Source organism: Citrus sinensis, chromosome 5 (assembly GCF_022201045.2).
Source record: "Citrus sinensis cultivar Valencia sweet orange chromosome 5, DVS_A1.0, whole genome shotgun sequence".
NCBI lineage: Eukaryota > Viridiplantae > Streptophyta > Magnoliopsida > Sapindales > Rutaceae > Citrus > Citrus sinensis.
Genome location: NC_068560.1, coordinates 28,065,727 through 28,137,815, shown reverse-complemented (window position 1 = coordinate 28,137,815; position 72,089 = coordinate 28,065,727). Strand labels below are relative to the sequence as shown.

Below are 72,089 nucleotides of genomic sequence, written 5' to 3'. Positions count from 1 at the left end.
GTCTCAGAAGCAGCTTTTATCAGAGGAAGTCAAGTGTTAGGCATCATCCTAAGAGTCCTAAAACCATTGGGCAGTTCGTCTGACTCATCAACTGGAGAAGAGTTAGTCGTCTCAGGTATGCAAGAAAGAATCACTGAAATGCTTAATCATGCTGATGCTTTTATTTTCCTTCCAGGAGATCTTGCAACACTAGAGGCACTTATCACACTAGCATCTTGGGCCCATCTGCACATCCTCATGAGAAATCACCCCCCAACCAGCTTATTGCTAGTCCCTAGTGTTGGGGGGTGATTTCTCATGAGGATGTGCAGATTGGCCCAAGATGCTAGTGTGATAAGTGCCTCTAGTGTTGCAAGATCTCCTGGAAGGAAAATAAAAGCATCAGCATGATTAAGCATTTCAGTGATTCTTTCTTGCATACCTGAGACGACTAACTCTTCTTCAGTTGATGAGTCAGACGAACTGCCCAATGGTTTTAGGACTCTTGGGATGATGCCTAACACTTGACTTCCTCTGATAAAAGCTGCTTCTGAGACCATTTTTGATAACCCTCGGTTACCTCCTCCATACACCAAATGTAATTTTCTCGCTGCTATGCTTCGACCAAGATCTATGGCTGCCTCAACGAACTCTTTATGTTTGCCATAGGTAAATCCGGAAAGCACACAAATGTTCTTGAATTGTCTATTGGGAGTAGCTGCCATTGCGATACTTCTTGAAAAACAATTTGTGAGTGCTTGACAAAAAAAAATCACATTTAAGAGTCTTGGTGACAGTGGGTCACAGTTGTGTATGAGGTAACATGTCAGTGTCAAATAACGCGTAAAGCACGTGGCTCGCGAGTCAAAAAGGAAACAGTAAAAAGGAAAAAGCAAACAGTAATAAAATGATTAAAGACAATAATGCAAACAATAAGACAATAGTGAAATAAAATAACAATAAAGTAAAAGGATATTTACAGGTAGTTGCGACTGTGGCTCACATCTTCCTCTGGTTTTACGTCCAGAAACGGCTTGAACGCCCTCTATGGGTCGAGGATAGGCTTCCTATCCAGTTTTCTTATAAACTGGCAAACAGGGTCGTTTATAATCAGATTCCCGAGACTATATCGTGCATGCTCTTTCTGGAATAATGGCCATAACTGGAGAATCGCTCCTTGCACATATCCACTGGGATGCGTTTCAAGAGACAAAAGGATATCATCCAATGACTCCTTATTCAAGCCATCCCTAATGAATTGAATCTTATCTTCCCTGTTATCAGACACCATTCCTAAAGAACATGGGTTTTTATTGCAACTCATTCTGGCACACTTATGACAAGCAACAGAAATTCTTCGAGCTCGTCGTTTTCTTGCATAATTTCCTTTACCACAACCAGGCATGAATGCAATAAATTTTGGAGGTAACTCACCTGCCGATCGTACTTTAGCCTCGATTAACCAACGGATGTCAGCAGGTATGTTATTCCTCATGAGTAATCGCATGCGTTCGGACCGAGCTTTATAGATCGTAAGGAGGGCATTCTGAGGAAGTGAAGGGAATCGCTTGTGAAGCTTCGCTAGAATCTCGTTTCTGTCCATACCTTCGCCTCAGAATATCAGTTATTATGGGAAACTGAAGTAACCGACTTGATTATCACGGAGTACCGTTATCCGCCACTTCACCGAGGTAACAAACTAAAGCACTCAAACAGAAAAAATAAATTAAAACACACAAAGAAAATTAAAATCGTCCTCTTATTGAATTTACCTCAAGCTCCAACTGGATGTCGTAAACACTTCTCTCAATGTCTCTGAGTTGGCGTTCTAAACCCTCAACATAGGCTACTAACTCTGGTGGTTGTAGAGCCCAAATGCGTTGTGTTTTACAAAATTGAATCTGCCTTTTGAGATGAGTTTTGACACGTTGAAGTGGTTTAAGAATGTTCAGGAGGAACGGTCTAAGTATGAGACTCATGATTAAAAATGATAAGAGAAAACTTAATGGTAAAATAAACACACTTATGCAAAAACAATTTCAATTAGCAAAAGAATAATAATAAAAAGAAAGAAAGAAAAATCAAATCAACGAAAAGAAAAAAAAATCAATTCAAATTTGGTGGGTCACTCAAATTTATCTCGATGTCTTCTCCATGTGGTTGGTATTCTAGATATGGCTTTAATCTTTGACCATTAACTTTAAATGTGACACCGTTCTTTGGGTCCTTAATTTTAATTGCCCCATGTGGAAAAACAGTATGAACAATAAATGGGCCAGACCAACGAGAGCGTAACTTACCTGGGAATAGGTGCAAGCGAGAATTGAATAAAAGTACTTTCTGACCTGGAGTGAACGATTTTCTCATAATTTGCTTATCATGGAAGACTTTCATTCGTTGCTTGTAAATCTTGGCATTTTCGTACGCGTCATTGCAAATTTCTTCAAGTTCTGCCAGCTGTAATCTTCTTTCTGAGCTGGCTTGCTGCATGTCAAAATTGAATTTCTTGATGGCCCAATACGCACGATGCTCGAGTTCCACAGGTAGGTGGCAAGCTTTTCCATACACTAGCCTGTAGGGTGACATCCCAATCGGGGTCTTGAAAGCCGTTCTATATGCCCATAAGGCATCATCAAGTCTTAATAACTAATCTTTTCTGTCCGGCCTCACCGTCTTTTCTAATATGTGCTTTATTTCTCGATTGGATATCTCAACTTGGCCACTGGTTTGCGAATGATACGGGGTCGCCACTTTGTGTGTGATTGAATACTTTGTCAAAAGTGCTTTGAATGCTTTGTTACAAAAGTGGGCACCACCATCACTGATTATTGCTCGAGGGAATCCAAAGCGTGAAACAATGTTGCTTTTCAAAAATGCTATCACCACCTTGTGATCATTGGTCCTACATGGAATTGCTTCTACCCATTTCGATACATAGTCAACAGCAACCAATATGTATTGATGGCCAAAAGACGGGGGAAAGGGTCCCATGAAGTCGATACCCCATACGTCAAAAATCTCAACCACTAAAATTGGATTTAGTGGCATCATGTTCCTCCGTGTAATGCTCCCCATTCGTTGACACCTATCACATGAAGAGCAGAAAGTGTAAGCGTCTCGAAATATAGATGGCCAATAGAAACCACATTGTAAAACTTTAGTCGCTGTTTTCTTAGCACTGAAATGGCCTCCACAAGCTTGTTCATGGCAGAATGAAAGGATATTTTGAATTTCACTTTCTGGGACACATCGTCTAACAATTTGATCCGCACAATACTTGAACAAATACGGGTCATCCCAAAAGAAATTCTTTATCTCCGCAAAGAATTTAGCCTTATCTTGCTTGGTCCAATGCTCTGGAAGTTGACCTGTAACAAAATAATTCACGATGTCAGCATACCACGGTAATACTTCCACATTCATCAATTGTTCATCAGGGAATGACTCATTTAATGGTAATGGCTCTGTAGTTGTGTCAAAATGGAGACGAGAGAGGTGGTCTGCCACAACATTTTCTGTCCCTTTCTTATCTTTGAATTCCAAGTCAAATTCCTGCAAAAGTAACACCCAACGAATTAGTCTAGCTTTTGCATCTTTCTTTGTGAGAAGATATTTAAGAGCAGCATGATCCGTGAACACGATTATTTTACAACCAATGAGATAAGATCGAAATTTCTCTAATGCAAACACTACTGCTAGCATTTCTTTTTCAGTAGTTGAATAGTTCAACTGTGCATCATTCAATGTCATACTAGCATAGTAAATAACGTGGGAAATTCGATCAACTCTTTGTCCTAATACTGCTCCTACTGCATAATCAGATGCATCACACATGAGTTCAAATGGTAAGCTCCAGTTCGGGGGCTGAATGATGGGTGATGATGTCAACAAATGCTTTAATTTTTCAAACGCAACAAGACATGAATCATCAAAGACAAAAGGTACATCTTTAGCAAGTAAATTGCATAAGGGTCTAGAAACTTTGCTAAAATCTTTAATGAAACGTCTATAGAACCCAGCATGTCCAAGGAAAGATCTTACTTCTCTGACTGTTTTGGGTGAAGGAAGATTAGAAATGAGATCCACCTTGGCTTTGTCAACCTCAATACCTTTGCTCGAAATGATGTGACCAAGAACAATACCTTGTTTTACCATAAAATGGCATTTCTCCCAATTTAAGACCAAATTCTTCTCGATACATCTCTGCAGAACTAGTGTTAGATGATGTAAACATTGATCAAATGAGTCACCAAAGACAGAAAAATCATCCATAAAGACTTCAAGGAATCGTTCAACCATATCAGAAAAAATGCTCAACATGCATCGTTGAAATGTAGCAGGTGCATTACATAATCCAAATGGCATTCTCCTATATGCAAATGTGCCAAAAGGGCAAGTGAAAGTAGTTTTCTCTTGATCTTTTGGTGCTATGGGAATCTGATTATATCCTGAGTAGCCATCTAGAAAGCAATAAAATTCATGTCCTGCTAATCTATCAAGCATTTGATCAATAAATGGTAAAGGAAAATGGTCTTTACGTGTGACAGAATTCAACTTTCTATAATCAATGCATACACGCCATCCTGTAGTCACTCTAGTGGGTATCAATTCATTATCAGCATTCGTAACTACTGTGACTCCTGACTTTTTGGGGACAACTTGTACAGGACTGACCCATGAACTATCAGAAATTGGGTAAATGATACCTGCGTCTAATAGCTTAAGGACTTCTGTTCTAACAACTTCTTTCATATTAGGATTTAACCGACGTTGCATTTCCCTAGTAGATTTAGCATTTTCATCAAGGTGAATGTAATGCATGCAGTCTACTGGGTTTATACCTTTTATGTCCGCTATGGTCCATCCTAATGCCCCTTTGTGCTCTTTCAAAACATCTAACAACTTACCTTTTTGTTCGTCATTGAGGGATGATGAGATGATTACCGGCAGAGTGCTTTCTTCTCCCAAAAACGCATATTCCAAAGTGTTGGGCAATGGTTTGAGCTCGAGTTTCGATGGTGATTCTGATGATGGAATGAGTTGCTTCTCTGATGGTGCTAGTTGCTCAACTCTTGACTTCCATTTATTAGTGTCCATAGATGGTGCTGAGTCAAGCAGGGCATTGACCTCATCGACTGATCTGTCAATATCAAAATCCAAACCAAAGTGAGTTAAACATGTTTGTAAAGGATCATCACTAAGGTTTGAAACAAAAGTATTATCAACTAATGCTTCTATTAAATCCACATCAACAATTCCATCATCTGCATTGTGAGGTTGTTTGGCAATGTTGAAGATATTCAGCTCCATAGTCATGTTGCCGAAGGACAACTGCATATTTCCGGTCCTACATTGAATATGAGCATCCGCAGTTGCCAAGAATGGTCGGCCTAAAATAATGGGGATGTGCTTCCTTGAATCCTGTATAGGTTGAGTGTCAATTACAATGAAATCAACAGGAAAATAAAACTTGTCTACCTGGATAAGCACGTCCTCCACAATACCACGAGGTATTTTCGTAGACCGATCTGCAAGCTGTAACACCACTGGAGTTGGGTGTAATTCTCCAAGTCCAAGTTTCACGAAAACAGAGTAAGGCAACAAATTTACACTAGCTCCTAAATCCAACAAAGCATTCTCAATTGTGTGGTTCCCTATACTACATGAGATAGTGGGGGAGCCTGGGTCTTTGCATTTTAAAGGAATTTTATGTTGGAGTATAGAACTAACGTTTTCTGTTAAAAATGCCTTCTTTTGAACATGCATATTTCTCTTTTTAGTACAAAGGTCTTTAAGAAACTTGGCATAAGATGGAACTTCTTTAATAGCATCAAGCAAAGGGATGTTAACACTTACCTGTTTGAAGATTTCAAGAATCTCACCTGTGGATTTTCCCTTTTTTCCTTTAGCTAATCTCTGAGGAAATGGAGCTTTGGGAACATAGTCTCGTGGGTTGGTTTCTTCTCTCTCTTTCGGTGATGAGTCTTCAACATTCACAGGTACAATTTGATTTTCTTTTATCACCGGCATCTCCACTTTGTTGTCGACTTCTTTTCCTTTTCGCAAGGTCATGATTGCTTTGACCTCTCCATGTTGCTGTGGTGAACTGGTACTTGCTTCATGCACTCCTTTAGGGTTAGGCACTGGTTGACTTGGAAATTTGCCTTTCTCAACAGTCATTGCCAAGGTCTGAACTGAAGAAGCAAGTTGTCCCACCATCTTCTCGAGGCTTGAAACTGATTGAGCTTGTGAGTTGAAGCCTGCTCTCAACTCATTTCGTAGTCCATCAATGGTGCGGTTCTGTTGCTCAATCGTGGAGTGAGTAACATTCTTGAAATTCTGGAATGCATCCTCCCATGGTCTGGGTTGAGAGTAGTTCTGGTTCTGATTGTATGGTCTAAATGGGGGCTGAGAGGCTTGAGGATTTTGTGGAATTGGTTGCATTGGTGGAGCTGGAGCTGCTGGTCCATTCTGTTGGAATCCTTGAGACCATGAAAAATTGGGGTGGTCTCTCCATCCAGGGTTATATGTGTTGGAGTATGGGTTGTAATTTGATGGCTTTCTCATTACACCTATGGCATTGGCTTGATCTGAGTATGAGTCATGGTCATGTGGTTCTGTTGATTTCGCAGTTGATAACGATGCTATTTGTCGAGCAAGACCTTCAACCATCTCCTTGACTTCTTTGATTCCCGAAGTTGATTCGCCAATTTGAACCTCATTCACTCCTTTAATTCTTCTAGTATTCCTGAGTGATCGACTCCGTTGTTGGGAATTATCTGCTTGTCGCTGGAAGAATTCCCAAATCTCTGATGCACTTTTTGACATTAGCTCTCCTCCACTTGTTGCCATTAGTCATTCTTGCACATTTGGTAGTAATCCCTCCAAAAAGTATTGGCATTGGTGCCATTTCTCGTACCGATGATGTGGACACTTCAAGAGTAGCCCATTAAATCGCTCCCATGTTTCGAAAAATTGCTCGTCCTCTCTCTGGGTAAACTCCGAGATTTCCCTGCGAATAGCATTGGTTTTATGCACTGGGAAATATTTATTCAAAAATTTAGTTACCATTTGTTCCCATGATGAAATGCTATTGGCAGGCAATGTATTAAGCCATGAACGAGCTCTATCCTTTAAAGAAAATGGGAATAATCTGAGTTTAACATCATCATCTGAAAAATTTTCATATTTAAAAGTTTGACAAATGGCATGAAAATCATTCAGATGATTATATGGGTCCTCATTTTCTAGGCCATAAAATGTGGGGAGACAATTTAGCACACTAGGTTTTAATTCAAAGCTCCTAGCAGCTACATTTGGGTATCTTATACATGATGTGCTCAAATTTGCTAAATGACTGAAATAATCCTTAAATGGCCTCTCCTGTGGTGCTTGTAAATCCATTTCAAATTTATTTTTAATGTGCTTTTGTGTGCGAAGTGTTTTTTCTAATTCAAGGTCTATAGGTTCAAGATTAGGTAATAATGACCTACGACCATGCATGCAAAACAAATAAAATAAAAATAAAGATGGGAACAAAACAAATAAAAATAAAGAAGAGGGAGAAATTACGATACTAACCTGATTGCGCTATTACAACCTTTCTATAAAAATACACAAAAACAAATACGTGAAATAAATCAACTAAAAATAAATTAATAAGATAAACAAACAAAAAAAATTACAAAGAAAAATAAATTGAAAATGAAATTACATAATTTTAAAGAAGAGAAAAAGAAAAAAAAAATACTAACCTTTAAATGTAGATTCACTTTTTTTTTTATTTTTTTTAATAAAAATAAAAAAATACAAGAAAACAAATAAAAGAAATTATTCACAAAAATTAATTCTATGAATTAAAATTACTTACCTCCCGGCAACGGCGCCAAAAATTTGTTGTGCAAATTTTAATGTACTCGCAAGCGCACGAATCTATTGTAGTATAGACTAATGGTGACGAGTGTCGATCCCACGAGGAGGTGGATTTTAATTGTGTATAGAATTAATTTTGTAAATGGTTGATTGGATCTGTGGTGGAAATGATTTGGAATATACTAAACTTAAATTAAAATGGCGAGAATAAATTCTAAAATTGGTATTGAAATGGCGAGAATAGATTAAAGAGAATTCTATTGAAATGACGTACTTGGGTATCTGGATCCGTATCAACATGCATCATGGGCTAAATATTCCTTATTAATGCCAATTAAATCATGAGGGGGGAATCCACACCTCATGAACCACGCTCTAATCAATATGGTGCTAAGGGCTTATCGTGCCAAATAATAATAACCTTATACTAGAGAGCCGGTGTAACCAAGGCGGTATCTAGACAAGATTATTATTATTTGTCGACGAGAAGTCAAAACATCCACAAAAACTAGAGGGGAAGTGAAAATAAATTTACCAAATTAAGTCCATGACACATGTTGAGACTTCACCTTCAACCCAAGCTTGAAAGAAAATTAACCACTCATAATTGAACTAGGGGCAAAATGGGAATTTATTAAAATACGTAGAAACTACAAGATGGAGAAGGAATTACAGAGAATGGATCTCAAAAATGGATTCAGAGATATCAAATTAGGGGGGAGAGGCCCCCTTTTTATAGATACATGGAGTAAATCATGGCCATCGGATTAAAAACAGTTTGGACGCTCAGGATTGCGCCACGTCATCAGTCAACAGTCCACGGTTTGACCACGCGGATGAACAGTAACACGGTTTGACCCGACTTTGAACAGTAACGCGGTTTGACCCGAATGAACAGTAACGCGGTTTGGTTGAAAATAATCCTGTGTGATGCATGCACCGTACGCGAGATTTTTCGTCCACTGATATGCTGCCACGTCACCATCAACAGTACATAAGAATTTTAGTCCAACAGAATCGTGACACCTCATCAGTCAATGCCACATCATCGGTCAATGCCACGTCATCATCCGTCTATGTGAACAGTGTCGTGAACAGTAACGTATACAGTACCGTACACGTGAATAGTACCGTACATGTGAATAGTGCCATTTTTCCTTTTATGCTCCTCCTAAGGTTTTTGACCGTCCTGAGTTCAAAAGTGATGTCCGTTTTGCCGTCTGATCTCTCCTTTATTGTGAAATGACTATAATGCCCCTAAAATACATAAATTACTTAATTAAAATAAAACAAACGTAATTAAATCACAAGAATGTTAAAAACATAAAAGTAAGGGTTGTTAGTAAGACTTAAAATGTAAAATGATGGTTTTCTCCTTTATAAATATGCATTTTCTAACACTCAACAACCAGCAAATCAGTTAGACATATAAAATTATCAACCACACAGGAAATCAGCAAATCAGTGGTTTCATGAATTTGTAATATTTGAACATCAGAATATGAAGAGTACAGGGCAATGGGAAAAAGTAATTAACCAACCAAATAACTTTAAATCCAAATAAGATAAGTAACGTATGAAAGGAGGGTTGAAGCCCACCTTAGAAGCTCCTGTCTATGAAGGCCAATAAATCTCCTGCTATCTGTTTACTTAGATCTTTATGTATTTCTATACACTTTTTACTCTACTCTGTTGTTCAACCTTCTTTGGTTTTATGTATCTATTTTATGTGTATTGAGAAGGCTAGTTACTAGGTGTCAACTCTTCTCTTTACTAGAGTCGCTTCACGATGGCCAACGGCATACTGTGATGATTGAAATGATTTTTGGCCCAATCCAGACTCCAGACACCATCAAACCAAACTGGAATTTTATAGGTGCCCCATCTCCCTGAGGATTTCAAGTAATTTGTGGCTAGTTCCATGACAGGGGAGAGGAAAATTGTATGACAATAATTTGTCACTGCACGTTATGGTAAAATGCATTTTGTTTTATCATGATATCATCTAACATTTTGGGATAACCACGACACAGAAAAAGAAGTTTAAAAAATTAGAAAATGAGCTCTTTTAGCAAAATTAGATTGCTTAAAGAGAAGAAAAGAGTATAACAAAGGGCATCGATTTGAAAAAATTGAAAAAAACTAAAGTAAAATTTTTTATTGGACAATTCCTGCACAATAACGTGTTCCATTGTACATGTAATTTATGTTATGGTAAAATGCATTTTTTTTTTATCATGATATCATCTAACATTTTGGGATAACCACGACACAGAAAAAGAAGTTTAAAAATTAGAAAATGAGCTCTTTTAGCAAAATTAGATTGCTTAAAGAGAAGAAAAGAGTATAACAAAGGGCATCGATTTGAAAAAATTGAAAAAAACTAGAGTAAAATTTTTTATTGGACAATTCCTGCACAATAACGTGTTCGATTGTACATGTAATTTATGTTCCACTACTGGAACAGTTTCCCAAACTAACTAACTTGATAAAATATACAAAAAGAGTTGAAGAGTTAGGCTAGTGACATGACATTTGAAATAAAATTTTATCAAATGCTCTACAAATGAGACATCTGAGGAAACCCAATGAATTGGCGCAATCAGCTTGTCTGAGAATGTGGCTGGTTGAGAGATAAATGTTCAGCCTCTATGATGAGGAAGAATTCTTCCTTGCCAAGTAGACACGGTAAGCTGCCAGCCCGACAATGGTAACGGCTGCTCCGACTACAATGGTGAAACACAAACCATTACATGGTATAATAGGTAGAGCTCAGTACCATGCCTAACAAACCAGTTTGAAATAATAATAAATGATCAATCACATAATGATTTTATGGTATTAATTGAACATCAGAAAATGAGGAGTAGAGAGCAGTAATAGAGCATAGTGAATCCAGTCCTCTGATGATCAGTTTATAGGACTGTCTGTCTTCCCATCTCCGATACAGCAAGAGACTTCACCGAGCTGAAAACATTTTGACCTTGGCTTGAATTTATTATTTTGCTGAAAATGGAAAGTCTCTTTCAGTGCAGAACTCAGAGGAGTTGACACACATATGATATGATCATCCACCTGATGACGCCATAGATGCTTATTTTGTAACAAAATTAACATATTTCGAAGTAATTAACTAGTTATCTTGTCTGTAAATTCGAGATATTAAAAAAATACTGCATATTCCTGACATGCACATAATATAAAATCTGCTCAATAAACCCCTAGAATACAAGCGCAAATAAAAATGAGGCAATTCCTGCTCTGCTCTGTTCTGCCCTCCTGTACGTAATTCCTCTGCTAAGAAATATTGCCTTAAAATCTTGGTAGCATATGCATGCATGCCCAGCAAATTAGTTAGACATATAAAATGATCAACCACACAGGAAATCACCAAATCATTGGTTTCAGGAATTTGTAATTGAACATCAGAATATGAAGGGTACAGAGAGTTAAAATTTGCTAGAAATTGCTTATGGATGACAAGCAAGCATGAATCACAAACGTTTCATTAAAGATGACAACTTGAATAAATAAAATACAAGCTCGAGTTCATTTATATACAGAGAAGAAAGAGAAAACAGCTAGCTTAAGGGGTAGTAGAGTAAATGAGCAAATAACCAATTCATGAATTCAGCCAATCATTTTAAACTTCTAGAAACGTAATTTCTGCATGCATATGTACTGAGATTCTTCAGCATATCCGTTTTGCCAGCTTAGCAAATCCATCTCATCTTTAACATTTTCAAATTGTAATTGACTGCAGCTGAGGTGGCATGCCAGCTTATCATTGGAGTCAGCTGTTGGCTTTTCACAGTCACTAATTTCAACACAGAGCAATGGGAAAAAGTAATTAACTAACCAAAGAATTTAAAATCCAAATAAGATAATTAACGTATGAAAGCTGGGTTGAAGCCCACTTTAGAAGCTCCTGTCTATGAAGGCCAATAAATCTCCAGTTATCTGTTTGCTTAGATCTTTATGTATTCCTATACACTTTTTACTCTACTCTGTTGTTCAACCTTCCTTGGCTTTACGCATCCATTTTATGTGTATTGAGAAGGCTAGTTACTAGGTGTCAACTCTTCTCTTTAAAAGATAAAGTTTTGAGAAAAGGAAAGAAAGACACCCACTGCCAGCAACCTTGTCATATGTTGCATACCAAAATTGGATATTAATTATGGTCACTGTATTCAACCTGCTAACCAAATTCAAAAAAATTGGTCTTCCCGATTGAGTAAGTGAGCCCTGAAAAGACATTACCCAGTTTAAAAGCCAAATGAATGTAGACTTGTGATTGGTGTAATTGGTTTTAAAGAAATTAGTATGCATCCCCACTGAAAGCCAGTAAATAGAGTTGAAGAAGATGCTAATGTGCCACAGCTAACATAAGCATAATTTGATCAGCCGAATGACTACCAAATGAAAAAGCAACATAAACTTAACAGAACTGTTAGGATTAATCGAAGACACATATATTTGTGCCAATTTTCACACCTTTAGCATTCAAACCTTGCTCTAGAACAACTGCTGTGGTCCGATGCTGCAGGCAAAAAATTTGACCTACTCACTCACCAACCTAGCCCCAAATAAAATTTTTGAAATTCCTTGAAAACCTTAACATTATATCCAAATAAAATAAACATAACTTGTGTTTGTGACGTAATGAGATTGCAGTGCATTTGTAGAGTGTACACTTATCTGCCATTTCGTCGGAACAAATTTTTTTACTTCTCTTAAAATTTGCATAATAAATAGCAATATGGACAAGTACCTACTTATGAAAGTGTTAAGATATTTTTACATTTCTTTTTTTTTTTTAAGGAGTAAAAGTGATTATTCATTTTGTTGATACCCATTTACTCTATAAATGCCACCATGATCACTGAGATATGTTCATGAATAAGCATCTACCATCAGATCGATTCGAAAACGGAAAGGAATAGAGAAATAAAAGGTGAAACAAATGAAATAATTAAGGAGAGGAACGAGATTCTATTGTCTGGTTATAACTGGAAATCAAGCATGAAAAAGGAATTGATTTTTTTGTTTTTTTGGTTGACAGAATACACTTTCAACTAGAAAAAAAAATTTGAATTTGATATTTAACAGAAAATTCAAATAAAATCAAATTCATTTGTAATTTAAGTTCATTTCATTCTTAAAATTTGACATATAGAATAAAATTTATAAATGTTTCAAATACAAAAACATATTACTATTCAAAATAATAAAAATTTTCATGCAAAAAGTTAAAAAATAAAATAAAACTGTTTGATGGAGAATGAAATTGAGCAGGGAAAGTTTGATGGAAGATGCACACATATATTTTTGAGTTTTTTTAGTTCATCTATTAATCCCCAGAAACCAGTTGCAGAACTAGTGGGAAATCATATATTTTTTAATGGAAACAAATACGAAATTGGTCCTCAAATTATTGTGTAATGCATTTTGCAAGAAATTTGATAGCCTGATTATGTTATCCACGTCTTGAACTTTTCAAGTTATGACGTACCTTTATGTAAAGATCAAATGTTTCAAGATCCAAGATTTAAGGTGGCCCAATGCTTCAATATTGTTAGTGTTGCGGTCTCAAGTTTTATAATCTTCTCCTAAGATTTCTTCTTTTTCCTCGCTTCAACCATGTGTGAACAGTTAGGGTTTACTATTTTGAGGCTGTATAAATAATGGGTGAAATTCGGGGTTTGTAACTTGGAAGCGAAAGACAAGAAGATGGATCCCAAAAATGGATTCAGAGATAATATAGTGGTGAGTATATTATACACGATCTCTAGATTTCTTTTGATAATTTTATATGTCTAACTGATTTGCTGGTCATGCATGCATATGCTACCGATATTTTAAGGCAATATTTCTTAGCAGAGGAGTTGCGTACATGAGGGCAGAGCAGAGCAGGAATTGGCTCATTTTTATTTGCGCTTGTATTCTAGGGGGTTATTGTGAGAGACAGGTGGTGTTCTTTATATATATACACTTGTTTTCATCACACGTATAGTGGATACCAGCATCACCACCTGTGGATATATCATGTAAATCTTTGTGCCTTGCTTGTGCTTTTTGTGTTGTTGATCCTTTCCTTATTGTTTGATTGATTGTATCAGCGGCTTAATTGGACATTGTTGCTTCTAGCTAGGAGTTATTGGGTTCACTTCAGTGCACCAAATTTTTTATAAAACAATTAGCAGTGGATAAATAGATAGAAGGAATAATATATCAAAGCTTGCATGAAGTGAGGTACTGAGTTATATTGTTCATTGATAGTATCTGAGTTAAATTTTGTGTTCTTTATTTTTCTGTGATTATTTGGTGCGCTTGATTCTACATTCCGCGCACAACAAACAACACTACAAGATTCGGATATTAGTTCATGTTCTGTTTTAGAAAAACATCACAGAAAGGAAACAGGAGAGGACTGCCCCAAGATATGCCACATTCCCAACATCCTAATCAATCACCAATATGTCAAATTCGAACCTTGAGGATTTTTAAAACGAGTGCCGCAAGTACCATCGCCATTGTTAACTCCATTATTTATAGTGTTGGTATTTTATGGCAAGTCTAGTTAAATTGGAAGTTTATTTATTGCATATATTGTAATAGGGATTAATTTATTAATTCCCTAATTTAGTGAGATTCTAATTTATTAGGAATATTTGTTTCCTAATTTAATTAAATGTCTATTTTAGCAAGTCAATTAATGGTGGGATTCTATTATTGGTGCATGAGATCTATTTAGAGCAAGAAGTTTATTCAAACAAGAAGTCATTAAATACTCTAGATATTTCTTAGGAGACAAGTAATGCAAGAAGATCAAATTTATTCCTATTCAGATTCATAGGAATTATAAGAGGAAAGAAACTCGTATTTGGAAAGTAGTCTTTTCAAACTTGCTATTTTGGTGAAACCCTAGTGCCTATATAAAGAGACGTATTTCACAATTGAAGACAGGCACAACGTAGAGCATAAAGCAGAGAAGCAAAATTCGGCCTCCTCCCCAGAGAATCTGAATTTGGCTTATCATGTTGTGTTAATTTGTTTTATTATCTTCTTTTCATCTCTGTTGAGACTCTATGTGGATCTTGGATCACTAGACGTTGAAGAATTGAAGAATTGCTATTGATCACTTTGTGAAGTGCCTTGAGGATCTTGGATCAAGAGGGGTAGCAATTATTTAAGAGAAGCAAATTCAGTCTAAGGTTGAGTAAACTGTATGGTGATAAACTGTAAGTGAGAGTCTTAAGTTTGGTAAATCCATAGGTTGTAACATCTCAACTTAGTGAATTGCTTTACATCTTGGCGTGGCCTCGTGGATGTAGGATTGATTAATCCGAACCACGTAAAAATCTATGTGTCATTTATTTTCTGCATTTTATTGTGTTTTTGGAAAATTAATATTTTTTATGCGGATGAACAGTAACTGTAAACAGTTGTGGTGAACAGAACCGTAAATAGTAACAGTGAACAGTACTTCTGAAAAAATTAATTAAGTAATTAGTTTTTAGTTTTTAATTGCTTACATCTATTTTTTATAGATCTAAATTCCTTTCAGCCATCACCTATGGTATTTTCTTTCTCAATTACTAACCAAATAAAATTCCTACGGGTAATTTTATTTTTGGCAGTAATTTCTCAATCACTATAGGTAATTTCTTTCTCCTCCTCCATTTTACTTTCCTATTATATATTTGTAATCCAATCTTCAAGTCGAAAATATAATATTTGTTTAACCATTTATGCGGACTACAAGCACAGGTTTATGGGTTGAATTAAATGTCGGACTTGACTCTTGAGGAGTTTATGTCTCATGTGATGCAAAAAATATGAACAAGGTGTATGTTTGTACATTATAGTGTTTTTTTATCCGCATCTTTGAATTATTGCTGATTATTAGGACATAATTTATGTAACAGATTTTCAGGGCGCATGTGTAAAATTTTTTTCTCTAGCAGATCCAGAGTGGTGCCAGGCCTGCTACTTGCGCTACCGTACGAGTACTTAATCGTGATGAGGCCTAAGCATTGTAGGAGCCCGAGCTTTCTTGTTATATGCTGAAGCTGTTGAATGAAAAAGGAAAAAATAAAATAAAAGGATTAGATAGCTAGTCTGATATATCTAGGTGATGACGGAGACAGATATTGGTGAGCTTTACTGAGAATTCTATTTAATTCTCTATTTCCTAGTAATGGAAATAAAAATTAATCTTAATGTTGGTTATTCTTTTCGATCAATCTCATCAGTTAGAGCTAGAATTGCAAAAGAAAGAGACTTCAACATTTTGGTTAATGTTTGTTTGACCATTTCGGATAACAGAGGATCAAGCTTTTACTTTAATTGACGCGCAGGGGCTCCATATAAGGACCTGGGTTGATTTGGTTATTTCTGCTACAATACTTTTGGTAAGCTAACTCAGAAATTGAGTAAATTGTGGATCAAATTTTTATGTAATGTTAATGTCCAGAGTATGCAACATTTTAATTTGTAATATCTTAAACACTCATTAGATATCTAATTACTTCAGCTTTATATATAAGTGTATGTTAACTAATTTTGTGACAAAATAAGTATCGATGACATCGTCTACTATATACACACACGATGGTCATAAGTGGGTTAATTCCTCTGATTTCTGCACTGCACGAGACTTTCCATTTTCAAGCCAAGAACGGTATGTTTTGGGCTAGGTGAAGTGTCTTGCGATATGGAAGACGGGAAGAGGCCTACAGTACTGAGATGAAACCGATCAGAGGACAGGATTCAGGAATGGTGCAATAAGGAATCGAATTGGTTAGTTATGCTTTTGTAGTTGCCCTCTCCTCTTCATTTGCTAATTTTCAATTGTAGATAATCATCAGCCCATTGTGTGGTTGATTATTTTTGTAATGCATCAAACTGAGAATGATTTATTGAGCATGTTCAATTACTAAGATTGTCAAAGCAAGATTTTTTAACAGAGGAATTACGTTACGGTATAAGGGCATGGCAGAGCAGTATTTCGATTGAAATTGAGGGGTGACTCATAACTTCGGCAGGGGCAAGGTGGGAGATGTTCTATTTCAGAAGAGCGTTGGAAGAAGGATACAGGGCCTAAGATATCCCACGTTTCCAACATCGAGACCAATGGGAAGTTGATCAAAGGAAGCCCTTGAGGAATTCTCCTAACGCCTGCAACAACCATCAGCCAATGGCAATTTCTTCTGCTGCTCCATTTTACTCGTTTGTTATTTGTAATCCAATTAAAGAGTATTCAGCCATTTTGTAGGCATAAGCACAACTTTATGTGATTACGTCATCGAATGTCGGTCTTGATAACTCTATAGATTAATGTCGGAGCTAGGTTGGTGAGAAAGGCTGCTTCAATGATTGTTAAAGAAGCTCATTGTACAGAAAGGAAGAAGACGCTCAAGCTGAGGAAAACCAGCAAGTTGGCGACGTCAGATGATTAAGCAGAATAACAGCTCAGTTGCCACCTCAGCATAAGTAGTTAAAAGTTTGTTAGGACTTACTCTGTATACATTGAGCTGTAGTTAAGCATGTGTAGTATGTTCTGAGTTAGTTATAGTAATGCTAAAGCATCGAATATAAATTGAATGTAATTGTAGCATTTTTCATTAAGTGAAATAAAGGCAAGAATTCTGGAAAGTTCTCTGAAAATTTTGTTGAGATATTTTCTCAGTAACCAAACAACATTTTTCTTAAATTCTTTCAATGATCAAGTCGAATACTAAAGGTGCGAATATTGGTAGCATCATGCTACTAATTAACATGTATATGAATATATAATTGTCCAAGAGTTATTATATCTTGAATTTACGGATTAGATATCCAATTGCTCTACTTTTTAAAGTAGGAATTATTAATTACTTGATAGGTATGTTAAGTCTGCGACAGAATACTTCTATATGACACCATCTTCTGTGGTGGAAAAAGGTGTGTCAATTTCTCTTATTTCTGCACTGGAAGCAACTTTTTATTTTGGGCATACTGATATTTTCTTCTGATGTATAAATTCAATCCAAGATTGTCCTGTGGAATCGAAGACGCACGGGAAGACAAAGAGTCCTGAGATGAAAGCGATCAGAGGAATCAAATTGGTTAGTTAATTACGTTTTCCCATTGCTTTCAACTCTTCATTTTTTGACAAATTTCAAAATGTGCAGGCATTTTTGGTAATTTCCATATTTTAAAACAAAATCTTTTATGATGGGCTGTTAGAGATTCAGCTTTCATGGAGGTTCCAAGATGTAAGGTCCTATGATGACGCAGGGCAAGGGAAGCTGACGTGAAAGGGTATCATAAGTGGCATCATAAATTGGCCGGGTACGGCAGCAGATTTAGTTATGCCAGATGTCACGTGGAGCATGTGATTCCAATCAGGCGCTTTCTTGAACAGCAAGAAAGCAGAGTTCTTGAGGGAGCTCGAGAGGCTTGTGCGACTTGAGCTAGGCCTCGAGAGGAACAGTGTCAGGGCTCCGTAACTTCTAGAAACTGAACCATGTAAAATAATGGTGTTAATTATTCCTCCTCTTATGTGTGTTCTTGACGCGTTTGCTCCGTATGTTCTTAGTGTTTCTTTGTTTGTTCCGCACTTGAGTTGAGTTAGAATACTGTCCTCGAAACAGTTTTTTTGGTCAAAGCGGAAGGGATCCTCCCACAACCAATTGAGTCGTTACTTACTAAGACTAGACAATACAGCGTAAGTTTATAATAGTAAAATTGAGAACGTGTTATATACGTTTTAGATAAATTATAAAATAAACTTTAGAATAAATTATACAACAAATCAGAACAATTAGAAAAGCGGGTGATTCAAGTTTAACTCTCTCTTTTACTGGCGTCTACTTTTCGAATTTGAAAAATCATAATTCTAAACGAAAATGATTGATGATGTTTACTTACTTAAATATAGATAGAAATGGGAATGAAACATATAGGGCTCGTGTTTTTGGGAATTAAAGAACATAAACTTGATTTCTATGAGGGGATAGGAAATTAAGTTTCTATTCCTTGAACTCTCTATTTTACCACCTTATAAATTTCATAATTTTACTTTTGTCCTCAAATAAATTATTATTATTATTTATTTGTTGTGGTTAATAATACAATAATAAATCAGAGGTAATAGTTAATGATAATAACTTAACAAAAAATAATAATAATATAAATTAATTAATAGTAATAGTAATAATAATTAAAACATAACTTTATCTACAATAGTTAAACTCAAACTTTTAATTTCTATAGTATGAATATATACACACACGAGTTGAAGTGACATTTATTAATGAAGAATAAAATGAAAAGAATTAATTAAAGAAATTCAAAAAGATGATTCGAAGATGATATGTTAGAGTTTGTTCGACATTATTTTTCTATCCTATATTATGTACACACACGAGTTGAAGTGACATTTATTATTGAAGAGTAAAATGAAAAGAATTAATTAAAGAAATTCAAAATGATGCTGTGAAGATGATAAATTAGAGTCTGTTCGATATTATTTCTCTAGACTATATTTTCATTTTTTGTTTTTAGAATCTAGCTGTAGTACACGGCCAGTGAACCCGAATAAAAAAATTATAAAGTAAATAAAATAGATTCAACTTTATAGTAATAAAATTGAGAACGTATTATATACGTTATAAATAAATTATAAAATAAACTTTAAAACAAATTATAAAATAAATTTCTAAGCATTTCTCAAAACTTTAACATCTCCCTAAGCCAACTAAAGGCTACAGCTCCCAAACTCCTTTACATCCCATAACCTGTAATTATAAAATAAAACTTAATAATATAATGAATATAAATTTTAAATAATAATTTTAATAAAATTATTAAAAATATAATAAATTTTTTATTATACAACTAAAAAATTATATGAATATATCTTTTAAATTACAACAATTAATATTAACAAAACATTTTAATATTATAATTTTTAAATTACAACTATCTAATCTCAATACTTTTAGCACATAATTCACGTTTAACTTTTAGTTTTACTTTCATCCCTAGGCCCCACCATTGTCTCCCACTATGAATAATGAAAGAAAAAAAGAAAAAAAGAGACGGTCTCTTTTTATCCCTAAAAAAAAAGTTGGCTAATTTAGAAAAAGCACGTCTCAAGATTTACTTGGTGGAGTAGTAGTGTTTATCCCTTAATTAGCCACCGATGCGACGTCTGCCACTGCCTATGAATAGTGAAAAGACATGGGCAATGATAAACCTTTAACTTGGATAAGGCCACGGGTTGGCATGTGCTGTCTCGCACAATAATTTTAAAATATATTTCTTCAATTTATTATTTATGTTAGAATTCTGAAAAGTAATAAAAAAAATCAAATTTATCTTTAATAAATAAATAGCACATAATATTATAATTTAAATTCAAATTCAAATATTATAAAATTCTAAATATTATTACATAATAAAACCAATGTGTTCCTTTTTCTTTTCATTTCTCATCAAACCTGTTGATGCGAGATTCCGGTTCTCCTCGTTCTACGATCAGGATCTCTGCTCGATCAACTTCGTCACGACCAGGAGGTCTCCTCGCCAGGCTTCTTCTCCAGAGGTCCCTGCGTACACAGATAAGTCAGAGTACGCCGGTTGTTTTCCCGGCGCAAACCCTCCGACGCTCAAGTCAGATATGAAGGTTCGGGAAAAGCTTGCCACAGGTCTTATGGCGTTTCTTGTGGTTTTCTCCCCTTTTCTCAAGAATGCCAACCCTTTTACCTTCGTTGGCTACCTTTTTATAGGCTTCCTCTGAATCTCAGTCTTCCGCTCTTTTCGAGACGGTATGGGACTCCAACTGCTGCGTTATGGGCAAAACATGGGATCTAGCGTGTTACGCCACGGTTCAGGGGAAAGCGTGGCTGCCATGGCTCTGTGAGACCTTGCGTGTTACGCCACGGTTCTGGGGAAAGTGTGGCTGTCATGGCTCTGTGAGATCTTGCGTGTTACGTCGCGGTTCTGGGGAAAGCGTGGCTGTTGTGCCTAGATTCTCGTGCTGGAGAGCACGTCTTGCCAACTGCCGTCGACCGGGTCTCCTCGCCTCTCGATCTCTAGCCGGAATGGCCTTATGCCTCTTATAGGAATTGGCCTCGCGGACGACAACATCGTGGACGAGCAGGATGTTTCTGCTCCTGTTCTTCCACGCGCCAGGCTTTAACGGAACACACCGGTTCGCAGAACTCCGCCATCAGATATCTGCTCGTCATTCCTGGTCCCTTCGACGCATTTGTCCCAAACAGTATCCCTCCCAAACACCGGTCCCCCAGTTTCTGGTGTTGGGTAATGTAGTGGACCAGCAGTAGAAACTCGATAGTACTCGCTCGCGTGGGTTTGGAAAAGGCTGCCAGGAGTCATGTCGCATTTAATTGCGGACGAGGTGACGTGGCAGAAATCCCCCCCTCCATTTGAATTTCAAACCGACGGTTACGAGATCCTCGGGATTCGGCGCAGTTATATGCTGGCAACCCAAGAGTCCGTCCTCATTTGGAAAGCCAAATCCTCTCGAACGGCATATTCACCATTCACTCTGTCTCCGTCTACGTCTCTGTTTCTCCGGCAAAGAAGTTCCGGCGCGAAGCCCCCATCCTTGTCTTTCTCCGATTGGAGCAGTACTTCAGGCATTACTTCTCTCTCCTCGGTCTCGGATAGTTTATAGATAACTTCTTTTTTCTTTCGTTTGGGTAGTAGTTGGTGGCGTTGTGGTAGAGTTTAGGGAATGTCGAAGGGCAAAGAGAAGGTCATTGAGGTTGACGACGACGAGTTGGACTTCCCACCTAGTCTGCTCGCTGATCCCGCTTTTGATCCCGGGATCCCCTTAGAGCCCATTAGGTCTAGTGTTGGTACTAGCGCTAGGAGGATGTCTCCCCAAACAACCTCCTCGAGCGACAGTAGCGATGAAGAAGGATCTTCTGGATCGGAGAACACCTTGAGTGAGGGTCAAGGGGATGATTCTGGTGAGGCGTCCCCATCAGGAGCGCCGCGACCAGAAGGGAGGAGTAGAATAGGAGGTAGAGCCCTATCGCGGGACTACGCTATTGATTACATGACGTGCACGACCACGTTTGATGAGCTCGAGGACCTCCGGCTGAGGTATAGCATTCCTGGTGAAATACTTCTCAAGGTCCCAGGAAAGAAGGATGCTCCTAGCCGGCCTCCTAGGGGATATGTTACCCTGTACCTGGATAGCTTTAAGTACGGGCTGAGATGTCCCTTGCAACCTTACTTTGCCCGGGTACTTAGCGGGCTAAATCTATCTCCTGGTCAGCTGAACCCAAATGGTTGGAGAGTGCTCTCTGGTCTGTTCATATTGTGGGACAGATGTTGTCAAAGCGAGCCCACAATTGATGAGGTGAAGCACCTATACCAGCTAAAGAGCAGCCCCAAAGATGCCGGTTGGTACTACTTCCAATCTAGCACCAAGACCAGGAAACCCATAACCGACCTCCCTACTGGTGGTGGTGGGAATTGGAAGAGAAAGTTCTTTTTTGCTGGGGGTCCTTGGGGTCAGGTCGCACAAATGGACGGGAAGGATTACCGGGTCCCGCCCCGTTTCACGGTCCCAGGTTGCCTGCTCGCTTCAGATGTCTTGTATCCATAATTGTCCTTGTTTTATTGGCTTGTCTCTAACCAAGTGTCTGTTTGTGTTGTAGTTTCTTGGGGTGTCCACTTCCCGCTCAAACCTGACCAGCTCAAACGGGTCGAGGCGGTACTGGCCAATTCTTGCTCGAGCCGAGAACTGTTAAGCACATACAACTTGCTCGAGTCTCGCTTGATACTTCCTGGCCATAGGATGGAGGACGCTGTGATTGGGGCCCTGACCCGAAAACGTTCTCGACCTCCAACCACGAAGGGGGACCAGAGTAAGGATGCCCCTACTGCAAAGCGGGCCAACGTCGTGCAGCAGGCCCCACCCTTGAAGATTTTACCTCCAGCCCCTGAAAAAGTTAGGGAAGCCAGTGGAGCAGCCACAGGTCCTGCTACCTCTTCTCTTCCTGTCGGGCCTCGATCTCGCATACCCGACAGCCGAGCAGAACATCTGGTCCCTTACCTCAATGAGTTAACCAAACTCGTGAGCAAGAAGGAGCTGGAGGATTTTGACGGCCGCACCTTGGGTGAGCTGGTGGGGGCCATGCAGCATAGCGCCTTCCACCTCAGCTGCATGACCACCTATTACAAGGCTAAGGTGGGCCGCTACGACCGGAAGATGAAGGAAGATATTCAATCGGCGACGACCAGAGCTGACGTTGCCGAGAAGAAAGCAGGGGAGCTGAACCTCGAGAACCTGAAGCTGATAGAGCAAGAATCACTTGCTCAAGCAAAAGCCATTACCCTCGAGGAGGAGCTTACCAAGGTCAAGGAGGATCTGCAAAGGCAGATGGCTATGTACGCGGCTCAGCTCGAATCTCTCCGCGACTCCCACCGAGCCCAGGTCGAGAACTTGGAGAGGGAAGTCGAGAACTTAGAGAGAGAAGTCGACAACCAGTACGACCAGGGACTTCGGCATTCCTACCGTTGCATCATGGCTGTCCTCGGGAAGCGACACCCTGATCTGAAGATGGATGACCTTGCAGCTGGTGTTGCTCAGCATATGGACGAGGAGGCGGCCAAGGAAGATGCCGAGGGGTTAGAGCCGATCGTGATTGAGGAGGGTAACTCTCCTCCTCGTGCAGTCCCTGCTGATGTTGGCGAGGCGAGCACCCCCCCGGACGCAACTGGTGATACCCCCCCTGCACCCGAGGAGGTCCAGCCAACCGATGCTGCTCGGCTCACTGATCCACCATCTTTTTGATATATTTCTTCTTGTATTGTAATGAACAACGTTTATGAAATTTATCCCCTCTGTTAGCCATTAATAAAAATGTTGTTGATTACTATCTCGTGTCGTACTTATGAATTAATTTTCGTCTGAAACGCTGATCGCTTCTGTCTCGCCGTAAGACAGGCTTTGAGACTTGGTGAGGCCTTTGCGTGCCGTAGAAAACTTTCCGAATGCCTTGGAGTCTGCTCGCCTTCTCGCGAACGAGCAGATCCTGGCATGCTGGGCTTTTGTCTGGCCCTAAGACAGGCTTTGAGACTTTGTCGAGCCTTTGCATGCCTTGGGAATCTTTTTCAAACGATTTGGATTCTGCTGCCTTCTCGTGGCCGAGCAGATCCTGGCATGCTTGGCTTCTGTCTCGCCATAAGACAGGCTCTGAGACTTGACGAGCCTTTGCATGCCTTAGTATTTTTTTTCAAACGATTTGGATTCTGCTGCCTCCTCGTGGCCGAGCAGATCCTGGCATGCTTGGCTTCTGTCTCGCCATAAGACAGGCTCTGAGACTTGGCGAGCCTTTGCATGCCTTAGGATTTTCTTCAAACGATTCGGATTCTGCTGCCTTCTCGTGGCCGAGCAGATCCTGGCATGCTTGGCTTCTGTCTCGCCATAAGACAGGCTCTGAGACTTGGCGAGCCTTTGCATGCCTTAGGATTTTCTTCAAACGATTTGGATTCTGCTGCCTTCTCGTGGCCGAGCAGATCCTGGCATGCTTGGCTTCTGTCTCGCCATAAGACAGGCTCTGAGACTTGACGAGCCTTTGCATGCCTTAGGATTTTTTTCGGTTTCAAGCGAATGAAATTCGTCGACGTTACATTAATGGCAGGATTTGACTTACATGAAATTGTTCGGACATAAAACATAAAAATAAAAGATAAACAGCATGAGCAGAAATTGCTTTAAAATGTGAGCAAGTCTTACTGGAAGTATTTTCGGAGGTGTGCTGCGTTCCATGGGCGTTTCACTTCGTGGCCGTCCGCGCGAACCAGCTTGTAAGCTCCGGGCCCCGCTATCTGCTTGACTCTATACGGCCCTTCCCAATTCGGTCCCAGCACTCCTTGAGTCGAATCTTTGGTGCTCTGATTCACTCTTCTCAGTACCCAGTCTCCGACCCTGAATTGCCGTATGTTCACCTTCTGGTTATAATACCGAGCAACCCTCTGTTGGTAAGTGACTGATCGCTCGGCTGCTTGTTCCCTCCTCTCCATTAGCAGATCAAGATTCAAACATATCTGCTCGTCGTTCTCCTGTTCATTGAAATGATCTGTCCGGTGTGTGGTCGTTCCTACCTCAGCCGGCACGACCGCTTCATGTCCGAAAGCCAAAGCGAACGGTGTCTCCCCCGTTGCGGTTTTGTGGGTTGTTCTGTATGCCCATAGCACACCTGACAGCTCGTCAACCCACGCACCCTTTTTTGCTCCGAGCCTGGTTTTCAGAAGCCTCTTGACTGTCTTGTTGGCTGCTTCTACTTGTCCATTCGATTGAGGGTGAGCAGGCGAGCAATACTTCAGCTCTATCCCGAGGTTCTGGCAGAAATCCCTGAAGCTGTGATTATCGAACTGCCTGCCATTATCCGTTACCAAGGCATATGGGATCCCGTATCGACAGACCAGGTTTCTCCACACGAAGTCTGTTGTTTTCTTCTCTGTGATCCTGCTAAGGGCTTCTACCTCTATCCACTTCGTGAAGTAATCTATAGCGACTATTGCATGTGTTGCTGCTCCTCGTCCCTTTGGCAATGGGCCGATCAGATCAATTCCCCATTGAGCGAATGGCCAAGGGGAGGCCATGGAGGTGAGCTTCTCTGGTGGTTGGTTAGAGAAATTTGCAAAACTCTGGCAGCTTGCACAGCTCCTGGTCTTCCTTTGCGCATCCTGGTGCATCGTCGGCCAGAAATATCCCTGCCTTAGAACCTTGTGGGCCAGGGACCTCCCGCCAGAATGATTTCCGCAAATTCCTTCATGTACTTCCCTCAGCACGTAATCCGCGTCGTCATCGTCCAAACACCGAAGGAACGGTAATGTATATCCTCGCCGATACAGTACCCCATCGATCATCGTGTATCTCGAGGCCTGAGCTCTAATCTTCCGAGCCCGTAGCTTATCTGGTGGTAAGACCCCGTCTCTAAGGTATGACACTATCGGGTCCCTCCACGAGCTTTTTTGTTCTATCCGCAACACCCCCAAATTTTGCTCGATACTCGGGCGAGACTTCACTTCTAGGGGGACCGACTTTGGCATTTTTGGGTCGGCTACGGCTGCCATCCTAGCCAAAATGTCTGCTCGACTATTCTGCTCCCTGGGGATTTGTATCACCTCCACTGCTTCGAACTTCCCCATCATCTGCCTGACTATCCTTAGGTACTGTTCCATCTTCTCCTCTCTTGGTTGGAATCTTTCACTGACATGATTCGCAACCAGCTGGGAATCGGTTCTGATCTTGACTCTGTCCGCTTTCACGGCCCTAGCCAATTCCAGCCCTGCTATCAAGGCTTCATATTCTGCCTGGTTATTTGTGGCTGCAAATTCCAACTTTACAGCATAAGAGATCTCCTCCCCCTCTGGGCCTTCCAGGACAATCCCTGCTCCTGAACCCCGCTCTCCTGATGACCCATCCACAGATATCTGCCATACTTGAGTTTCGTCGTTGCCTATATCTGCATCTTGCTGATCCAAGCATACTTCGGGCTCCGCGAACTCAGCTACGAAATCGGCCATTGCCTGGGCCTTTATCGCCGCGCGGGGTTTATAGTCTATGTCGAATTCGCTCAGCTCTACAGTCCATTTGACGAGCCAACCAGAGGCATCTGGCTTGTGCAGAATTTGACGCAATGGCTGGTTGGTTATTACCGAGACCGGGAATGCTTGAAAGTACGGCCTCAACTTCCGAGCAGCAACCACAAGGGCCAGTGCCCATTTCTCCATCGTTGGGTATTTGGTCTCAGCGTCGAGCAGGGCCTTGCTGGTGTAGTATATCGGATACTGAATTCCTTCTTCCTCTCTCACTAGAACGGAACTGGCGGCCCGATCAGATACCGCCAAATACAGATTCAACTTGTCCCCATCCCTCGGTGTGGACAGTAGCGGAGCTTGCTGCAAGTAATGCTTCAAGTTCCGGAAGGCTTCCTCGCATTCTGGGGTCCATTCCGTTTTCTTTCCCCTCCTTATCACTTGAAAGAATGGCTGACACTTATCTGTAGCCTTGGATATGAATCTGCTCAACGCCGCCAACCTCCCCGTGAGGCTCTGCATCTCCTTCAGGTTTCGAGGAGACGTCATTTGCACAATCGCCTGGATCTTCTCGGGATTTGCTTCAATCCCCCTATGGCTCACCATGAATCCCAGGAATTTCCCTGACTCGACCCCAAAAGCACACTTCTCCGGGTTGAGCTTCATCTTATACTTCCTCAAAAGCTCGAACGTCTCCTCGAGATGTCTGACATGTTCCTTCGGGATTTTGGACTTGGTGATCATGTCGTCCACGTACACCTCCATGGTTTTCCCGATCAAGGGCTTAAAGACTTTATTCACCAGCCTTTGATAGGTGGCCCCAGCATTCTTGAGACCGAATGGCATCACCCTGTAACAGAACAGACCTTGGTTAGTGATGAAAGCCGTGCTCTCCTCATCCGGCTCGTACATGGGGATCTGGTTGTATCCCGAGAATGCGTCCATGAAGCTAAGCAGACCATGTCCAGCCGTTGAATCTACTAGCTGATCGATCTTTGGTAAAGGGAAGCTGTCTTTTGGGCACGCCTTATTGAGGTCTGTGAAATCCACACACATCCTCCACTTGCCGTTTGCCTTCTTTACCAACACCACATTTGATATCCACTCTGGGTAATTGACTTCCCGAATGAACCCTGCTCTCAGAAGCTTCTCCACCTCATCATTTACAGCCTCATACCTCTCCTGGTTGAAGCACCTCCTCTTCTGCCTTACTGCCCGAGCACCTTTCTTTATTGCCAGCCTATGACATGCTACCTCTGGGTCAATCCCTGGCATGTCCTCATGTGTCCAGGCAAACACGTCGGCATGAGCCTGTAAGCATTTCACCAACTCCTGCTTTTGCTCTCCCTCAAGTCTCGACCCGATTCTGATCGTCTTTCCCGGGTTCTCTGGTCCCATGCTTACTGTTTCCAGATCCTCTACGGGTTCTTGTCTGCCAGTCTTGTTTTCCACTCGGGTATCGAGGGATGTTATCTGCATCGCCTCCCTTGCTGCCGAGGAGTAGCAGCTTCTTGCGATCCTCTGGTCTCCTCGTACCACTCCGACTACCCCATTCACCTGGTACTTCAGAGCCAGATAATGGTTGGACAACACCGCTTTGCTCATCCTTAAAAATGGCCGACCTAGGATCATCTGGTAAGGACCTTCCTCGTCCACTACGACGAAATCCAGTATCATTGTTCTTTCTGTCGGGGGGCTCCCGATTGTGATAGGCAGTTCGACCACGCCCAGAGGGACCAGCTTCCCTCCTCCGAACCCCTTCAAGGAGGTGTTGGTGTATTCCAACTTCCGGTCGGCTATTCCCATCTCTTCCAAAGTTGACTTAAATAGCACATCAACTGAGCTCCCCGTATCAACCAGTATCCGGTCAAACTTCTTGCTAGCAACCGTAGCCTTGATGACTAAAGCGTCCTCGTGGGGGTATAGAATCCCTTCCTCATCCTCATCCGTCCACATGATTGGCACTTGCCTGACCCTTGCTCGTTTGGCTGCTGGGGTGTTGAAGAGTATCTCTTTACTGGTCATGGCGTATCTGGCATAATTTTTTCTCGATCTGTTCGAATCTCCGGCCAACGTTGGGCCCCCGGCTATCACCCTTGCTGCGGGCGGCTCGCGTCTCAAGATTCCATCACTCTGCTCCCCTTCATCTGTTGTGGCCACCATTGGGAAAGTCTCATCCATAAACTCGTCCAGGTACCGATTTCTCACCAAATCTTCGACCTGGGTCTTGAGATCTCTACACTCTGCTGTGGTATGGCCATGGGTGCCATGGAACTTACAATAACGTCCTCTATCCCTCCTGTTGGGTAGCTTTGTTATTGGTGTAGGGAGGTGCAGCAGCCCTCGACCCTTTATGGCCTCGTACACCTCATCCAGGGGCATCTTCAAGGGAGTGTACCGCCCATAGTCCTGGTTCTGGTCGACCAGATGCACTGCTCTTTCTCTGTTTGCCCCACTGTGAGTTGGGGGCGGTGGGAGTGCTTCTGGTCTGCTCGTCCTGCTACCGTGGGAATGTTGATGAAGATCGCCGGATGCCGAATCATGTCTTCTCCAAGGCTCCCTAGCTGGGGAACGAGGAGGTGGCGCCCTGCTGCGCTGATACTGTGGCGGCCTCTGATGAGGCTGGTAAGCAATTACCCTACCTCCTGCTCCACTACCGGAGATCTGGTGGTCCCTCCTCCTGATCGGCCCATTGGTTGGTAATGCTTTCTTCTCTTTCCTCCCTAACCCTTCCAACTGGTCTGTCTTGATCCGTGCAGCCTTCTCCTCCTCAATCTCGATGTCTCTTTTAGCCTGTTCGTATGCGGCTGCATACGTTTGAATAGCTGGGCTTCTCAAATTGTACCACAGCCTTCCTATCTTCACCCCTTCTTTCAGTCCCCTTAACGCCTGAGGGTGGTTGAAGGCTCCCAAGTCGAGGACAGCCCGATGAAACCTCTTGATGAATTCCCGAAGGGTTTCTTGCTCCCCCTGTTTCATGCTCTTCAGCTCCATCATGTCATCTTCCGGTGACATTGCCCCACTAAACTGCTCTGCGAATTCCTGGCACATCTGCTCGAAGGTTTTTATGCTGCCCCGAGGAAGTTTCCTGTACCATTCTCGTGCACGTCCCTCAAGGGATAGTGGGAACACCCTGCACCTTTGGGATGGAGATAATCCCTGTACCCCCGTTATGTCGTTGAAGCGCTCTATGTGCATCAGCGGGTCAGTTCTTCCCGAGTATCTGAGGTCGGGGAGGCGGAAATCTCTCGGAATAACTGCCCTCGTGATCTCTGCTGCGAGCGGTGATTCCCCGTCCAGCATTATCCTCCAACCAGGGGCTCTGTTCCTCCCTTGCATGTCGTCAATTATTTGCGCTAGCCTTCGCACTTCCTCCTCCAGCTGTCCTGCGCGACCAGGGTCGCGCGCTGCAGCTTGATCCCGCTCTCGCTCTACATCATGTAAGTGTTGCCTCAGTTCTGTTTCCTCTGCATTCACCACCCCGTCGCCCCCGTCACAAGTCTGTCTTACCGGGGACTGCTCTCTTTCTCTATGAAATTCTCCCCGCAGAGGTACGTTACCTCTCTCACCACCAAATCTCCCAGCGGTTTGACTTCTCTCCGCACTATCGGTACCTGGTGCCGCTCCACCGCCTCTCACCCTTCCCTCTTGGGTTACCCTTCGCTCGTTCCGCAGCTCATGCAGGATGGTTGTCAAGGTTTCCATCTGCTTTTCCATTCGCTCCATCCGGTCGAACATGACTTTTTCCCGTGCTTCGCTGATTACCTCCCTCAGCGTCACGGAATCGTTAAGCCTTATGTCACCCCCTTGTGCGCTACTTCCTCCTATCTCCATTGCCTATCGCTTACTCCACCCCTCTTCTTGCTATCGACAGAAGCTTTTTGCTCTGGATCCCCACAGACGGCGCCAAAATGTTGATGCGAGATTCCGGTTCTCCTCGTTCTACGATCAGGATCTCTGCTCGATCAACTTCGTCACGACCAAGAGGTCTCCTCGCCAGGCTTCTTCTCCAGAGGTCCCTGCGTACACAGATAAGTCAGAGTACGCCGGTTGTTTTCCCGGCGCAAACCCTCCGACGCTCAAGTCAGATATGAAGGTTCGGGAAAAGCTTGCCACAGGTCTTATGGCGTTTCTTGTGGTTTTCTCCCCTTTTCTCAAGAATGCCAACCCTTTTACCTTCGTTGGCTACCTTTTTATAGGCTTCCTCTGAATCTCAGTCTTCCGCTCTTTTCGAGACGGTATGGGACTCCAACTGCTGCGTTATGGGCAAAACATGGGATCTAGCGTGTTACGCCACGGTTCAGGGGAAAGCGTGGCTGCCATGGCTCTGTGAGACCTTGCGTGTTACGCCACGGTTCTGGGGAAAGTGTGGCTGTCATGGCTCTGTGAGATCTTGCGTGTTACGTCGCGGTTCTGGGGAAAGCGTGGTTGTTGTGCCTAGATTCTCGTGCTGGAGAGCACGTCTTGCCAACTGCCGTCGACCGGGTCTCCTCGCTTCTCGATCTCTAGCCGGAATGGCCTTATGCCTCTTATAGGAATTGGCCTCGCGGACGACAACATCGTGGACGAGCAGGATGTTTCTGCTCCTGTTCTTCCACGCGCCAGGCTTTAACGGAACACACCGGTTCGCAGAACTCCGCCATCAGATATCTGCTCGTCATTCCTGGTCCCTTCGACGCATTTGTCCCAAACAGTATCCCTCCCAAACAAAACCAATGTGTGATTTTTTTTTTTGTTTTAAATATGTCGAACAAAGACTACTGATTAGTTAATTGGGCATGCAACTGAGATTTTTAAAACAATAATTGGAAGATATCGGCAGTTCTAAGTATCTTCTAACAAAACTACAAAGTTACACTAAATGAATAAAGTTTTTAGTGGGTGGGTTGTGGGGAGGAAAAAAAAATGATGAAGATCCATCTTTTAATGAGTATCTTCCAGGTTTGAAAATTATTGTTGGTTTTGTCCAAAAGAAAATTATTAATTTGAGCTGCAGGCTACTTCCAGGAATCTTCATGCAATATTGCAGTACCTGTAAGTTATCATTGTGCTTTGTCAAAAAGAAATTGAAGTGTTCACATGCTGCAATCGTACGGCAGTTTCCCATTCACATGTTTCACCCGACATTCTCATATCATTTGTGGAAGAAAATTCCCTTTGTGAGGGTATAAATTCCAGGGTAAGCTTATGTTACATTTGGTGTAAGTAACATAAGTGAGGTGACCAATTGACTCACATAAGAGAAGCACGTGTCAGTAAGGGGCAGTATGAAAAACATGTTGAAACTAGTCGCAAAATGTGTCAACGGTAGAGTTAATCCTATCCATTCCTGATAATAGCCGGTTGAAGATTAGATAAGCATATCACTGAAAATTTCGAAAAGAAAAAGAAAATTTGAAATTAAAAAAAAATTATATGGCTTTCAACACTTTAGAATCCATAGTCTCATTATCCGTTTATTGAAGGAAGCAATAGCTCCCCTCTGAAACTTAATCTGTCAAATATTCAAACAATTTTATAATGGAAATTATTGAATAAAAGCTGAAAAAATGGGGGAAAAAACAAATTATTTCAGAGTTCTGCCTATTATTACTACATAGAGAAATGACGGGGAGCTGCGGTTTCAGATGTGAGGGAGTGTTTCAAAAATTTTATAATTTGTTTCGTTATTCGATTTTATTATTATTATTATTATTAGAGTAAAGAAATGTAATTTATGTGAGGGTAGTGTATATATGTGATATAAAACTTGATTACCCATGTTTGATTTCTTGACTGTACCGGATACCTCAAGTTGCAGTTAAATCGCCTTCCATATGTATGATGAAATGCCTCTTAGACATAGCAGCTGCCCCTGTTTCTCTACTTTTTATCATATGCTTATCATGCATGGTTTGGTTTTTGTTACCGAAATATGATCGCAATTGCAATTGCGCTTCCTTAAGAGAGAAATGGTATCGTGCTTTCCCTAAGAGAGAAATGGTGTATTAATTATGAAATACATGTTCTTGTTTCAGTAACCAATTACTGTTGCTTGTTATTTCAATAAGCTGCAACGGCTTGCTTTTCGTTCATCCCCATGAGCTTCCTCAATACATACTTTTTTTTTGTCTTAACCACGAGGTATTCTGGGGAGGGCCCCAACTGTGGAAGGCACCTTTAAGTCCGTACCACAGCTCAAATTAAAAGTCTCCGCTCGAACCGGGAGGCACAGGTTCTCCTAACAAAGGCGATTTTCTTGCGACTCAAACTGAGGAGCAAACTCAGTCAAGTCACTTAAGGAGGACTCCATTGCCAGTGGAGCCAACACTTTGTTGGTTCCTCGATACATACTTTGATTGTTCTTGTGATAGCAAATTCACGGATCGTGATTTTTGCTCGTCTATTACCACAACATATGGTGCACAAATGGGAAAAGGTCGAGAAACTAGATTCCATGTAGAGAGAATCCTCTCACACAAACTTCAGGCCAACAAAAATAATGTTATAGAAAAGATGTTAGAAAATAATTTTTACATGAAACTAATTCCAAACAAAATACATTAACCCAGTTATTTGTATATTTAGGGATGGCCTTGCCCATAACTAGTGCCTAAAATGGTTGTGTTATTGTATTGCACATGCGTAGATATACCAGGTTCATTTTCGGTATGGAATTAATTTATCAACCTTAAGCAATAACCATTAAGGCATTAACTACCAAATTCATTGATCACGCAGACAGAATCATGAAAAACGTAGAGGAACGGAAGAAATTCTAAGATAGGCACTGGTAACATTCAAAAACAAAATGTAACAATAACACAAGTGAGAAATCCAGGTTCAACTGTTGATATCATCTCAACTCTCTTAACTTAATTAAGACTAAAAATAAGAACACAAGGCAAGACTAGAAATTCCAGTATGGAGTTTCAATAAACAAAAATTTAAGCAGCACCAGCACCCCTGCCCTTCTTCCTCTGTATGTTCTTTATGTAGAATTCCAGCTCTTTCTCCAAGATGTATCTGTCGGAAATGAAAAAGCCCATCAATGCAAGAAAAAAGAAAGCAAATATTACCATTATACTGTCTTGTTCTCCTGTATCTATCCAATAACTACCATGGAAATAAACAAAAACAAGGAACAACTTTGATGGTCTCCAAAGCAAATCTTAAGGTGTTTAATGTCATAAAAAAAAAAAAAAGGACTTCTACCAATTGTCCAATACCCATTACGAGGCAAGGGAAAGGAACGGATATATATATCCAGCCTCAACAACATGAAAGTCCAGGTATGATGGTGTATGTTGAATACTTCCATTTTTAGGGCCTTACAGCAAATCTTGAAAACTAAAAAGCAATAAAAGGGGTCACATACCCATCAGCACGTCCACAGTGGCTAGGCGGAGATGAGATGCAAGCTAACAAACGACCACTAGCAAACTGCTCTTCAATATGTGGGTCAAGCGTGCGATCTTTTTTACGCTTCTCAAGCTTTCTCAAGACATGGTTTCTCTTCTTTGCCTCATCAGTGGCAGAAGCCTCACCATCCAGTGAAACAAGACAAGTTAAATATTTAAGTAGTGATCTCGCAATCAATTTGTGAATCTGCAAAATTGAACAAGGAAATTGATAACATCGTTTGGTGATACTCTTATTTTCCCCTCTTTGAAAACTTAATTACTGTACTTTTTGCCTCTTGAATTTTTTGCGTACCCAGAGCATCCGCTCATAATTCTTCTTTTCCCTCTATAATTTCATTATCGAATAACCCCTAAAGTACATCATTCCAAAACCGTATTGGCAGGTTGCCCATCCTTTATTATAATAATCATTTTACCACCTATACCTGTAACTGATTTTGTGTTAAATTTCTTTACAGCCGTTGGATCTAAAAATTGACAAATCCAACTATCCATTTTGTCGGGCTGTTACTTGCAGCAAATGTAACATAAGCGCTGCCTAAATTTCCATTACCTGTAACAACATATTTATATGCCGTGAAAAAGAAAAAAAAAAGTTGTGTCTTTTTTGAGCATTACAATTTTGACTTTCTCTTTTCATTTTTTAATATCTATGACACGTTATTACAAATTGATTTTTTTAAAAAAAAAATTCTATTAAATTTCAAAATGATTAGAAATAGAAGAATATGTAAATATCCATCTCTGGATAGATCAATTTATGCATAATAAATAAGAAATAAGTAACTATGATTTGTTGTTTATTATTATTGCAAAACTAATAGTAAAGATTATTTGATTTTTCATCACTTCACAGTCAAACAATGTTTAACGTATTTGTAATTTCAGTAGGTCATCTGCAAGCAATTAATAACGGGTGAAAAGAATTCTGTTACCGAATTATTTATACAATCATTAAATTTTTACACATGGTGTTCTCTTAATAAATTATTTATCAGGTCATGGGCTTAATAAATTAATAACTATGATTGGATTTGACCAGTAAGTATTTAGAAAGATAATAATAACAATAACTTCTTTTGAAATGAAATATTTGTAAATTGGAGCTTTGCTTGCAGCATAAGAATTGGAAGAATGTGGCAGCACTTTCACGACATTATTAGCTCCTTCATTTCTTTCAGAATTAATTACTTCTGCGATAAAAGTCATTAGAAAAAGACAGTAGAATAATTGGACATAAAAGCACACGCGTCAAGATTTACTTGGTGGAGTGGTTGGTTGTGTTCATCCCTTAATTGGCCACCGACGTCTGCCACTACATATATGAATAGTGAAAAGAGATAAAGCCCGGGTTGGCATGTGCTGTGTCCCGCACAATCGTTTTAAAATAAGATTTTGTTAAATAATTTATAGTTCCTTTAAAATTCATGCAGTAGATCCCACCACTTATTATTCCTATTACTGTTCACGTAAGTTTGAAGGGTTGTAAATTACTTACCAGCTCACTCTAATAAATAAATAAATATATATATATATATATATATTCAAATTGATTAATTAAATGAATAGATTATGCATTAGATTGTGTGATCGATCAGAGGATTACTGGAATGGTGCAAGAGAGACTAGAGAGTTAATAATCAAAATTGTTTGGCTTAATTAAGCTTTCTCATTGTTGTTTCATTTAGTACTCTTCATTAATTTCCCAATAATGTTTCAGTTACAACAAAGTCGTTATGACTAAAATTATGTCATGTCAAACTGATTTGTTGGACATGTTGTTATTGAGATATTTAAAACAATATTATTGTTTAAACTTTAGCCTTCTACACGGAATAATTAGAAATACAGATGCATGGGTCCATGAATTATTATAACTTTGATGGTATTCACGTGTTGCAATTATATGGTTGTTCACAATGACAATCAACCCATCATTTCTCATATTTAGATGCCATGAATAGAGCAAACAAAAGGTTTTGTCTTTTTTCCGCATTACATTTTTTACCTTTTATTTTCATTTTTTAATATTTATTTCACTTTATTACAATTTGATTTTTTTTTAAAAGTTCATATTATATTTTGAAATGATTAGAAATAGAAAAATATGCGAATATCCAGCTCTAGATTGATCATTTGATCATTTTCACACTTCACAAGCAAAGTTAGAGATTAAACTCTAAACTCCCACTATCAGACATCTGCTAAAATGACAAAACTAAAATAAAGTGGTTTGATATGAATCTTAAAATATTATGTGGCAGCGTTTTCCTAGTTTATTAGTATGTCCATTCTTTCCTTTCAACTAATTATGCAAACGAGTCAAATTTAAAAAAAAAAAAGAAGAAGAAGAAGATAAGAAAGAGATGGTCAAGGTATTTCTAAGCTAATAATACACATATAAAGCAAATATTTCCAAATCTCAATATGACGACACGATCACAAATAGTATCCAACAACTTGTTCAATTATTTAAAAAGAGATCAGGGAAAACTTTGTCAGTTTCATATACCGCGTGAATCGCCGATGTAGGACCTAACAATATATTATTTCCTGTCCACAACTGTACGGCAACGTTTTCACCACTTTATCAGCTCCTTCATTTCTTTCAGCATTAGCTACTTACTTTTGCAACAATTCACCATCAATTTCTTCTCTCTCTCTTTTTTCTTTTTCACCATGGTTGATGCGATCCTTTCCCCTATCTTGGAGCAGCTGACTTCAATGGCTGTTGAAGAGGCGAAGGAACAAGTGAGGCTAGTAACGGGTGTCGGAAAGGAAGCGAAGAAGCTGACCAGCAGTCTCCGCGTCATTGAAGCTGTGCTCCATGATGCAGAGAAAAGGCAAGTGAAGGAGGAAACTGTCAGACTCTGGCTCCATCAACTCAGAGACGCATGTTACGACATGGAAGACTTGTTGGGTGAGTGGAACACTGCAAGGCTCAAACTGCAAATCGACGGAGTGGATGATCACGAGAATGATGCTCTCGTTCCTAAGAAGAAGGTATGTTCCTTCTTTCCTACTGCATCTTGCTTTGCCTGCAAACCACTTGTCTTACGTCGTGACATTGCTCTGAAGATAAAAGAAATCAACGAAACTCTTGATGATATTGCCAAACAGAAAGACATGTTTGGTTTTGTTGTGAATGTTACTAATGAGAGAGCGGATCAACGAGTGCCAAGCATCTCCTCAATTGATGAGTCCGAGATATTTGGTAGAGAAAAAGAGAAGAACGAACTCGTTAATAGGTTGTTATGTGAGAGTAGTAAAGAACAGAAAGGCCCCTGTATCATCTCACTTGTTGGGATGGGGGGCATAGGCAAAACAACTCTTGCTCAATTTGCCTACAACAACGGTGATGTTGAAAGAAATTTTGAGAAAAGAACATGGGTCTGTGTGTCAGAGCCATTTGATGAGTTCAGGATCGCCAGAGCAATCATTGAGTCTCTGAAGCCAGGTTCTGCCAAAGACCTTGTAGAGTTTCAATCTCTCATGCAACATATTCAAGAATGTGTTGCCGGGAAGAAATTTCTTCTTGTCTTAGACGACGTGTGGAATGAAGATTACTATAAGTGGGAACCATTCTACAAATGTTTAAAGAATGGTCTCCATGGAAGTAAAATTTTAATTACCACACGTAAAGAAACAGTTGCCCGTATTATGGGATCAACTCATGTTATCTCTGTCAATGTATTGTCTGAAATGGAATGCTGGTCGGTGTTTCAGTCGTTGGCAATTTCTGGTAAGACCATAGGAAAACGTGAAAATTTAGAAAAAATTGGTAGAGAAATTGTAAAAAAGTGCAAGGGCTTACCTTTAGCTGCAAAGACAATTGCTAGTCTCTTGCGGTCTAAAAACACTGAAAAAGAATGGCAAAATATCTTAGAGAGTGAGATATGGGAACTAGAAGCAATTGAGAAAGGCCTTTTAGCCCCTCTATTGTTGAGTTACAAAGAATTACCCTCCAAGGTAAAGCGTTGTTTCTCGTATTGTGCCGTCTTTCCGAAAGACTATGAAATACGGAAGCATAAGTTAATTGAACTATGGATGGCACAAGGTTATCTTAGTGAGAAAGGAGGCAACGAGATGGAGGATATTGGTGATGAGTATTTCAACATCTTAGCTAACCGTTCATTCTTTCAGGATTTTGACAAAGGTGATGATGGTGAAATCTCTAATTGCAAAATGCACGATATCGTTCACGACTTTGCCCAATATTTATGTAGTAATAAATGTTTAACAGTAGAAATTCATAGTGGTGAAGAGTTAGCTATTAGCTCTTTCGGGGAGAAAAAAATCCTTCATTTACTGTTAACTCTACGTAGGGGGGCTTCGGTTCCGATCTCCATTTGGGGTAATGTTAAAGGATTGCGAGGATTGCGTAGCCTCTTAGTTAAAAGTGATGAATATTCATGGTCTAGTGAAGTCCTACCTCAATTATTTGAAAAATTAACTTGTTTAAGGGCATTAAAATTAAAGGCGGGTGATAGGCAGTCAAGTGTGAATGACATCAAGAAAATTCCAACAAATATAGAAAAATTGTTACATTTGAAATACCTTAATTTGAAAGGTCAAAAGAAGATAGAAAAATTACCCGAGACGTTGTGTGAGTTATATAATTTAGAACGTTTAAATGTTGATGAATGTGAAAATCTCAGAGAATTACCTCGAGGGATTGGGAAGTTAAGAAAGCTGATGTATTTACACAATGAAGACACTGATTGTTTAAGATACTTGCCGGTAGGGATTGGGGAATTAATCAGTCTTCGGGAAGTGACAAAGTTTGTTGTGGGCGGAGGGTATGATAGAGCATGTAGCCTTGGGTCTCTTAAAAAGCTTAACCTCCTTCGACAATGTAGTATACGTGGGCTGGGTGGTGTGTCAGATGCGGGGGAGGCTAGAAGGGCTGAACTTGAGAAAAAGAAATATCTCGTTGAGTTGGAACTTTATTTTGATCATTTAAGAGATGGAGATGAAGAACTAGCTGGGAGGAGGGAGAATGAGGAGGATGAAGATGAACGGCTTCTTGAAGCCTTGGGACCACCTCCTAATTTAAAGAAATTACGGATAAATGGATACAGAGGGAGGAGGAATGTTGTCCCCATAAATTGGTTCATGTCGTTAACCAACTTAAAGGATTTATCTCTCTTCTGGTGGAGAAATTGCGAGCATTTGCCTCCTTTGGGAAAATTGCCATCCCTTGAAGGTCTTCTTATTGGCGGAATGTTGGGTGTGAAAAGAGTGGGTAACGAATTTCTGGGGGTAGAAAGTGATACGGATGGCTCCTCAGTTATTGCCTTTCCCAAATTGAAAGAGCTGGAATTTCGTTTTATAAAAGAATTGGAAGAGTGGGATTTCGGGACTGCAATGAAGGGAGAAATCATAATCATGCCGCGTCTTTCTAGGTTGACTATTTTGAGATGCCCTAAATTAAAAGCACTGCCCGATCACCTTCTTCAGAAGTCAACGCTCCAGAATTTGGAGATTTTTGGGGAATGTCCTATTTTACAAGAACGTTACAGAGAGGAGACAGGAGACGACTGGCCTAAGATACGCCACATTCCCAAAATCATCAGTGACTGAAAGCGCGCGGCTGCAATTACAAAATACAATCACCCACGGCCACCGCGACGGGTAATTTATTTCTAGATCTCCTGCATGCATTGCGTCTCACTCTATTTTAATTAAAATTAATTATTAGTTATTTTTTAATCCATTTTAGAAACGAATGGTGAACAGAGGAGGGGATTCAGCAGGGATATATATATGTAATGGTGCTAATAACTCTGGTTAGTAATTATAATTTGTATACGCTTCCCTTCTCGTTTGCTCTCTACTCTTCTTCATTAATTTAACAATGTCCATTAAAATTAGATATATTTCTGTAACTGATTCATTTGTTTTTTTTTGGGGAAAGCGATATTTTTCAGCGTCGCAAAGCAGGAATTGGGGGACGGGCGCGCCGCGTGCTTTTTTAATCTGTTATGTATGTTTTGTTTTGTTTTTTTTTTTTTTTTGCGAGCCTGGTATTTGTAAAGAGAATGAATGAGGGAAAGCACAACACAGAGAGAGCTCTTGTGAGGCCAAACTGCTGGGGATTGATTGATTTTGAGTGTTGATTTTGGTGTTTCTTTTTTTCTTTCTTTCTTTTTTTTTTTTCTTTTTGGCGCACATGAGAGCTTATTGTTATTTATACACTTTTTCATTAATTAATATCACCATCCGTGGATGTAGGCATATTAATTAATATGTCGAACCATGTAAAATTTTTTACCTTGTGTTTGTTTATTGTGTTATTTGATTATCATAATCAAATCCTATAAAAGATGGTGAAATTTAAATTTTGATTTTGCATGGAGTCATAATTTAAAATATAACATGCCTACAATGATCATAACATTAAAAAAAATGGTGAATCGGTGGGTCTATAAAATTTACATAAAAATGAGTCAAATTCAGTTATTAGCTCTTAGATAGCAAAATTTTTAACCAAAACAAAATATTAAACATACCAGTAAATGTAACATTCATTGGATAAAACGAATTTCAAATTACCTTAGCAATACGTTTTTAATATGATGTCATGAAGCTTAGAATATACATGCATCATGATAAGGTTCTAAGGACCATACGTCGTATTGAGAAAATCACTGAAGTAAAACTCTGGTGGCTGATCAAATTATTTTCATTTTTTTAAAAAAAAATGACTGACGGTATACATAATTCCAAAACTAGCTAGTGTGCATCTTCTATCAAACTTTCCCTCCACAATTCCTTTCTCCATTAAAAACTTTTTTTTTTTTCAAAATTGTTTCCAATGCAAAATTTTTATTATTTTGAATAGTAATATGCATTTGTATAAGTAACATTTATAATACGTATTTTTAAGTTAACAAAAAAACACTCAATTATTTTCTCCTGTTTGATTTATAGTACTTATAACCAAACAATAAATTAGTATTAGTCCTTAAAAAAAAAAGAAAGTCAAAAATATCTTGACACTTCTATAAGTGGGGAAATTATGCACATTTTTAGAGAAGTAAAGAACTTGTTTTAACCAGGAATAGAATCAATTATTGACAAAACGAGGAGGAAAGAAACTAAACCATTATTTGGAACCACTACAAAATTGAGTTTTTTTTTTTTGACAGAATAATTTTTGTCACAGACCATGTTACTGACATAATTTTATTCTATCAAAAAAGTCCTTGTAAGAATATAGTGACAGAAAAGGAAACAATATGTACATACAACACAAGAACCGCAAAACAAAGTCATTAAAAGTAGGGATGGCAATGGTACAGATATGGATTGGATCTACTTTGCTTTAGATCCAAATCCATAATAAAAATTAAGATCCGTATCTGCTCCAGATCCGTCATGAATCCACATTTTTCGCTCCATATCCAGATCTAAAAAAGAAATAAATATCTATATCTGCTCCAAATCGAAAAAAAAAAATTAAAATACAAATCTGCTCTAGATCCGTCATGAATTCTAAAATTTAGTAATAAAAAAGTAATAATTTTTTAGATTGAAAATTGAAGGCTAAAATGCATTGATAACAAATAAATTATATAATTTTCTCAAAAATATAATAAATATTGTAGCTTATACTTTTACACCAAAACAACAAATAAGAAAGATAATAAAATATCATTCCGAAGTAATTGCAGGAGTAAGATCAATCTAATATTCTATTGTCTCCTTCATCATTCTAATATCCACGATACACCTACCCTCATTCCTACAACATTAGATAATGACATATAAATTAAATATGATTTATATTCAATCCTTTATTATTTTTATTATGACCATATTTGACTAAATATATGAATAACTATATTCCTTAAAAATTATTTGGCCAATATAATAAAATAAATTGCCAGGTTATATTACTTGACTTGCAATTTGAATATTGCATGTACATGCTTTGGGGTTGGCTGACCTTTAAATTTACAAAACTAACATTTAAGTTTTGAGAGTTTAAATGGATAGTAAATACTACTAATATGTTATGAATAAAATTTATTATCATTATAATTTCACAATTGTTAAGAAACTTTTAAAATAAAATAAAATTAAAAGATGAGTGGATATGGATATGGATTTAGATATTAAGATAGATCCAGATTTGCTCTAGATCTGTCTTAGATCCGCACATCGATATCCAAATCCATTTTAAACCGATTCAAATTCAATCCGATTGGATTTGGATCACATGAATCTTGGATCAGATCCAATCCATTGCCATCCCTAATTAAAAGTATGCACCAACCAAAAACAAGACATGAATATTTGTGAAATCAATATAATCAAACTCAATTGGAAAAACACAAACCCATCCTCAGACCCTCACTATCAAAATGTCTCCCAACGGGTCCGTCTACTACTCTATATAGACCATATTTGTGCAATCAATCAATATATCAAACTCAATTTTTCTTCAGATGTGTTAAGTGCATAACTTTCAACAGATTTGAGGAATGTAATCAGAACTTATAATATAAAATTAAAAAAAATTAATAACATGGGTTTACCTACTACTAGTTTAATTAATTAATTAGTCATTCAAATTCAAATCTTAATTTATTATTATTATTATTATTTTCATAACAACAATTTATAAGAAAGCACACTCTTGAAATGCATGCATCATATTAATAAGGTTTTTTTTCCCCTTATAAAAAAACTTTAAAATATTTTTGTGTATCTATTTTTAAGAAAGCACTCTTGGAACGCAGGCATCCTATTTTATCAATTTCTTTTTAAGAAATTTGGTGTAAAATGTATTCACTGTCGTTTCTTGTCTGTTTCCTAGCAAAACGGTCCCATTTAATTACTTGGGATAATACGTATTTTCATTGATATTAGGGTTTAAATTTTACATCTGTCACGTATAAGTGAACTCCAAGAAATAGAAAGAAATTCATCGAGAGTTCTATAGGAGTTCAAGCTTTTAATATTATATCAGATAAGATAAAAATTATTGAGAATTTGATAAAGATTATGAAGAGCCGACACAAGATTCATAGACACGTTGGAAAATTATTGGAAAATATACCCATTTGACCACCTCCAAACTTTTAATATAAGAAAAAACCACAATATGTCATAATAATGTTCAAGGTTACATCTGAAAAAAGGGAATAACAGAAATTAAAAGTCACATACACATAGAACTATGTTTGTCAAAACGAACAATTAACATTTAAGATTAACTTCAGTTCTTATTAAACAAGATTAACAAAAAAAAAAAGAGAAAAAAAGGGATTTTGTACTTGAAAGATACATATGTGAAAAATTAACAATGAGAAAAAAATAGTAAAAAAATAAAATTCAAATAGAGGTGATCCAGGAAATTAATTCATTGGGGACAATATTATAATAAAAGAATTAGTGAAAATAATTGTTTAAAGTTTAATACTCATTGATATCAGTAAAAATATTCTTACACTTGTTCTTAATGCTTTTTCATATTTTAAAAATATTCAATAATAGTCTCATTATCATTATTTTATGAATTTTCGATGGAGTACAAAAAAAGAGCTGTGTTATTAAGGGTGAGAACTGAGAAGTCAGAGCAGAGGACTATGTTTTTTCGATTGAGAGTGGTGAGCATGATTTGAGAGAGAAGAAAATCGTTTCGCTAATATTTTGAATTGTAACATATCAGTTCGCCCTGACTACAAAAGAAAATTTATAAAATTGATCCATTATTAAATTACTTTTATGAAATTGTCCCCACTGAAAAATAATTCCCAAACAATAACAACCCTCTACATCTGCTTCTTGGCTTTCTTCTCACACAATAGCAAATCATCAAATCCTCCCCTGAAGGATGGAGAAATTAAAAGAAATTAAAGCTTTAGTTAAGATATGTAAATGAGAAGTTGACATTAATACGAAATAATACTGCTGACAATCTTTATAACAGTTTCTGAAAATGTAATTTTTTTTTAAAAGGAAACAATTACATTTGCTCAAATTGAATCTAAAGCAGCCATGCTCAATACTAAAATCTCAACAGCTAGCTCACATAATCAGCAACAATGCTTGAACCTGAAGGCATAACCAAAATCTTAGCAAGTTGAATCCGCAGGCATGACAGAATATTGCATCAATATTAGCTATCATCATAGGTTGCTTGAGATGAAGTAGTATAATATGCGCTAATTTGAAAAATTAGCATCGAAACAGTCTCAATCATTTGTTTTATTCTTTATCAAAAACTGCATCTTGGAAATAAAATTGAAAAATATTATCAGGCTTATACCACGTGTTAAAGAAAAAAAAAATCTATTGAAGATAACGCATGGCATTATAACAAACACTTGGTGTACAAATTTAAATTGTTACTTAAATTTTAACATTCATCAAATCTTGTAAAAATTGCAATCGAGACTAATTAAACAATCACAATAAGAAATATGTCACAGAGAATCTTGTAAATACAGTCAATATCGAAGACAATTACGCAAACAAGCCAATATTATTATTATTATTCATATACCATAATTTTTAATAAAAGTAAACAAAGACCGTAACTTATAATGTAGAAACCGTGAATAAATTTACAATAAGCAAAGAACAAAGTAAAGTAATGTCACATGAGAAACCAATGACGAAAGGCAATCAAGAGTAAAAAGACAAACCTTGAGATGAAATTAGGCCTTGAACGATCTGGACCTTTGCTGAAATTATACAAAAAAAACAAAAAAAAAATTGTTTTAACATTATTTCAGAGGAAAGAATCTGGAGAGAAAAATAAATATCCCATTTGAATTTCAGTTGTTTCATGTTTTGGAGATGATTGCCCAGCAAGTGATAAAAGCAAACGGCTTATTTGTGAGGACTGGTGAGGTTAACATTTATGTGTGTGTGTGTGTGTGTGTGAGAGAGAGAGAGAGAGAGAGAGAGGAATGCGAAATGCGAGAGGCGTGAGATTCGTTCCAAGCTTTCGATTTCAGAATGTTTTTGTGTTAATTTTATATCAGCGGTGCATAAAATAAAAAGGGAATTGAAGTGAGGAATTTTGAAGAATTTTGATTTGGCGCACTTTTTGGCAGCCCATTTTGCCACCATTTGATATTTTAATTGTAAAACCTCATATTTATACTTTAATTTTTTTAAACCTTTTTCATTGTATTCTATAAATTTATAATTTATAAACTTAATTTCTTATTAGATTAGGTATTAAAAGTTCTGTTAAAGAATTAAAACTTTAAATATATGTTCTGGATATGTTAAACATATATTAAAAAGTGTATTTTAATTAAAAATAAAATATTTATTCTTTTATTTTTTTTTAGCATTTATTGTGTTTTATGCCCGAGTTTAGGCTGAGTCCGACCTGAAACACTCAGGCTCAGACTCGAGCCAGGTTTTTCAAAAGACCCATTGAACTTTTTAGATGGCAAATTCTTATGGGTTGAACACGCCTTTTTAATATGATGAGATGGCGAACTCGACCTACATAAGTTTTTTCTTTTTTGAGCATATGAAATGTCATCGTTTTAGTTTATTGATGTGGCAATATAAAATAATTAAAATAGTAAATTTTATTGATGTGGCAATATAATCATATTCAAGTAAACTTAATAGATAAATCCTAAGTTCGTGCACGAGAGTTGAACTCTATGAATTTTAATCCCAACAATTTGATGCATACAAAATATATACGAGTTTATGAGTGACGTATAAGTGCTAAAAGAGTTAAGTAATAAGTAAATAAAGTAAAACAAGTGACATGATATTGATACAATATTATTGTATCAATATTTATGAAAGAAGTTATATTAAAATTAAATTATATGTTGAGTACTGATCCTGTCATCTCATTTTGTTTAGATATCTTAATATTAAATCGCTATATGTTGTATCGTTGGTTGATTAAATGTCATATCATTTAAACTTTAAAGTATATCCTTAACTAACTGAATTAATAGCATAAATAATTTATTTCAATAAGTCTTTGACTAGGAAATGTAAATGAGATTTGTAGCTTTCAGAAGAAACATAATATTTCAAACGAAAAATAGTAACTATCATATTATCATTCTTGTTTTTTAAATCTGAATGAATGAGAATGCAATTTTAGAAGTCAACTTTAGTGAGATCGCATACCAATTCCAATATTAATTTAATCAAATTTTTACCGTCCCACAATCTATCAACGGTGCGAAACAATTAGTGGATCCACATATGAGCCATGACTGAGTACAATAATGGCAATGATTTAATTAAATATTATATTAAAATAGAATAATTGATATTATTCTTAATTAGGTGACATTATAATCTTTAACAGACTTCTAAGCATTCCAATTAAAATAAAAAAAATTGTGGCGTGGCTACATGTTATATCTATTGATGAAGTCACAAAAGATTTGACCAAGACAATTGAGATCATTTGCCCTAATCTGATCTGGTTTCTACTAAGCGAGGTTGCACATATTTTGATGATACCATGAGTTACATTATATTTGTTAGACTGACCAAGTTCATGACAGTGACGCCCGAAGCCATGCGCTAAGTCAACATTAATTTTAGAATACTATCAAAATACTTGGGGTATTCTATTATATCTATTAAAAATCCGCAATTCCAAATCGATTAATTCCATATAGTAAAAAAGAAATTGATTTTGGGTAGAAACATTTCATTTGATAGAGACATTGTACTGTTTGTGGTTACAAAACTGTAAAGACACCATTAGATGATCATATTTTATTGGAACTTTTTAACTATCTATCAGTGTTTAAATTATGGCCTCAATGACTTAGTCAAACAATTTTCAAGTATTTTATTTAGCTAGTTAATACATTTTGAATTTTAGGGGAGGTAAAGGCTAAAAAAATCGATTTAGATTTGATCCACTCTCCAATCTTTTAAAAAATGAACTTAAAATAATACCTAGATTGTACGATAAAATACTCCTAAGAGAGAGAGAGAGAGAGAGACTAGTATGAGAGAGAAAGAGAGAGAGGAAGAGAGACAGAGACTAGTATATAAAAGGAACTTCTCATGTAGCATTTAGCTTAAATAAATATATTTTATTTACTTGTACTTTTTGTTATTATTCAAAAAATCTCATTCTTATGTAGCGCTTAGCTCACATGGGTAGGAGAAAATTAGGTTGTCATTCAATTATATTGTAATTAACTTTTAAAAAATCTAGTTATTGACTTATGTATGATACATAATTTACTTACCTAGTGGTTAACTGGTTATATGATCACATTATTGGTCACGAATTTCTTTGCTTCACTAAGGAAAGACTATGAGTTCGGATATAATTTTTTTGTCAAACTGAAGACTGATCTCAAAATTCTTACCTTACCATATACAAAGAGTAGGCATTTTTAAGAATTTATAAGATTTAGATTGTTGCGTATAATTTATTTGACTTTGTTAATTTTTACAATTATATTATTTCATTTCAATCAAGTTATGTATAATACAAATAACTTTTCTCTTACGTGCACTAAATGGCATAAATTTTTGTGTAGTGTAAAAGATTTTATTCATAATTTGACTAATTTTGTTGCCTTGCATAATAAGGTAAAAGAACCTTAGAATCAAGCAGCAATTACTGGATTAGCAATATATGCTTTACAGCCAACAAACGTAAACATATATAAGCAAAAACAAAATTACAACCAAATCATAAGGTTTTAACATTTCACAAAGTATCACACTTCAAATAACTTGTTTCTAGTAATTTTAAAATATAAATACAAAAAACAATCCAAATACTTTTATAAGCAAAGTATCACATACAAGGTTTCATAAAGGCCGTGTCAAAAGAATTTCTTTAACTATTAATTTCATAGTGATGATGATCTAACACTATTAAATTAAATTAACTAAATTTCGCGATCAAAAATTTAAAAAACGCATAGAATTGCGGATCAGGTCTAATTAACAATCAAACTTAGCAACCCGCATGCATTTATGCCAAAAAAAATGTTCATAAGACTGCACAAAACCACCCAAAACAAAGAGAATAAATCAATCAAGGGCATAAACAGATTGAACAAAAAAGGGCAAAATCAGAGAAGAAACTGACCCACAACACTGGATCCTCCTGAGCCTAGCGTCATCGTTGCGGTTTTGATGATGTGTTAGCTGAGATCTGACCAAAATTTTGACAGTGAGCTTGCGGGTGAGTGTGAGGGGAACGAGCTTCGTGGGTAAGACTGAGAGAGATAGAGCGGGTGAGTCAGAGAGGGGGTGACTGAGAGGAGGGATAAGAATTAGAGAGACAGAGCGGGTGAGTTAGAGAGGGGGTGAGTGAGGGAATGGATAATAATTTAGATTTTTTAATTTCTTTTCATTAGCTTTTATTATTTTTTTAATGGTAAAATTTGTTTTTAATTTTTAAATCTAAAACTTTGAAACGGCAGAGGAAACATGCGTTTCTGGCTTCGTTATGTTCTCGTGGTGGCCGAATATCATTTTCCTAAAACAAAATGTCGACTCAAAACAAATCTTTCAACTTTCTACAAAGACGTGAAGCAAAATTCGATCAAATGGCTGCAGCTTCATCATCATCTTCACCATCTGCTTCTAACAAACCCACAAATTTCAGTCAAAAGCTCTTCATAATCTCTCTTCTTCTCCTCTCCTTCTCGCTTTTCCTCGTCGTTTTGTCATTCAAACCTAAACAACAACCCCATTTGGCTTACGAGCCAAATAATAAATATAATACTAACCACTTATTACACAGACCCAAATGGCTCGATATTATCCAAAAACACATCAAGGGTCACAAAATTAAAGTTGGTTTAGTAAATATAAACCATGATGATGATGATGATGATGAGTATCATAGCGTACGTGGTGACATGCATGTTGAAACTGTTCACGTACGTTTCGACCATGTGGGTGAGGATAAAAAGTGGGAAGACTTTTTCCCGGAGTGGATTGATGAATCACAAGTGGGCCCCACCGGCGTGCCCGGAGATGCCCATGCCGGCGCAGGATTACCGGTACCTCGACGTGATAGTGGCTAGGGTTCCCTGCCGAGGAGATGGAGATGCAGGTGGTGGGATGAGGGATGTGTTTAGGTTGCAAGTGAATCTCGTGGTGGCGAATCTAGCGGTGGAGAGTGGGTGGGTGAAACCTGATGTTGATCGGGCGGTGTACGTTGTCTTTGTGGGTTCTTGTGGGGCCATGGTGGAGATGTTCAGGTGTGATGATCTTGTGGAGCATGCAGGGGATTACTGGGTCTATAAGCCTGACTTGAGGCGATTGAAACATAAAGTATTGATGCCTGTTGGGTCATGCCAAATTGCTCCTGCTTTTGCTCAAACAGGTGAGTTTTGTTTCTTTTTTTTTTTTGCCCTGGTTTTTCGAAAATATTTTGTTTGTGTTTTAGATAGTGAGTAGTTTGGAAACAGAAGAAAAGCTAGTGATCACTTGAAGAAGGAAATCCCAAGTACAATTTTCTAACCAAATGTGACTTAAAATTTCATAAAAATCTTTTTGAATTTGTGGTTGTTGTTCTTGTCTGCTTAGTATTTTTAGTAAAGTTACCATGCTTGTCATATTTCTTGATTATTTACGAAGTTGTATTTAAGCTCTTATTGCCATTCTTTTTCCCCCTACTTTAATGGTCGCTTATATAGGCGAATCTATGGTGAGAACGAAAATATTATGATTTTAATCGATATATGTTTTGGAGTTTATTCTAGAGGATAGAGTCTTAAATTTTAATGAAAGCTTGTTGCATATAAAAAAATATAAAATGTTCACAAGAAATGGATGCAGGAGATTTTATTTAAGTTTTCTTCGGAAATTTGAGGTGTTCCGAAGGAAAAAAAAAAAAAAAAGGGTTAGTGGGTGATTTATCTGGTCATGGTGGGTCATTAATTTACTGCTTTCTTTAGTTTCAAGTTTTAGTAAATTATTCGTTCAGCATTAATAAATGAGACAAATCCAAATTAAATATGTAAAACTCGTGCTTAGGTGTGATTGGTTTAAATTTGACCTATTCTTCAATTTTGATATCCTTAAAGAGTTGTAATAATCTACAGATACAGAATATATACAGCCAGCAGTCATGATTCTGATTGTGTGAAAATTTGGCAAGGCATCAAAATTTGGTAAATCAGAGAATTGCACTTTCAATTTCCGTGAAAGTATTACGTAATTCGGACGCCACGACTTCTTCAAAACCTTCATATGTAATTCATTTTTCTTAATTTTCCAAAATTAACCTGAAATTAATATTTGAGTGTTTTTATTTTGATTTACAGGCAAAGAAATATGGAGATATTTTATGTCACAAGCTAGACTAGCAAAACTGAACTACACAACGTACCATCAAAGAAAAGCTTATGTAACAGTTCTACATTCATCAGAAGCTTATGTATGTGGTGCAATAGCTTTAGCGCAAAGCATAATCCAAAAAAACTCGACTAGAGATCTCGTTCTCCTTCATGATAAATCAATAAGTGGCAAGTCTCTCCGCGGCCTGAGAGCTGCCGGATGGAAAACCAAGTGGATTTCGCGCATACGGAGCCCCTTTGCCAAGAAAGATTCATACAATGAGTGGAATTATAGCAAGCTTAGAGTATGGCAACTCATTGAATATGATAAAATTATCTTCATTGATTCTGATCTTTTAGTACTCAAAAACATCGATGAGTTCTTCTTTTACCCTGAATTATCAGCAGCAGGTAATGACAAAGTGTTGTTCAACTCTGGGGTGATGGTGATGGAGCCATCATTGTGCAAGTTTGAAGATTTGATGTTGAAATCCTTTAAGGTTTCGTCGTACAATGGGGGCGACCAGGGGTTTCTTAATGAAGTGTTCACATGGTGGCATAGGTTGCTTAAGAGAATAAACCATTTCAAGGTGTTTTCAAAGCAAGACGATAAGGAACATCAAGTGGGTGATGGTCTTTATGCAATTCATTATCTGGGGTTAAAGCCATGGATGTGTTACAAGGACTATGATTGCAATTGGGACATGGTGAGTCGCCATATATTTGCCAGTGATTCAGCTCATAAGAAATGGTGGCAAGTTTATGACGCAATGCCTAAGAAATTGCAACAGTACTGTGCATTAACAAAGCATATGGATAAAAGGGTTAAGAAATGGAGAAGAATTGCTGAGAATGCAAGTCTGGCTAATGGGCACTGGAAGATTAAGCCGAAAGATCCTAGGCAATATCATATTGTTGATAACAAATGAAGGGCGATCGAAATTTTTAAATTTTTTTAATATAGCAGCATTTATTTATGTTGTTTGTTCTGATCAAGAAAACTGGAAGCAAAGAAATACAACAATACAAGATTGAGTAGCAAAATTTCATAATTGTCTGGTTTGGTAACTTGAAAAGTTCAGGACACGGACAACAAAATCAGGCTATCAAATTTCTTGCAAAATGCATTACACATTAATTTGAGGACCAGTTTCGTATTTGTTTCCACTAACAAATATTTGATTTCCCACTAGTTCTGCAATTGGTTTCTCGGGATTTAATAGATGAACTAAACTAAGGCACTGTTTTTTTTTTTTATCTGAAATCTGAATTTAACTTTTTTTTTTCAGACAATTGTTCATTTTAGGTTTTTTTTAACTTATCACTTATTTTCAGACAATTTTATCTGAATTTAAAAAGTAGAAAAAGTTCACTTTTATTTGAAGTATTAAGTTTAAATGAAAAATTTTAATTTCAAATCTCAAAATTACCCTTAACAATTCATTTATTCCAATTTTATGTATAAACCTAATATTTTTGTATTATTTTTGAAGTTATTTTTTAATTGCTTTAAATTTTTATTCACATGATAACATTAGATAAACTGAAATCTTGAACAAATCAAATTATGTTCATTGTGATGAATCAGAAATAAAATAACAATGTTGACTTTGTAATAAAATTTGATGTTATAATTACATCTTTTAATAAAAAATTAAATTAAGATCAACAATAATATTTTTTTAATGCTACCAAACTAATCAACCTGTGAAAATTATAAATTGTGAAGAACAAATATATACACCACTTAAAAGGATTTATGTCAAACTACTAGCTTTTAAATTTTTCTCTTCAGATGTTGAAAGAAAAAAAAAACAAACATATCATTCGGAAATTTTTATTCAAACCTATTTAGACTTCAGCTAAATTAAGATCTATTCAGATCTCAAATTAAAAAAAAAAAAAAAAAAAGAATCGCAACCTAAGCCTTGGATTTCTTCCCTTTGGCTTCAGGAGCTGGCTTGGCCTTGAAAGGCCTGAAAGCCTTTCCGCCCATGAAAGACTGTCCTCCCCTAAGAGTTCTCCCAGGAAATCTTTTCCTCTTGCACTTCGACACCATCTTCCTTCTGGTAGTCTTCGAGGATATAGCAACAAGTGAACGTATTATTTTGTCTGCTCATTGCCCTGCAGCAGTGCAAAATACAGAAGACAAATCATGAGTTTGACACATACATACATATAATTATGTCATCAAACCATTATAATAATTAAATATATTTGTCTAACTGATTAATTTGTTGGGAAAGCAATGTTTTCAGCCAAAAAGGAATTACGTAAATGGCTTAGCAGAGCAGGAATTAGGATAGGCACATGCTTTTTTAATCTGTTATCTATATTTTCATTATCTTGTGATTAGGTATTGGGTCATTTTTATTATCATTATTATTATTTTTTGCGAGTCTTGTATTTGTAAAGAGAATGAATGGGGGAAAGCACAAGTTTGAGAGAGCTCTTGTGAGACTAAACTGTTGGGGGTTGAGATAATTGTGGTTTCATCTCGTTTTGCTTATCACATAAATTTTTCTAATCCTAGCAAATAATCATTCAACGAGGTTTTTATTTTTATTTTATTTTTTTAATAAAATTTTCTTTTGCAGTAAAAATTTTTATTATTTTGAATAGTAATATGTATTTGTATTTGAAACATCTATAAATTTTATTCTATATGTGAAATTTTATGAATCAAATGAACTTGTATTACAAATGAATTTGATTTTACTTTGAATTTTCCGTTAAATATCAAATTGATTTTTTTTCAAGCCAAAGTGTATTTTGTCATCAAAAAAAGAAGAAGAAAGAAACCAGTTCCTTTTTCATGTTTGATTTCCAGTTGTAACCAAACAACAGAATCTCATTCCTCTTCTTAATTATTCCATTTGTTTCTCCTTCTATTTCTCTATTCTTTGATACAGCCCCCAAAATTCTGCCATACTTATGTAGCTTTTTATATGAGAAGTAAAGTCTCATTTGAAAAGTCTTATAGTTATGCTTTAATAATAATCTGTTTTCTGAACCAAACACCATCGGTAGATGTTATTCATGATCATACCTCAACGATCATGGTAGCAAGATACATATATACATACATACATACATCCATAAATACATACATACATACATACATATATATATTGTAAATGGGCATCAACAAAATGAATAATCACTTTTAGTCCTTAAAAAAAAAGATACGCAAAAATATCTTAACACTCATGAATAGGTATTTGTTCATATTACTATTTATTATGCACATTTTGAGAGAAGCAAAAGAATTAGTTCCGCCAAAATGGCCAGATAAGTGTACACTTAACGAATGCACTGCAATCGCATTAAGTTACAAGCACAAGTTATGTGATAATTATTCGGATATAATGTTACTAGAGATGGCAGAAAAGCCCGCCCGGACCAGATGCATGAAAAAAGCGGAGCCGGGCACGGGTCCGGTCACAACACCAAGAACCCGGAACCCGGACCCGTGCCCGCTTTTTTATTAAGTAAAAAAAAAGAAAATATAAAAACGAAAATTCCATTTTCCTTTGCCCAAATTCCCCCAAACCCAACCAGCCAACCCTAAATCGCGAATTCGCGACAAGTCTCAGAATCGGCACCTCCTCCCTCCGTCTCTCCACCAACAGCCACCACCCATCCTTCACCGATGGCGATGCAGTATTGACAGTTGACTGCGCCTCTCCCTCCACGAACCGCAAAGCACAGTCGTCACTCGTCAGTTCGTCAAAGATCTCTTCACTGTTTGGTCAGCTTCTCAGCAGCAGCCACCGCGTGACGGCATCCGCCACCATAGCTGGTCTCACACTCTCACTCCATTGTTTTGTCACCATATCAGCTGCAAGTGATTTGCGTTTTAATTTTTGTGTGTTGTGAGAAAGGACGGTTTTTGCAAGTTGGGTTTGCAAGTGGGATTTTGATTTTGAGAGCTTGGAGGAGATTGATTTGGTTAAGCACAGACTCAGAGCAAGTGCCGTGTTTCTCCCATTCATGGGACCAAAATGTTATGCCATTCCCGCTTGGGCAAGCCAGTGTTGGCCAGTTCTTTTGCATGCTGCTTCGCAGGTCTGATATCTATATACCATAATTGAAAAAAATATATATATATAACAAATAAAAAAACATATAACAAATATAAATTAATTAACGGAATCTACTTTTACACAGGTAACCGGGAGGTAGCTAGTGTGATGATAACAATAAAAAGGGGAGGTTAGAGAGTGAAGGGACCGGGGATTGATTGAAAGGGGCATTGGGGTCACAGTTGAAACAATTTTTCTGATTCTGTCATCATCACTCAAATCCGGGTAGAGAAAACCCGGAAAAAAACCCGTGCCCGGATAGTGCCGGGCATGTGCCCAGCTCGCATAGAAAAATTCCGGGCACGGTGCGGGTCCGGGTAGCTACGTTTGACATCCGGGTCGGTCCCGGGCATCCCCAAACCCGGACCCGACCCGGACTTTTGCCATCTCTAAATGTTACAGGTTTTCAAGGCATTTCAAAAAAAAATTTTGCAGCTAGGTTTATACATAAAATTGGGAAGTTTCCAAACTAGCTACACTTTCTAGGAAAGTAGATGCCTTAGCTCTGAACCAATCAATGAATCATCATCCTAGTGTAGCTAATGAGGTTTGTGCTCTTTGTTCTAACTTGTCTCATACAGCACAGAATTGTCCATCATTACCAGCCTATCAAGAGGCTTATTCTGAGCAGGTACATGCCTTACAATCATATGAGAAAACCCCCAATAATCCATATTCACCCACATATAATCCTAATTGGAGGAATCACCCTAATTTTTCTTGGAAACAAAATCAACCTTTGTCAAACCAAGGAGGACAACAGTTGAACATGCCCAATCAACAATTTGTCCCTCCTAACCAAGTACATCCTCCTGCCCAACAACCTATGTCTCAATTTGTTGCACCTCAATAAAGAAAGCCTTCTTTAGAGGATACACTTCAAAGTTTCATTCAGTCAAACACTCAAGCTATTCTAAAGCTTGAACATCAATTGGGTCAATTAGCAACTACTGTAGCTGAGAGAGAAAAAGGAAAATTTCCAAGTCAACCAATTCCTAATCCCAAAGGAGTGCACGAAGTTGGATTGAGTTCAAGCCATCAATAGGAAGAAGCAAAATCTGTTATGACCTTGAGAAGAGGAAAATTATTTGACAACGAAGTAGAGGTTCAAACAAGGAAGACATCTGAGCCTACTTCTTCAGATCCAGTTCCATCACGAGACTCATCACCAAATGATCTAAAAGAGAGTGGCCCACCAGCTTACATTCCTAAGGCTCATTTTCCTTAAAGGTTAACAAAGGTAAAGAAAGGGATTTCAACAGGTGAGATTATGGAAATCTTCAAACAGGTAAGTATAAACATCCCTTTACTCGATGCCATAAAGCAAGTTCCTTCCTATGCCAAGTTTTTGAAAGATTTATGCACTAAAAAGAGAAATTTACATGTCACTAAAAAGGCGTTTTTAACTGAACAAACTAGCAATTTACTTCAATGTAAAATGCCACCAAAATTTAAGGATCCTGGTTCTCCTACTATCTCATGTGTTATAGGGAACCAATGTTTTAATAAAGCATTATTGGATTTGGGTGCTAGTGTTAATCTCTTACCTTATTCTGTTTACATGCAACTTGGATTAGGTGAGTTAAAGCCAACTTCTATTATTTTGCAACTTGCAGATAGGTCAATGAAAATACCTCATGGTATTATAGAGGATGTGTTGATACAGATTGATAAATTTTATTATCCTGTTGATTTTATTGTTATTGATACTCAGCATGTACAGGATCCTAAGAAACACACCCCAGTTATTCTAGGTCGTCCTTTCTTAGCTACAGCTGATGCTCTTATTAATTGCAGGAATGGAAACATGCAGCTATCTTTTGGTAATATGACCATGGAATTGAATATTTTTAATGTTACCAAGCAGCCACAAGAAGAAGATGAATTTGTTGAAGCGAATATGATAGAGGAATTAGTAGAAGATTCATTCATTTCTAATCATAATGATGATCCATTAGAGGCATGTCTAACTCATTCTGATTTATCTTTTAATGATGACAGTGCAATTGCAGAAATCAGCGCTTTACTTGATGCACCTCTAATTACGGACACAACTAAATGGAAGACAAAGTCAGAATTACTGCCTCATTCTGATAAGAAAATTGGCCCATCTGCGGAGGCACCACCAAAATTGGAACTCAAAGCACTGCCTGACACTTTGGAATATGCATTCTTGGGAGAATCTGACACTCTACCTGTTATTATTTCTTCTTCCCTCGATCTTGAGCAAAAAGGTAAGTTGTTAGGTATTCTAAAAGAGCATAAGGAGGCAATAGGATGGACCATTGCTGATATTAAAAGTATTAATCCAGTAGATTGCATGCATAGTATTCATCTTGAAGAAAATGCTAAACCTATTAGGGAGATGCAACGTAGGCTAAATCCTAACATGAAAGAAGTGGTAAGAGCTGAAGTAATCAAATTATTAGATGCATGAATTATTTATCCTATTTCAGATAGCTCTTGGGTTAGCCCTGTGCAAGTTGTTCTTAAGAAATCTAGTGTTACAGTAGTTACTAATGCTAATAATGAATTAATTCCCACTAGAGTAACTACAGGTTGGCGTGTTTGCATTGATTATAGAAAATTGAATTCATTCACAAGAAAAGATCATTTTCCTCTTCCATTTATTGATCAAATGCTTGATAGACTTACAGGTCATGATTTTTATTGTTTTCTAGATGGATATTCAGGTTATAATCAGATCCCTATAGCTCCAGAGGACTAGGAGAAAACTACTTTTACTTGTCCATTTGGAACTTTTGCATATATGAGAATGTCATTTGGTTTATGCAATGCACCTGCTACTTTTCAAAGATGCATGCTTAGCATTTTTTCTGATATGGTTGAGAGATTTCTTGAAGTATTTATGGATGATTTTTCTGTTTATGGAGATTCTTTTAATGAATGTTTGCAGCATCTAACATTAGTTTTGCAGAGATGTAAAGAAAAGAACTTGGTTCTAAATTGGGAAAAGTGTCACTTCATGGTAAAACAAGGTATTGTTCTTGGTCATATAATTTCCAGCAAAGGTATAGAAGTCGACAAAGCTAAGGTGGATTTAATTTCTAATCTTCCACATCCCAAATCCGTAAAAGAAGTAAGATCTTTCCTTGGACATGCTGGTTTTTATAGAAGATTCATTAAAGATTTTAGTAAAATTTCTAGACCCTTATGCAATTTACTTGTTAAGGATGTACCTTTTATCTTTGATGAATCTTGTCTTGATGCTTTTGCAAAGTTTAAGAAATTGTTGACTTCTTCACCTATCATTCAGCCGCCTAATTGGGATTTGCCTTTTGAAATTATGTGTGATACATCTGATTATGTTGTAGGAGTAGTTTTAGGACAAAGATTAGATCGTGTGCCTTATGTGATTTATTATGCAAGTATGACACTCAATGATGCACAGTTGAACTATTCAACTACAGAAAAAGAAATGCTAGCTGTAGTGTTTGCACTTGATAAATTCAGATCTTATCTTATAGGTTGTAAAGTGATTATTTTTACTGATCATGCTGCTTTAAAATATTTGCTTACTAAGAAAGATGCTAAGGCAAGATTGATTCGTTGGGTGTTGCTTTTAGAAGAATTTGACATTGAATTTAGAGATAAAAAAGGTTCTGAAAATGTTGTGGCGGATCATTTATCTCACCTTGATCTTAAATTTATTCCAGAATCTTTACCTTTGAATGAGTCTTTCCCAGATGAGCAACTTATGAGTGTAAATGTTGTACCATGGTTTGCTGATATAGTTAATTACCTTGCTACAGGTCAAATCCCAGAGCACTGGACTAAGCAAGATAGAACAAAGTTCTTATCTAAAGTGAAAGACTTCTTTTGGGATGATCCCTATTTATTTAAATATTGTGCTGATCAGATTATTAGGCGATGTGTTCCCGATAATGAAATTCAAAGTGTTATCTCATTTTGCCATGAACAAGCTTGTGGAGGCCACTTTAGTGCTAAAAAGACAGCAACAAAAATTTTACAGTGTGGTTTTTATTGGCCTACTCTTTTTCATGACGCTTATATTTTCTGTTCTTTGTGTGATAGGTGCCAACGTATAGGTAGCATTTCAAAGAGGAACATGATGCCACTCAATCCTATTCTTGTGGTTGAGATCTTCGATGTATGGGGTATTGATTTCATGGGACCTTTCCCTCCATCTTTTGGTAATCAGTATATATTGGTTGCAGTAGACTATGTGTCGAAGTGGGTTGAAGCTATTCCATGCAAAACCAATGATCATAGGGTTGTAGTGAAATTCTTGAAGAGTAATATTCTATCTCGTTTTGGTTTCCCTAGAACAATCATTAGTGATGGTGGCACTCATTTTTGCAATAAACCTTTCAAAACTCTTTTGGACAAATATTCCATTACACATAAGATTGCCACCCCATACCATCCTCAAACCAGTGGCCAAGTAGAGATTTCTAATAGAGAGATCAAGCAGATTCTAGAGAAAACAGTTAGGCCAGATAGAAAGGATTGGTCTTTGAGACTTGATGATGCATTGTGGGCATATAGGACTGCTTTTAAAACACTAATTGGGATGTCACCTTATCGACTTGTGTATGGAAAAGCATGCCATCTGCCAGTAGAGTTGGAGCATCGTGCATATTGGGCGATCAAGAAATTCAATTTTAACATGCAGCAGGCTGGATCCAAGAGAAGATTACAACTAGCAGAACTTGAAGAGATCAGGAATGATGCATATGAGAATGCCAAGATTTATAAACAGCGAATGAAAGTCTTTCATGACAAACACATTTTGAGAAAAGCCTTTACACTATGTCAGAAAGTACTTTTATATAATTCCCGATTGCATCTCTTTCCAAGTAAGTTACGTTCTCGATGGTCTGGTCCTTTTATAGTTCGTACTGTCTTCCCTTATGGAGCAATTAAGATTGAAAACCCTAAAAATGGTGATTTATTTAAGGTCAATGGGCAAAGATTAAAACCATTTTTAGAGTTAAGAACACCAGAAGTTGAGGAGATACTTTTAGATGATCCTGTTTATCAGGATTAATTAAGTCCATCTTTGCACTCTTGTTTTATTTTAATAGTAGGTTTTCTTTTCTAGTATTTTTCTTTTCTAATGTTTTCTTTTTAGTTGTCATTCTTTTTAAGCTTTCACAGCTCATCTAGGTGTGTTCTCTCCAACTTTCTTTTTATTATTTATTATTATTATTATTATTATTATTATTATTATTATTATTATTATTATTTCTTTCATTTGTTTGCATGCATATCTTTTGTTTGTGAAACATTGAGGACAATGTTCCGAATAAGTTTGGGGGTGGGAATAGTGTATGTTTTGTTTGTTAAAAAAAAACCCAAAAAAAAATTGAAAATTTTAAAAAAAATTAAAAAAAATTTTGTTGTTTTTTGTTTTTATGTGAAAAGCCAATGATAAAAATTTGATTGACAATGAATATGGTTTTTAGAAAGGGTTGAATATTATCTTAGTTTATACTTGATTCTTGTGTTAGTTCCTCTTGATTGAGATTCTTTAGACCATGAGCACTAATATCAGTTCTTTCATAATTTTGACTTGAAATTTGAGATTGATGCAGCCTGAGTTGAGAATTTTAGATAGAGTAAATGACTGTTTGTCTTGATTCTTATCTCCACAATACAAAATAGTATACACGGGCACCAAAGTCAGAAATAACTACCTATAACCCTTAAGAGTGAAGCTATCCTTGAGTAATTTGGGCCTATGTACCACAAGTATGTAGAGGATAATCTACCATGAGAATAAGGCTACCTTAAGGGGTAGAGTGAAAGCTCCTAACTATGGTTGAGGAAAAAAAAAAGAAAAAAAATAAAATCAAGTGCATGTGCTGAAAAAAAATCAAAAGAAAATGCACGTAAAAGCTTGTGTGAGAAACAAATTAGAGATCAAGATGATAAGATTAGTTTGACCTACTCTGTTCTTTGTTTGAGGCGAAGGCTGTTGATATTGAGGATTTTGAGAATGGATTTGATTGAATTGATTTCACACACACACTACAAGAATCGAAAGAGAGGTGGGATTAACTATTGAATTAAAGTTAGAACTTTGCTAATATTTGAAATTTTCTTTGAGCTATATAATTTTTGCAATATTTGAGGCTATTTTTCATGGTTTATTTAAAGTTTTTCGTTCTTTTGATTTAATTTTATTTATTTATTTATTTATTTTAAATGATGTCTGTGGGTATCATCACTGAAGCCCTCACGAGACTACAACTCGTCCACTAGGGCCACCTAGGGGTTTAAAGGCTTGTTGCATATGCTAAATGCAATCGCGATTACCTGTAAAAGTGGTTTAGTTAGGATTTACTTTTTGTTTTGTTTTTTTTGTTTTTGTTTTTTTTTTGTTTTGTTTGTTTTAGTTTTGCTCGAGGACTAGCAAAATCTAAGTTTGGGGGTATTAAATTAAAAAAAAAAGAAAATTAAACCAATTAAACTAAGGAAGCAATTAAAATAAAGGAGAATTCAATAAGATAAGAATTACCAAGGTTTCAGAATCCACCACTATTCAACTAGTAATTATCTAATTATTAATTAATCCTCAATTTTAGAGTGACAACTCGAAATCAATCTATGTCATCTCATGGATATAACAATTAAGCCCAAGTAATTAAATCTAATGTAGGTTCTTTTTCTGCTTAATAATATGACATCTAAGAATCTCATGTAAACATATTGAATAACAAAGAGTCAAAGTTTCCTAAGCACTCCATGTAAACAATTTAATGAAAGACATAAAATCAAAGATAATCATGTATAAACTTTATAGATCCAAGCATAGAATTAATCGAATATTAATCTTAACAATCAATAATGCATGACAGAATTGATGAAAAGATTTTATTAACATCCAATTAATCATGTGAAATAAAAACCATAATCATCAAAGAACATATATAGGGAATTAATTAAATAAAAAGATAATTATTTTATTGAATAGGGTTTCATCCTTAACCTCAGTGTAAGAAAATTAGCTAGACATACTTGAATTGGGAGCCACAAAATAAATAAATTCAGCCATGGGGAAGCCGAATTGCTGCAGATTTTCTTCTGTCTTGAATCCTTGCGTCTGCAGTTCTGGAATTCTCCCTTCCTGGTGGCTCTCCCTCTTCTCCAAAAGCCACAACTCCCTTTTATAATCTTTGAAATGGGCCCCATTTCTTAAATCCTAAAGCCACAAGGCTTGCCCTTTTATTTGCTTGGCCACGTAATTGAAAACTATAAAAGCCAAAAGCTATTGATTTCCTTCCTTTATTCTACTTTGACTTTCCATTCAAAGCTTTAATTAAAAGCTTTGTTTAATGTGCTGCCTACTTTAGCTTTAACCTTCTTCTTTGTTTGCACGAACATGGAGAATTCAATTTATTGGCTTCGGTTTCTTCGAACAAAATTTCTTGCACATCTCCTAAATTACTTCCACAAATTGATTTGATCTTCAATGCTATCCAATTGTTATTCTTTACATACTTTTCATCCATAATCTCTAATTAATTTCCTATGTAATAAAATAATTCAATTAATTAAAAATAATAAATAAACATAACTAGCAATTATATAATAAAGGGTAAAATATGTATGTATTATATGCTCATCAGTTGGTGAGTGAGGTTGCTTCAAAGATCAAATTTTTGGCCTGCAGCACCGGACCACAGCAGTTGTCCTTGAGCATGGTTTGAATGCAAAAGGTGTTAAAGATTGGTAACATCATGTTGCTAACATGTCTACCGATATGTATGGCTTGGATTAAATCCTAACGGTTATGTTAAGTTTATGTTGATTTTTCATTTGGTAGTCATTCGGCTGATCAAATTACGTTTATGTTAGCTGTGGTACATTAGCATCTTCTTCGACTCTATTTACTGGCTTTGAGTGGCGATTCATGCTAGTTTCTTTAAAACCAATTACACCAATCACAAACTACATTCATTTGGCTTTTAAGCTGGGTGAAGTAGTTGGCCGTGGGTGTCTTTCTTTCCATTTCTCAAAACTTTATCTTTTAAAGAGAAGAGTTGACACCTAGTAACTAGCCTTCTCAATACACATAAAATAGATACATAAAACCAAGGAAGGTTGAACATCAGAGTAGAGTAAAAGGTGTATGGAAGTACATGAAGATCTAAGCAAGCAGATAGCAGGAGATTTATTGGCCTTTATAGACAGAAACTTCTAAGGTGGGCCTCAACCTTGCTTTCACGCGTTAATTATATTATTTGGATTTAAAATTCTTTGGTTAGTTAATTAGTTTTTCCCATTGCTCTGTACTCTTCATGTTCTGATGTTCAATTACAAATTCATGAAACCACTGATTTGCTGATTTCCTCTGTGGTTGATAATTTCACATGTCTAACTGATTGGTGGGCATGCATGCATATGCTACCGAGATTTTAAGGCGATATTTCTTACCAGAGGAATTACGTACATGAGGGCAGTGCAGAGCAGGAATTGGCTTATTTTCATTTGTGCTTGTATTCTAGAGGGTTATTGTGAGGAGACAGGTGGTGTTCTTTATATATATACACTTGTTTTCAACACATATATAGTGGATACCAGCATCACCACCCGTGGACATATCATGTAAATCTTTGTGCCCTGCGTGTGCTTTTTGTGTTGTTGATCCTTTCCTTGCTGTTTGATTGATTGCATTAGCGGTTTAATTGGACATTGTTGCTTCTAGCTAGAAGTTATTGGGCTCACTTCAGTACACCAAATTTTTGATAAAACAATTAGCACTGGATATATAGCTAGAAGGAATAATATTAATATATCAAAGCTTGCATGAAGTGAGGTACTGAGTTATATCATTCACAGATAGTATCTGATTTAGAACAAGAAAGCAATTAATTTTCCTCCCGACAATTCCCACTGTGTGAAAAACATAGAGATGGATTTTGGCCAACACTAATTCTATCTCATTAATCATTTTTCTTTAATTTTTTATTTTTTATTTTTTTAATTTCGGTTCTTCAGCTTTGGCTTCTTCTGCAAGTTAAAAACCAAGTAATGACAAAGTTGTGAATGAAACCTTCTCCTCACATGTCTCTTTCGTCTGCTCTTATATTATTGGTAATCAGAGAATAAGAACTAGAATCTCACTAAGAAGTGGAACAAGTATTTTGTAATTACTAGGACTCAGTACTTTGAATTTACAGATAAGATATCTAATGACTTCAAACATTACTTTTTAAAGTACAAATTAGTAGTCACTTGATAAGTATGTAAAGCTTGCTACAAAATACTCATCTACTACATCATCTGCTTTGATGGTCATAAGTGCGTTACATTTTCTCTTCATTTCCTGATATTAAATTACAATGTCAGCACACCACTCCGTGATTTTTTTTCTCTTCTTTAATATGTTAAGCTAAGACTGATTTGTTGGGCATGGGCAACAGTGCAGAGCATGAATATTGTGAAATCTTAAAGTCAAAAGGGTGAAACATAACAGGAGCATGAGCAAGATGGGCCTGGATCATTTATGTGTATATTTTCAGTTGCTTGTAAGTAATTGGGGATAAAAAATTGGCTCATTTTTGGAAAACATATAAGAGAGATTTGTCGAGACGAAAAGTGCTCTTGGGATTGGTTTAAGGCTTATGATTTGTCTCTCTCTGTGCTTGTATTTGAGAGGTCTATTATAATTTATAGAAATTATAAGAGGAAATTATAATTAGTTTTCTTCGCATAGCGGATACCAGCATCTCCACCGTGGATATAAACATATTTGTCAAACCATGTAAATCTTTGTGCCTTATGTGTTGGCTTGTTTTGTTGATGTTTGATTGTGTTGGTGGCTTGGACATTGTTGTTTCTTACTTTGAAGTTACTGGGTTCACTTCTGCTCATCAATCCTATAAATTGCTACTTGGTAGTTTCCGTAAAATTGGTTCGTGCATAATAGCAGAAAGGGGATTTATCCAAAATGTGTCATTTGGTGAATTAACTTGTTTAAGGGCGTTAGATTTCAAGTACATCTCACTTCATGTCGTGGAGGAATTTAATTAATTAACTAAGAAGTAGAAAAAGTTTTAATCAGATTTTATATTATGCTCATGTCAGGAATATGCAGTATTTTTTTAATATCTCGAATTTATAGACAAGATAACTAAGTAATTACTTCGAAATATGTTAATTTTGATGCAAAATAAGCATCTATGGCGTCATCAGGTGGATGGTCATATGTATGTCAAATCCTCTGAGTTCTGCACTGAACAAGACTTTCCATTTTCAGCAAAATAATAAATGTTTTCAGCTCGGTAAGTCTCTTGCTGTATCGAAGATAGGAAGACAGACAGTCCGGTAAACTGATTAGAGGACATGATTCTGTTGTGCGCGGAATGCGGAATCAAGCGCACCAAATAATCATAGAAAAATAAAGGACACAAAATTTACGTGGTTCGGCAATATGCCTACGTCTACGGGAGCAAGAGAAAAATAATTGTATTATTAACAATTATTTGAATACAAATTTGAGTAAAGAAATCTCACTTTTCCAGAACCCAAATACACCCAGTACTCTCACACACACTCTCTAATTGCTCACACTCTCAGAACTCTCAAAAGCTTAAAAACTTATAAACTTAACAATTTTGGGATGATCTCAAATGAATGAAATCCTTAGCTATTTATAGGAGAAATGAATTATTATACAAAGAATAAAATAATTAAAAATATAATTTTTAATTATTATTATTTTTCAAATCCCCTTTGTCAATTCTTTCTTTTCGGCTAGAAAATCAATTTTGATTTTGCTTCTCTACAATTGTTGGCTGCAACCAACAATTTGTTGATTTCAACAACATGCTTCATCCGAATTTCCAAGGTCGGTGCCAACTTTGGCCAATTTGTCACCAAGTTTTGTCAACTTTTCAACAATTCTCCACCTCAGCGAAGATTTGTCAATCTGAGCTGACTTACCAATGGATTATCATCCCTAAAGTGGCTGCATGTCTATGACTGCCAATGTACCCAAATTTTGGGATCAAGCCAACCGTAGTTCAAAATTCCCGAATGACATAACTTAACACAATCGAAGGATTTGAATTAGTTTCAAGCAATGTTGAAACTTAACTCCAAAAACTACATTCGTCAACATATCTGATGGATTATCTTTTGTATCGATCTTCTTCAACAATACATTCGTCAACAATACTTCGATAATCTCCCTCACATAATGATATTTCACATCTATGTGCTTCGTCCGAGCGTGATATGTTTGATTCTTCGCAAGGAATATCGCACTTTGATTATCACAAAAGACCGCAATGTTCCCCTAGATTACTCCCAAATCACCTAACAAGCCTTTCAACCAGATAGCTTCTTTTACAACTTCAGTTGCTGCCATATACTCTGCTTCCATAGTGGACAAAGCAATTGTCGATTGTAGAATCGACCTCCAGCTAACCGGACCTCCACCCAATGTGAATACGTGGCCCGTTGTTGATATTCGCTTGTCAAGGTCTCCAACGAAATCAGAATCACAATACCCAACACATTGTTGACAACAATCCTTCTTGAACAATAACCCAACATCAATTGTCTCATACAGATATCGGAGAATCCACTTTACCACAAGCCATTGATTTTTACCCGGATTGTGCATGTATCTACTAACCATGCTCACTGCTTGAGATATATCGGGCCTTGTGCATACCATAGCATACATAAGACTACCCACAGCACTAGCATATGGAACACGAGCCATGTAATCGCGCTCCTCTTGAGATATAGGACATGAAGAAGAGCTTAATTTGAAATGAGGAGCTAGAGGTGTGCATACCGGTTTAGTTTTGTCATCCATACTGAATCTTTCTAGCACTTTCTTCAAATAAGACTTTTGAGTCAACCATACGCTCCCATTCTTCTTGTCTCTACGAATCTCCATTCCAAGTATTCTCTGTGCATCACCCAAGTCTTTCATCTCGAACTTAGAAGCCAGTTGCTTCTTTAATCTTTCGATCTCATCTCTATTCTTTGAAGCTATAAGCATATCGTCGACATAGAGTAACAAATAGATGAAAGCTCCATCTGGTATCTTCTAAAGTAAACACAATGATCGTGTTCACTTCTAGTGAATTTCTGCCCTTGTATAAATTGATCAAATCTTTTATACCACTGCCTTGGCGATTGCTTCAGTCTGTACAAAGATTTAATCAACCTACACACATGATTCTCCTTTCCAGCAACTCTGAAACCACAAGGCTGAATCATATAGATTTCCTCCTCTAAATCTCCATGTAAGAACGCCGTCTTAACATCCAATTGAGCCAAATCTAACTCATATTCTGCAACTAAGGCAAGTAGGATACGAATGGAAGTATGTTTTACAACTAGAGAGAAAACTTCATTGTAGTCAATACATTCCTTTTGAGCAAAACCTTTTGCCACGAGCCTTGCCTTGTATCGAGGAGTTGTTTGATTCGGAAATCCTTACTTTTTGGTGTAGACCCATTTATTGCCAATAGCCCTTTTCCATTTTGGTAACTTTACAAGTTCCCAAGTTTGGTTTTGATGGAGGAATTTCATCTCTTCCTCCATGGCTAACTTCCACTTATCACTTTCACTGCTGCGTAATGCTTCACCGAAAGTGTTGGGGATGTCATCATCAATAACTGGAAGTGCATAGGCTACCATCATATCTTTAGTAAGCCATCCGGGTTTCTTTATCTCTCTTCTTGGCCTCCTTGTTGCTATAAAATCATCATTATCTACATCATCAATTGTTTCTTCATTTTGTGGGACATCGGAAGAAACAACCTCTTCTTCAACTCTATGTGTCTTCAACTCTATGTGTCACCTCCATAGTTGAACCCTTCTTTGATGTAAAACTAACTGGTACATATGGAGTTGCATCAAACTCCACCCGCTGCAATACCTCTTTGGTCTTGTTCTACACCTGCTGAGAACTTGAAGCTTTTATCATTGAAGCTTCTATCATTGAAGCTTCATCAAATGTGACATCTTTGCTACACATAAATTTTTTATCTTCGAGATCCCAAAGCTTGAAGCCCTTTACTCCACCTTTGAATCCCACAAAGATAGTTTTTGTAGCACGAGAATCCAATTTACCATCTTTGACATGATAATAAGATGGACACCCGAATATACGAAGGGAATCATAGTCTTGTGCATACTTTCCAGACCACATTTCCATAAGAGTTTTACCTCCAATTGCAGCAGAAGGCAACCGGTTTACCAAGTGACTTGCGTAGTTCACAGATTCAGCCCAAAACTTTTTATCTAAACCAGCATTAGATAACATACACCATACCTTCTCCAATAAAGTACGATTCATACGCTCAGCCACACCATTTTGTTGTAGAGTATGTCTCACCGTGAAATGTCTTTTAATACCCTCGTTTTGGCATACTTGCAAGAATGGATCAGAAGTATATTCACCCTCATTATCATATCGTAATACTTTGATCTTTCTGCCAGTTTGAGTCTCCACCAATTTCTTCCATTTCACAAAAATCTCTAGAACCTCATCCTTTGCTCGCATGGTGTACACCCACACACGTCTAGAGAAATCATCAACAAATGTAACAAAATAATGGCTTCCACCAATTGATGCAGTCTTGGTTGGTCCTCATACATCACTATGAACATATTCAAGGATCTCAGGAGGATCGTGATTAGCTGTACCAAACTTGACCCTTGTTTTCTTACATACTACACAATGCTCACAGAAATTTAATTTACAGGTTTTGGTACCTTTTAAGAGTCCGTGCCTCATCAGAGTTTGTAAAGACTTCTCGCCAGCATGTCCCAGTCGTACATGTCATAGCTTGGTGGTGTCACTGTGCGCCTCAACAATATTTGCTTCATCAGTTGTACCTCCCTTTAAATAGTACAGATTGTGACGCCAAACCCCTTGCAGAATCACCTTAGCCCCATGTGTAAACTTCATTGTGCCATCTTCAATGGTAACCTTGTAGCCTTTAGCTTCCAAAGCACCCACAGAAATTAAATTTTTCTTTAAAGTTGGAACAAATCTAACCTCTTTGAGTTCTCTGACTATTCCATCAAACATTTTGAGCCGAATTGTTCTTATCCCCATTGTGCGACAAGGTTTATCATTCCTCATCATAACTGCATCGGATTCCAAATTACGAAAATCTGTAAACCATTCCTTAATAGGACACAAATGATAGGTTGCTCCAGTATCAAGCATCCACTCGCTCGAACTTGCCACGTATGCTGCATGAGTAATACTTAGTGAATAATCATAGCCCTCATCTTTCCGTGCCATGTTTGCTGCTGCTGGTTTCTTCTCATCTCTCTTTTGAGCCTTTGGACAATATTTCCTCCAATGTCCCTTTTCATGACAAAAGGCACACTCGTCTCGAGCTATATTTCTGCTTCTCGATTTGGATCGAGAATTCTTTCCACCATTCTTCTTCTGTTTCTCCATCGCCCAATCTCTACTCACCAAAGCTTCAGACGATGCTCGTTCAGAATTTTTATCATTATTCCGAATCTCCAAGTTAGTCAATGCTGTGCAAACATCTTAGAAGACAATCACACTCTTCCCATATATTAGGGTAGTCACAAAATGGCTATATTCCTCTGGTAGTGAGTGTAACAGAATCATAGCCTTGACTTCATCCTTAATATCTTCATCAAGATTCTTCAAATCAGCAAGTAACTTTTTAAATCTTGAGACATGATCGTGCATTGACACCCCGTGCTTCATTCGAAAGCTATATACTTGGCTCATTGTATGAAGACGATTTTCAGGACTTTTCAGCATGTACTTTTCCTCCAATGTACGCCACAAAGTCACCGCACACTCCTCATCTTTCACCAAGTATTTCACCTCCTTGGTCAAACAAGATCTAATCTAACCACAAGTTTTCTCGTTCATACGATCCCAAATTTCTTCATCATACAAGTGTCTTTTATTTTTTAGAACAACATCGAGATCGATTTGAATAAGGGCATCCATAACTTCGCGCCTCCACATGCCGAAGTTGATTTTCCCATCAAACTTTTCAACATCGATCTTTTGGCCTCCTATAACAGGTTCTGAATAGCGATTTGACAAATCTTGCCTCCCACCTGAAGTGTCTCCTGAAATAGTCTCGGTAGATCTCTCCCCAATTTTGGAAGTTTCACCTTCTACCATTCTCTTAACGAACTATTTCCACTTCAAAAACAGCCTCTTTGATGTTAATTTCGCGTAAATAAATGCATCAGGAAAGTTCCAAGGAGACTGGACAGGAACTTGGTCCCAATTAAAAACCAGAATCCTTAGACTCTTATCGCCTTTGTTGACAGAACTTTCTTAGACATGCAAAAATACACACTACTTACAATAGACTGTCTCCCAAGTACGAACCGTCGGCTATAATACCACTTGTTGTGCGCGGAATGCGGAATCAAGCGCACCAAATAATCACAGAAAAATAAAGGACACAAAATTTACGTGGTTCGGCAATATACCTACGTCCACGGGAGCAAGAGAAAAATAATTGTATTATTAACAATTATTTGAATACAAATTTGAGTGAATAAATCTCACTTTCCCAGAACCTAAATACACCCAGTACTCTCACACACACTCTCCAATTGCTCACACTCTCAGAACTCTCAAAAGCTTAAAAACTTATAAGCTTAACAATTTTGGGATGATCTCAAATGAATGAAATCCTTAGCTATTTATAGGAGAAATGAATTACTATGCAAAGAATAAAATAATTAAAAATATAATTTTTAATTATTATTATTTTTCAAATCCCCTTTGTCAATTCTTTCTTTTCGGCTAGAAAATCAATTTTGATTTTGCTTCTCTACAATTGTTGGCTGCAACCAACAATTTGTTGATTTCAACAACATGCTTCATCCGAATTTCCAAGGTCGGTGCCAACTTTGGCCAATTTGTCACCAAGTTTTGTCAACTTTTCAACAGATTCATTATGCTCCTTTACTGCTCTCTACTCTTCATTTTCTGATGTTCAATTGATATCATAAAATCATTATGTGATTGATCATTTTTATTATTTCAAACTGATTTGTTAGGCATGATACTGAGCTCTATCTATTATATCATGTAATTTTTCAAACTGATTTGTCAGTCGAAGCAGCCGTTACCATTGTCGGGCTGGCAGCTCACCGTGAGTACTCGGCAAGGAAGAATTCTTCCTCATCATAGAGGCTGAACATTTGTCTATCAACTAGCCACGTCCTCAGATACAGCTGATTCTGCCAATTCATTGGGTTTCCTCAGATGTCTCTCCTTTGTAAAGAATTTGATTAATTTTATTTTAAATGTCATGTCACTACTCTTCAACTTTTTTTCTATCGTTTGGAAAGTGTTCTATCAAGTAAGCTAGTTTGGGAAAGTGTTCCAATACTAGAACATGAGTTAATGTACAATGGAACACGTTATTGTGTAGGAATTGTGCAATAAGAAATTTTGGTACAGATTTTTCCAATTTTTTAAAATTGATGCCCTTTGTCATATTCTTTTCTTTCTCTTTAATCTTTCTAATTTGCTAAAAGAGCTCGTTTTCTGATTTTCAAACTTTTTTTTTCCAATGTGTCGTGGTTATCGGATTTTACGGATCGGATATTAATCCATATATGATCCATAATTTCACGGATTATAATTTTTTAATCCAATCCAATCCACGGATGGGTGAAATTTAATCTAAATCCAATCCATGCGTCTGCGGATTGGATGCAGATTTGACTCAATCCATATTTAATCCACCATTTTGCGGATTGGTTTGCGGACTAAATATTTTTGATTCTATCCAATTCACGAACTAATTAAATAAAAAATTAATATAAAATAATTTTACTGCCGATCAAATTTAAAATTAAATAAGATTTAAATAAATTAATTGTTTAAATAAAACTAGAAAATACATTTAAAGATTATAAATATAACACACCGAAAAGAAAAAAAAATCTTATTTATTTCGATCAGTATATAGAAATTAACTATTTAGGAAGATATATTTGTTTATTTAATTATTTGTTTATTTTAAATTATTATCGGATAAGATATGATATAGTGTTAATGTAATTATATTTTAACTTATTTTTTTACTAGTATGTACTAATGTTATATTTATCAGTTTTATTTTTTAATAAAATAGATACTTTTATTTTTTTACGGATTCGCGGATTTTTACGGATTTACTAATGTAGATCTATATCCAATCCACCAATTGCGGATTATCAAATTTTCAATCCAATCCATCAATCCATGAATCGGATTTTTACGGATCAGACGAATTGAATGGATCGGATTGAATTCTGAACACCTCTAATGTTAGATGATAAGAACAAAATGCATTTTACCATAACGTGCAGTGACAATTTATTGTCATACAATTTTCCCCTCCCCTGTTATGGAACTAGCCACAAATTACTTGTAATCCTCAGGGAGATTGGGCACCTATAAATTTCCAGTTAGTTTGGTGGTGTCTGGAATCTGGATTGAGCCAGAACCATATCAATCATCACAGTATGCCGTTGGCCATCGTGAAGTGGCGCTGCAGTTGTAACCTGCCGTCAGATTTTGCCGTCTCTGTTCAGCCGGCCAAGTTTAGTTCCTAATGCTTCAATCATCGGGCTAACCCACCACTCTTCGGCTGCTGCTCCTTCCATGTCCAGCTGCGAACAGTACTTCGCGAAAACCTCTGTGGTCACATGAAGCTTAAGCTCCAGAGTAAACAAGAAATTCATCTCAAGTTTGTTCATTTCTGCAGTGCTTATCCCTCCTATTTTTGCATAATACGCATTGTTATAGCAGCAAACTGGGTTTTTAAGATATCAAGTTCTTACTCATCATCAACAAACTTTGCAGCCACTAGAAAGCTCGTGATCAGAAGGTGATGAACGTTGAGTCTCGTAAGGCAACCGTTGATTCG

The 72,089-nt window shown here is 37.2% G+C and overlaps 3 protein-coding genes, 1 long non-coding RNA gene and 1 pseudogene across 7 annotated transcripts; 3 read left to right on the top strand and 2 right to left on the bottom strand.

The window, feature by feature from the left end:
• Positions 1-21,598: 21,598 nt before the first annotated feature.
• On the top strand, positions 21,599-23,671 carry LOC127902416 (uncharacterized). Its single transcript, XM_052441323.1, has 2 exons — positions 21,599-22,274; positions 22,533-23,671. The coding sequence occupies exons 1-2, from the start codon at positions 21,599-21,601 to the stop codon at positions 23,669-23,671; spliced, it is 1,815 nt and encodes a 604-aa protein (XP_052297283.1).
• Positions 23,672-33,161: 9,490 nt separating this feature from the next.
• Positions 33,162-34,083, bottom strand: LOC107176284 (40S ribosomal protein S8-like; the record flags this gene model as incomplete). Its single annotated transcript, XM_052440864.1, has 2 exons — positions 33,162-33,429; positions 33,782-34,083. Coding segments are annotated over 2 exons (381 nt in total), but the record flags the coding sequence as incomplete, so codon positions are not given.
• Positions 34,084-36,393: 2,310 nt separating this feature from the next.
• Positions 36,394-40,100, top strand: LOC127902140 (putative disease resistance protein RGA3). Of its 3 annotated transcripts, none has more exons than XM_052440831.1 (3): positions 36,394-39,461; positions 39,567-39,616; positions 39,745-40,100. In XM_052440831.1, the coding sequence occupies exon 1, from the start codon at positions 36,507-36,509 to the stop codon at positions 39,408-39,410; it is 2,904 nt and encodes a 967-aa protein (XP_052296791.1). In that variant the 5' UTR covers positions 36,394-36,506; the 3' UTR covers positions 39,411-39,461; positions 39,567-39,616; positions 39,745-40,100. The 3 variants fall into 3 exon arrangements, with proteins under 3 accessions (XP_052296791.1, XP_052296789.1, XP_052296790.1); XM_052440829.1 differs by having other exon boundaries at positions 39,550-39,616; XM_052440830.1 differs by having other exon boundaries at positions 39,567-40,100.
• A 3,326-nt stretch (positions 40,101-43,426) lies between these two features.
• On the bottom strand, positions 43,427-44,901 carry LOC112497566 (uncharacterized). Of its 2 annotated transcripts, XR_008054694.1 has the most exons (3): positions 44,486-44,901; positions 43,808-43,892; positions 43,427-43,664 (listed from the first exon to the last, which is right to left on the bottom strand). It is a non-coding gene; the product is annotated as an uncharacterized LOC112497566 (long non-coding RNA). The 2 variants fall into 2 exon arrangements; XR_003064423.2 differs by lacking the exon at positions 43,427-43,664 and having other exon boundaries at positions 43,709-43,892.
• A 3,002-nt stretch (positions 44,902-47,903) lies between these two features.
• LOC127902154 (putative UDP-glucuronate:xylan alpha-glucuronosyltransferase 4) lies at positions 47,904-51,138 on the top strand (annotated as a pseudogene).
• The last annotated feature ends 20,951 nt before the right edge of the window (positions 51,139-72,089 follow it).

Excerpts from the sequence above, each read along its gene's own strand:
- LOC127902140 (XM_052440831.1), top strand. The coding sequence starts at position 36,507 with ATGGTTGATGCGATCCTTTCCCCTATCTTGGAGCAGCTGACTTCAATG.
- LOC127902416 (XM_052441323.1), top strand. The coding sequence starts at position 21,599 with ATGTCGAAGGGCAAAGAGAAGGTCATTGAGGTTGACGACGACGAGTTG. Across the intron at positions 22,275-22,532 it reads GAGCAGCCCCAAAGATGCCG|TTTCTTGGGGTGTCCACTTC; the intron begins GTTGGTACTACT and ends TTTGTGTTGTAG.